Consider the following 69,747-nt stretch of genomic DNA (forward strand, 5'->3'; position numbering starts at 1 on the left):
ATCTTCATTCCACCTTTTTTTGCCATTTTTCAATTTCTTTCCTCTTAATAAATTATTTTCCTTCCCCTTTCCCTAAAGGAATTGTAATTGTTATTGCATCCTCTAAAGCCCTCTAAAGGCAGGGTCAGCCGCCACAGGCCGCTGGACTACGCAGGTGTCATCCGGAGGCGAGTCACCGGGAGAGCAGCGGGCCACACCAATAGTGTGCGGGTCCATATGCGAGGAGAGGGAAATCACATCGCAGAGGACAACGTGCGAAAATTGTTTCCCCCCTTAATAAAAACGAGGAGCCGCAATAGACCATCATCACTAAAACTGTTGGACCAGCTCCTCCACAGATGACACAAAATAATTATCAAATTCCTGAAGCGGTTTCTAACCCTACGGAGCAGAACGGAGCTGGACAGAAACGTACAACAGGAGTACCAGTGAGTAAGCACTCATCTCAACGGATTTTTTCAAGAGTGAATCACACTAAAGTTATATGGGACAAAAACAGTAAACCGAAGGGTATATATTTTGGGCACATTTGAACATCAGGAGTTTGTTGCCAAAACATAATGAGATTAAGACATTAGTCAAATTTGCACTTCTTAGCCTTAAGTGAGACATGGCTCAACAGTAAGATTCACTCTAATCTAATTGATATTCCAGGATTTATTCTTTATAGAAATGATAGGAAAACAGGCAAAGGAGGAGGAGTGGCAATTTATTTAAGAAACTCTTTTAAGTGCACTAAAGTCACCTTTGAACATGATGTAAATATTGAGCATATTTGTGTTGAAGTATCACTGTCATCAAGCATGCACTTTTTATTTTTGGTTTTATATAATCCCCCTTCTTGCAATGAAATGTTTTATAGTGAGCTAGATAAATTGTTGAAAATGGTTGCCCATAAGTCAGAAGTTATCATACTGGGTGATTTTAATATTGACTGGTTTAATTCTAGCAAAAGGAAAAAACTTAAGACAATAATGACAAAGTTTGATTTTACCCAGATAATGAAAGGTGCCACAAGGATCTCAAAGACTTCAAAGACCCAAATTGATTTAATATTCTCTAATAAAGAAGATCGAATATTGAAATCATATAATTTTCAACCGGTTTGTCAGACCACAATATGATTTTAAAAGCAAGAAAACTTTCTAAAAAATGCCTTCAAAATGTTAACAATGTTAAATCAAATATATTAACTATTTTAAGCGTAATTTCCCTGTTTTAGACAATGAATTAAATGGCATCAGTTGGAGCAATATTTTGGAAAATGAGGATGTCCACAACTGCTGCAAAGAAATAATAAGTAGTTTGGAAGAAGTAATTTCTAAGTTCCTCAAAAACCAAAAACATTTCAAAAAAAGATCTTTACCGTGGCTTAATGGTGACATCAGGAGATCTATGAAAGAGAGAGACATGGCTTTGAAGAAATCACTTAAAAGTAAATTAAATACTGATATCAACATATATAAAAGTTTAAGAAATCGTGTCATAAAAAATTTAAGAAATGCAACAATAGAATATTACATATCTACAATAACAGAAGCCAAAGGAAGTCCATCTATAATGTGGAAACAAATAAATAGCATTGTAAAGCCAAAGAGTACAACAACAATGTTTGAGCTTAAAATTGGAGACCAGCAGATAAGAGACATTAAACAAATAGCCCAGGAATTTAATAATTATTTTGTGTCATCTGTGGAGGAGCTGGTCCAACAGTTTGATTTTGGAAACCTTATAAGACCAATTCAACAACAGGTTACATCTGGCACAATATTCTCCTTAGAGCAGACTAGTGAATCAATTGTGCTTGATGCCATAAATACAATTAAACAAAGTAATTGCATGGATCTCTCCCACTAATACTGCTTTTGTAAAGCAAAACAAAAATGCACTCATAAAACCTCTAACAAATGTAATACATTTGTCCATTGAGAGTGGGGAATCCCCAGCACCCTGGAAACAGGCTAGAGTTATGCCTATCTTTAAGTCAGGATCCCAAGACCAGGCCTGTAACTATCGGCCTATAAGCATCCTGCCTGTATTTTCTAAGGTGTTAGAAAAAATAGTCTTCAATCAGTTAATGGCATACATACAGTATCATAAAATCTTACATCCTTTACAGTTTGGCTTCCGACCTCATTATTCTACAGATACAGCAAACTGTTATTTTGTTGAACAAATAAAGTTGGCAATAGACAGTGGGGAAATAGTAGGCACAATCTTTTTGGATCTCAAAAAGGCATTTGATACGTTAAATCATAAAATTCTAATTGCAAAATTATCCAAATTAAAATTTTCACGAAAAGCTTTACAGTGGTTTGAATCATACTTAGAAGGAAGAGAGCAGTGTGTCACAGTAAACAACGAAAAATCATCATTAAAAAAAATAAATACAGGAGTGCCACAGGGATCCATCCTTGGTCCTCTACTGTTTGCATTATACATTAATGACTTGCCAGAGTCTTGTCCAACAGCAGGTTTTCAGTTATATGCAGACGATGCAGTAATTTATGTTAATGGAAAGACTGTGCAAGCAGTTTGTAATGAACTGTCAGGACATCTACAAACTGTGTCAGTGTGGTTCCATAATGTAGGGTTGTCTCTGAATGTTAAAAAAAACTATGTCTGTCTGTTTCTCTTCTAGGACCAAGCCCATATTTCAAGAACTAAATTTACAGATAAATGGAACTAGAATCCAGCAGGTCTCAGAAATCAAGTATCTAGGATTAATACTTGACTCACAATTGAAATTTGACAGCCATGTAAAAAAAGTGTCCAGAGTAACAAAAGCAAACTTGCACACCTTAAAACTGATTAGAGATTCCCTACCGTTTCACAATGCTCACAGTTTCGTGCACTTCATGATCTTTTCCCATCTAAGTTGCTGCATTAGTCCTTGGTCACAGGCTACAAGCACTACTATCAAGCCTCTTCAGATGATATATAATAGAGCTATAAAATTCTTAGATAAAAAAACAATCAGGTCCCATCACTGTGTTAGTCTGAACAATTTAAAAATGCTAAATTTCGAGAACTTTGTCAAATTTGCTCAGTTAAAACTGGTTTACAAATGCTTGCACAATCAGGCTCCTAAGGTTTTGAGTGACTGTGTAGTTCCTCTCAGAGCTGTGGGCTCAGTCACAAGAGGAGCTCACAGTGGAAACTGTCAAGTCCCCAGATGCAAAACCTATTTCGGTCAATCAGCTTTCACTGTACAAGGCACCAAAACATGAAATACATTACCTGCAGAACTGAAGGGAGAGTCAAACTGGGTCCTTTTTTAAACATAAACTTAAAGACTTTTTATTGAGAGGTCAGCCATGTGAACATTAATAATCTAACTGACCTGATCTTATTTCTGTGATGTTTTAGTGTGTAATTTCTTGTGTACAGTCACTGTGTTTTGTGTAAAAGCCTAACTGGGGACAGGCATTGAGAATTAGCCTTAGCTAAAATGTTGTAGTGTGTGACATGATTCATGAAATATACTTGTCCCTATCAAATAAACAAAAACAAAATAATAATAATTAATTTCATAATTATCAATATTTCAAAATAATGTAATTATGTACTATCATTAATTGATTTCATAGGTATAAATAATCAATCATAAAGGTGTACATTTTCAGGAATAATCTATGTACTTTGCATATGGGATGTTTATATTGAATATATATATTAAGTAGTGCTTCCAACCGCTGCTTTTTGAACAGTAAATGTCTGAATGTACTTTTTTTGATGATATGATATAGATAATATTAAAGCAGTTACCAAGCTTTGTGTGCTACAATACATTACAATGGTGGTTCTTCTTTATGCTTTTTGAAAATATAACTTGTTTGTCCAAAAATGTTCATGTTAATTTTTCCTAATCAGAAACAATAAACTTGACCAAATGATTCTATAAACACCTCTATGATGTTCCTAGGCATCAACTATAAAGGGGGTTGCCATAGTAAAAGTAAACAAGTTTAAACTCCAGCACAAGAAGTTCAGTTAAAGCTGTTCAGTTCAACACAACTTTCAGGTTGTCATCATATCTGATGACACCTGGTCTTCTGCTCTTGGGCTGGTCAACTCATCCTCGCTTTGTGCTCGGCACCGGTTGATCCAGTTTAAGGTGGTACATCTTGCCCATATTTCTAAGGCTAAGCTGTCATCTATGTACCCTACAGTCAGCCCACTGTGCATCAGATGTAATCTTACAGAGGCCTCTCTTTACCATATGTTCTTCTCATGTCCTCTATTAAGCAACTACTGGAAGGCAGTTTTCAATACATTATCTTGCACATTTAACACCAAATTGGAACCAAATCCAGTTGCAGCCCTGTTTGGGGTTCTTGAGGGTGGAGCTGTTTCAAGTGCTACTAGAAAATATTCTATAGCCTTTGCTTTACTTTTGGCACGTTGTGCCTTAAGTACAACGTGCCTTAATCTTAGGCAGGTCCTGAATGTTGTGGAGTGATCATATTTTGGCAGTGACGGGTTGGGTGATGGGGAAGGGGTTATTTTGTTTGTTTTATTGTATTATATTTTTGTGCTTCACTACTTGACTTGTTCTATTGTAGTTGTCATGCTACTTTCTCTATTTGTGAAGCTTATATTTCCTTTACTTTAACAAACTTGTATGAGCAACTTGTTCAATTGACTTCTATAAGCCTACCTTGCAACATCTTATAACTGTGCTCTGCTTTTTGTTTATGTAAAACTCAATAAAAAATATCTTGAGTAAAAAAAAACAAAAAAAACTTCACATCGCATTCCCCCCTGATGTCATTTATGTTGAGTTGCAATAAATGCAAAACTCTCTGCAGGTTCTTGTCTTTGTCGTCCACTCTATTCAGCTGGCTTGTGAAACACACGGCGAGAAGGTGGGGGCTGGGTGGTGAGGGTTACGGGTGCGAGAAACGCAAAAGTAACGCAATAGTTAAGTAAGTAGTTACTTTTATTGTGAAGTAACTCAGTTAGTAACTCAGTTACTTTTTGGGAGAAGTAACTAGTAACTATAACTAATTACTTTTTCAAAGTAACGTGCCCAACACTGCCTTTATATGGTGCTGAATGATATCTTTCAGGTGGAGCCGAGCCGTCTCCTACAAAGTAACTTGATCCACTTAATGCTGTGATGCACAAGGATATAGGGACTTATAAACTACCCCCGCTGTCAGAGGCAGCTTAAAACTTATAAATATTTGTTAAACAGTCACAGACATGTGTTTTCTTTTAGTTGAGCACAACCTGCTCTCTGTTTCTATGCCAAAGGTGTAAGAGGGTGGACCTAACGCAATTTAAGAAGTTTCCTTTGGGAATAAGGGTTGCTGTCAGCATGGAGGCCACCGGCTCTGACAAGGCTATAATCCTGAAAAAGAAGAAACGGGAGGATGCTATCAAACACTGTGCATCACGTAAGTCAACAGTTTTAATTAAAAAAAATTAAAATGTTTTTATGTGATGTGACTATTGTGGTCACGCTTGTGTCTAGAGTTCAGTTTTACAATGATCAAATAGGTTTCTCCTCACACTCAACCTTGCAAAATATTAATACCCTTTAATCTATTTCATAAGCTTTAATTTATTTTATAGGGATTTTATTGGGAGATACATCGACGCAAACTATTCAGTTTGTCGCTCGGAGGGCTTAAAGTTCCATGATTTTTCGGAAGATTTTCTAGAAATAAAACAGCCTAGTCTATTATTTTGACACTGTTAAATTTAGTATAAGCATTGCACATCCTCCTGAGGACATCAACCTGAGGTAAAACAAAGTGGTGGCAGCATTATGCAATGGGAAATGGGTGCTTTGCTTCAGCAGTCAGGAAGCTAGTCAGAGAAGATGTTTGGACTATATACCTGGCAAAGCTGGTTAGAGGCTGCAAAATACTTGAGATCAGGGTAGAGGTTCAACTCCCTGTAGGACAGAAGGCTTCAGCAAAAGTTCAGCTTTAAATTTAACTAAGAATGTGTGGTAAGATTATTTAAGTAAATAGATCAGTAGGGTTGGTAGAGACATCTACCAAAAGACTGCAGAATGCAAAGACATGCCACACTTTTAAGAATTCGTTATCATCTAAGCAATTATGCACTCCTCTGTTCTGAATAATCACATTAAATCTTGATTATAAAGTTTAAAGTTTCAGTTGTATAGTATTGCCATTTCTAACCTAAATTATAAAACTTTGATTTATTCTTCCACCTCTAACTAGTAAATTATAGATAAGAATTTCTGATCCAAATAATGTTGTGACATTTCTCGCATCTCTTTGAAAATAACCGTCTGTGTCCTCTAACCTGCTTTTGTACATCAGGACTTGGTAAAAATTGTTTGTTTATATGATTGTGTGTCAGGAAAATTCCCTGAGGTCAGAGCTGAGTTACCTGAACTTAACACAGACAGACTGAAGATGGCCAGGATTTTGGTTGGCAAAGCCATTGAGGTGGGCTGCAATTTCTCTATGCTGTCTAATTAGGACCAAAACTCTGATTGCTCCCAGAGGGAAACAATGTCTTATGATTTTGCTGTGTCAGACGAAGAAGATATTCTCCATCGAAGGTCCATATCCTGTCATTAGGGCAGCTCTGAGGGCAAGGGGCTGGATTGAACGATGCACGGATGCTTCTAAGCAACAGGCCCAGAAGCGTCACAGCAGTGGAACCAGCGCCTTGAAATATAACGGTGAGCTTAAAGCATCTGCTAGGGCCAACATTTTATAGATGATTTCTTGAATGTTGATTCTTCCTCATAGACACCTTAGAGGATGCTGAGAAAGAACCAAATCCAGATCAACTGCACAATCTCATGGTAACTGCAACATCAGTTTCTTTTGTGAACCATCAAAGTAGCAAAGCTCTTCGTATTTAAAGCCCAGTGGCCCTTCCCATCCCCTTTTATACCTGTTCATTATTATTTTAGTCTCGCCTTGTGAAGAATGACATGGTTAATTTCTATTGGACCACAGTGAGAATCAACCCAAAAAGCTTGCAGATAAACCAAATCATCAATCATTTCGCTAATGCAGGCACTTTTACCACTAAAGTAAGTTTGCAATAGCTTCTCAGCTTTTATCAGAAAAAAGACATTTCTTACATGCACCCTTCTCATTCACCCCCTATCACCTTCCTGCACACTAACAGGTGGGCTTGTGTGTGAACTTAAGAAACCTTCACTGGTTTGACACAGCTGACCCAGCCACCTTCCTCCCTCGGTGTTACATCCTTACAGAGGAGGATGAAAGGCAGGCATTCATTGGTCAGATATTTTCTTCTTTTTTTTGCATTCTTCAACACATCAACAGTGTATTTTTGTCCTCCCTTGTTCCATTTAGGCCAGATTTGTTAGAAGTAGAACTTTCCCTTGTCCTCTTGATTTTTCCACCTTAGCTGTTGATGTCTGCTGCTCCTTCACTGTTAACCTAGACCTCTTGGAAAAATGTACCACATGTTCGTAACATAGAATATCAGAGAAATACAAAGGATATGTGAATTCTTTACCAACCCCCTCACCCTGGTGACTATCAGGCATCACAGGAACACAGTGACGACTCAGCTTCTTAGTTAACACACGAACTGGAAAATGTTGTGTTGAGTTATAGTTCTAGCGATTGTACAGTTTTCCCTCTTGCTGTTTGATTTATTCTATTATGCTTAATCCGTTGTTTTGAAAACACTTTAGAGATGTGAGCACATTGGATTTGGGGACAGCCAATATTTTCCTTCTCCTCATCTTAGAATAGACTTTCTTTACATTTTCCCCTGCCCACACACAGAGGAAAAGATTTACACAAATTCTGAATTTTCTACACTACCGTTCAGAAGTTGGGGGTCACATTGAAATGTCCTTATTTTTGAAGGAAAAGCACTGTCCTTTTCAAAGTAAATAACTTTCAGCTAGTCTTAACTTTAAAGAAATACACTCTATACATTGCTAATGTAGTAAATGACTATTCTAGCTGCCAATGTCTGGATTTTGGTGCAGTATCTACATAGGTGTATAGAGGCCCATTTCCAGCAACTATCACTCCAGTGTTCTTATGGTACAATGTGTTTGCTCATTGGCTCAGAAGGCTAACTGATTATTAGAAAACTCTTGTGCAATCATGTTCACACATCTGAAAACAAATTAGCTCGTTAGAGAAGCTACAAAACTGACTTTCCTTTGAGCAGATTAAGTTTCTGGAGCATCACATTTGTGGGGTCTAAATGGCCAGAAAAAGAGAACTTTAATCTGAAACTCGACAATGTATTCTTGTTCTTAGAAATGAAGGCTATTCCATGCGAGAAATTGCTAAGAAATTGAAGAAACAGACGCCTCACAGGTCCCCAACTGGCATCTTCATTAAATAGTATCTGCAAAACACCAGTGTCAACATCTACAGTGAAGAGGCGGCTGTGGGATTCTGGGCTTCAGGGAAGAGTGGCAAAGAAAAAGCAATATCTAGGACTGACCAATAACAGAAAAATATTAAGATGAACAAAAGAACACAGACATTGGACAGAGGAAGACTGAAAAAAAGTGTTGTGGACGGATTAATCCAAGTTTGAGGTGTTTGGATCACAAAGAAGAACGTTTGTGAGACGCAGAACAAATGAAAAGATGCTGGAAGAATGCCAGATGCCATCTGTTAAGCATGGTGGAGGTAATGTGATGGTCTGGGGTTGCTTTGATGCTGGTAAGGTGGGAGATTTGTACAGGGTAAAAGGGAATTCTGAATAAGGAAGGCTATCACTCCATTTTGCAACGCCATGCCATACCCGGTGGACAGCGCTCGATTGGAGCCAATTTCATCCTACAACAGGACAATGACCCTAAACACACCTCCAAATTGTGCAAGCACTATTTACAGCAGAAGCAGGAAGCTGGTATTCTATCAGTTATGGAGTGGCCAGCACAGTCACCAGATCTTAACCCCATTGAGCTGTTGTTGGGAGCAGCCTGACCATATGGTACGCAAGAAGTGCCCATCCAATCCAACTTGTGGGAGCTGCTTCTGGAAGCGTGGGGTGCAATTTCTCCAGATTACCTCAACAAATTAACAGCTAGAATGCCAAAGGTGCTGCAAATGGAGGATTCTTTGACGAAAGAAAAGTTTGATGTAAAAAAAAAATCTTATTTCAAATACAAATCATTATTTCTAACCTTGTCAATGTCACAAATGAAAACACAAAATTGTTTGGGTGACCCCAAACTTTTGAACGGTAGTGTACAATCTTATTACATCTGCATTGCTGTATTCTGCACCTGTTTTCCCGTCAGTCTAAACAAGGCAGATGTAGAGGCGAATGAAGAAAAACATAATTTTCCCACAGTGTAGCGACAGGTCTCTATGATCCTTTGGGTACAGTGTCTTTACCTGCTAATTCTCAGGAGCAAACCCATTTACAATGGAGAGTTTGATGGTTTCACACAACCCAGCAGACTGAAAGGAAAAGTATTCAACCCTTTAACTGAATCCTTTCATAAGATAAATGGAGGAGTTCATATTGTCTTGGGTTTAATATAGTCTAATATAGTTTAATATAGTTTTATAGTTTAATATTGGGACTTTGTTGCGTATTTGTACATCATGTTGTATCCCCTAAACAACATCAGAGTTTTGATTCAATCTTGTTTTTGAGACGTTAGTTCTTTTCATAGAGTCTAAGAATAAAACTTTTTACAGACCTCGAACTTTAAAAATGTACTGTTCACCCAACTTAATGAGTTTTCCCTATTGGGTCATGTACACCCTTTAATTTTATCTTGGCCCCCTTTTTATTATTTTTTTTTGCATTTTTTGTATTCTGCAGCTCGGTGCACTTATGCAATAACTCCATCCAGTGTCACTTGAGGCCCTCTCATCAACGGCATTGGAAAATTCCAGCACACAACATGTGGTTGGATGACCAGCTTAAAGCCTTCCTGGCTGAGCAGGGGACGGAAGCCCTCTGGGAGGCTGTTGCTGTCCCAGGAATGAAGAAAAACATTATCCACACATTACAGACAGTACAGGATCAGATAGGGTCACGCAAAAACACGTTTGAGCTGTATGGTGCTGATTTTATGTTAGGTATGATGCAAAGACTAACAAAAGCTGTAGCATTTCTGCTAAGATACATGCTGTTAGACCTCATTCTCCTGTAAATGACATACACCACTTAGTTTCTCTTGGTTTTATCCCAGACACAATGTATGATAATATCAGTTAGGCATAACATCATGACCTCACAGGAACAGAAGGGATGGTTAGACATCACAACACTAAAGTTTCTTCCAAAATGGGGCGTCAGTGGTAATGTCTATTAAAGTAGCAATAACTCTGACTTAGACATCTTTAATTGTCGTACATTATTAATACTCTTTATGTACTTTTGTTGTCTGTTTTGGTAGCTATACTAACTTTAATCACACATGATAGCAGTGTTGTGCCTGAACGCGTTCATTGAACGAAAGTTCATGAACTCGTTCATATTTTGGGCGAACGTGAACTGAACGTACTGTATTACTGCCTGATGAACGTTATTGTGAACTCGTTCATTCTGGTGTCTGTGAACGGCACGCTCTCTCAGTTCAACTCCGTTCAATAGGTTGCCAAATTTCTATAGAGTCCTCCAGGCGAAACCCTGGCTAAATCACACCGTAAACAGGCCTTAATATGTAGCGGGAAAAACACCCAATCTGGCAACACCAGCTACCAGTGTCGTAGCCTACAGCCGCGTGAGTCATCAAAACAAAATGCAGCGTGGAAGCCACAGCAGCATGGAGGCGACAAAGCAGCAGTATGATCACTTAGAACAGTTTTATGACCAGGTGGTCGGTGAGGATGATGGCAATAATCTTACATTTCTCTGCAAACTTTGCCCGCCGGCTTTCAGTAAAAAAATCCGCACTTCAGTAACCTTAAATTCCTACCTCAGCCTGGTCCCTCAGTTTGTGTTAGTAAAATGTTGTTGAGGGTTTTACTATTCATGTAACTTGTTTGTTAAACCTGCCTGGTATAATTTTCCAGCATTCCTTTTTAGTATGTACTGAAATGGAATTTCAAATTGAAAAAAAATATTAAAATTTAAAAAATATTTGCACCTTAAAGACTACTTTCCTGTTTTTCTTTTAATAATTCCTCATAAAAAAAGACTATTCAAGCAGCACATTTTTCCTGATGTTTTTGAGAATATACTGTAAGGGAGAAAGCTGCAGCTGCTACTAGTGTGAAGTGAATGGACAGCAACAAAGCGTTAAAGCAACAATGGGGAAATGCTGTCCCCTCAATGCTAATGTAAATCCTGGTTGGATAAGGATTCAAAACTGGATATGAAGATGAAATCTGACGCACAGTTTCAGTGTTACAACTGATCAAATAATTGCTGTCTGTGGTTCTACAGTAGGCTATGGTGTAATTGAGCAATATATGAAAAAAAAAAAAAAAAGAACTGAACTAGTTCATTTTTTTGGAACTGTGAACTTAGTTCAAAATTTTGAATTATGAACTATGAACTGAACTAGTTCATTTTAAAATGTGTGAACTGAACTTTGAACTAGTTCACGTAGAAAGAGAACTTTCCCAACACTGCATGATAGTATCACTGCTGCCACCTTCTGGTTTAGAGAAGAACTGCCTTTTCCAAAGGTGGCGAATGGGCTACTATGTGCCTAATGCTATGTTCACACCAGACGCAGCAAGAGCAACAAAATCGCGTCTGCTGCTTAATTTTTGCTGCTTGTACCAGGTAGTTCTGACGCGCAGCCGAAACAGCTTTGTTGCTCTCGCTGCGCGGTGCAAAAGTGGGTGTGACGCACGTTGGGCGGAGCTACTCTATCCTTTCTTTGCCTTGCAGCTATATTTGCTGTGATCAGTGGGAATAAAGTAGTTTTAATATGTTTTTAAGTGAGAAAATACACCTGAAAACTTAATCAGTGCAGTCAGTTCATTCAGATTATCATCCTGCCTTCTAATATTATTTCTGTCGGAGCTGCTCAGACCCCCACATACCGGCGGTGCGCCTACAGTAGGAATCCATTCAACAGCAGCCTCTGGCCGGATCGCCCCCTCGCAGTTTACCGCGGCGGCTGGTAGGAGGTTTTCATCTAAATAATCCAAACTGCAGGCACTGGGATAACAAAAGCGAACATATTCTGTCGGCAGGTTTCAGCATTTTAAGTTAATTTAGGCTTTAATAAACTGTTTCAGAGGAGTGCTCACAGCGCTCTGTCATCAGCGATGTGTCTCTCTCCCTGCCAGCTCCCAGATCAGCTCCTCTGATTGGTTGACGCGGTGCGTCGAGCAGCAAAAGTTAAATTTTTCCATCTCGAGCAGCAGCACGTTTGCGGCGCGTCACGCGTGTCAGATGCTTAAACGCTCCAGACGCGCTGCTTCAGCTGCTCAGACGCGCTGCGCCTGCTGCTCAAAACGCGCCGCGGGACCTTTTGCTGCGCCTTGACGCGCGTCAACCATTGACTTTGCATGTAAACTCGCTGCTTATGCTGCTTATGCTGCTACTGCTGCGTCCGGTGAGAACGTAGCATAACTCCACTACTTCTTAAACCTCAGCCAGCTCCTTTGTTTCCTATTTTTTCATCATTGCACAGATTGATTGATCCAGGTGTGTCTGCCCTCAGTCTGGCCAGACACTGCTGGATTAACTAGAGTACCAAGTGATTTCTATTTAATTTTTTACACTCTTTTTATATTGAATGTTGTATTTTTTATCTTTAATGGCATCTTGCTTTAACTCTGCCCTTTGCATTCTATATAAGCTACTGGTATCAGAATTTCCCTGAAGGAGTAATACCAAAGGATAAATAAATTTGAGTCTAAGTCTGAGCTGGCAGAAGTTCAGAAGGTAGTGGAGTACGGCATATACCCTATTAACCAAAAGGGAACAGCAAATGTCCTGGTACAGGTGGCCACAGAGTGCCAATGATTGGCTAGCAATGGCCATGCCACCACTAGATCCTCACCTGCGATTGGCCAATTCAATCAGATGAAAGCTGTTTTAACAGTATCACTTCCACCTCTTCTTGACGGCAATAAAGAGTTCGGTACTGCTGGTGTGAAGTCAGCTTTATTAAAATTCTTCTTATAATTTCTTTTCCACTGACACCAAAACCACCGTCGAACTAAAATACAACATAAACTTAAATGAGATGGTTTCATGAGTACAAAATGACATAAAAAATTATATAAATACATATAAACATACCTCGCTGGCTGACCCTTCCTTTTGAGGTAGAAATGAGAAATAAAGGACCTTTTAAACTAAAATTTCTCTGTAAAACTTCTTGCAAATGTCATGCCTTCATGCTGTGTGCATCTTTTTCTTCTAGTTTTTCAGCGAACATGCTAGATTCCACTTCCTAAAGAGGCCTTTCAAAATAAGACTCATAATAACAAAAAATTTGCATAATACAAAATAAAACATGTAAACCAAAAAATATGGCAGTAAAAAACAGTAACTTCAATTTTAAGGCACATTGTCATTATGGTCACTGATTGGTGTACATATATAAGAGCTGTATTTGCATGAAAAACCTACACATTCAAATTTCCACACTAAACATAAAAAATGTTGCTAATATGTTTCTCAGATCTTAGGCTGAACCCATGGTTAATAGAAATCAACAGTAGCCCAACAATGGCGCCCTCAACCTCTGTGACTGCCCAGCTCTGTGCTGCTGTGCAGGAGGACACATTACGAGTGGTTCTGGACTGGAGAGTTGATTGTTCTGCAAACACAGGAGACTTTGAACTCATATATAGGCAGGTATGGATCAGGTCAAGCTATATGCTTAATCAGCTATGTTTGTCGTGTTCAAAGTTCTTCCACATGCAACTGTTCATCTCCAGGCAGCAGTAGATGTCCCTCCTTATTTGGGAGCCAACCTGATTGTTGAGGGCTTTGCTGTATAACACTTGCCCTCTTCCTCTACTGAGGCCAGCTTCAAAATTGGGGGGTCCAGGCAAAGTGAAGGAGTCTACAGTGGAGAAACTTCCCCCTTTGCCAAAAGTGGTCCTAAATAGAGCAGAGAGCATGACCAAATGCAGCAAAGCGATTATATGTCCCACTCTTCCTTCTGAATCAAGTGTGCACAAACCAGTTCATAACATCAAAGTTAAACGCCTATGACAGTTTCTTCTACTGGTAGAGGCTCTCATGCTGGGCATTGGAAGAGATGTGCAGACGTATCTAATATTCAACCACTGAGAGCAGAGAAACTGATTCAGGTTTTTTGCCTCAGGAGGTGACTCTTCCCAAACAGCTCAGGAAAGCAGTCGACCTCATTATTGCCAAGAAAATTTAAAAATAAAGGCATTTTATGTAAAGAACAAACAAATTCTTCTTTGCAATACTTGAGAGTATTACTGCTGCCACCATCTTATTAGAGAGGGGGAAATGGTAGGGGTGGCCACGGTAGTGATGGGTCGGGCAACACCGATGCGTCGGCGCATGTGTCGGTCTCATAGAGCGAAACCTGTGTCGACGTGTGTATCGCTACGGAAAAGTCACGTGACCGAAACAGTTCCTGTATCGGTCACGTGACCGATGTTTCGAACTGATTGACAAGCCTTTATAAGGAAGCGCATCTGCCAAAACAATCTTGCGTGTTTTGCGAATATAAAATTAATAAAAAATTATGGAGCTTCCTCAAGCAAAAAGAAAGGCTTCTGCCGTGTGGGACCACTTTGATGTCATTTCGGAAAATAAGGTATTTGTTTTAATTTCCTTGTTTCATCCTGTTCCTCTCAGAGTTTCCACTTGATTTTCTGAGTAGAAATTCATTTCAAAGTGACCTTTAGTTTACTGTTCGTGTTATTTTCTACAGGGTAAATGTCGCAATTGCTCAACAGAGCTTGCATATTTAAATAACAGCACCTCCTCAATGCTGAGGCATTACAGGGCCAAGCATGAGAGTGAAATCTATGACACAACCATGATGAACTCAGGTATTTTACAACTTACTGACTTTGTTTTATTGATAATTCTGAATAATTTACACTTTCTCATTTTTAACCATCAAGCTTCCAGGAAGCAGATGCTTGATGAGGCTGTGCTTAATTTCATTGTAAAGGACTGCAAGCCCCTCGCTGTTGTGGAGAATGAAGGGTTCAGGGAGCTGGTTCAGCTCCTTGAGCCCTCATATGTTTTGCCAACCAGAAAGGTTTGTGTGGAAATTATCTAAAGTGGTAGTTTATTCATCAATTTTATTTTAAATATATTGATTTTCTTCTGGTTTGACTTGGTGTGGTTTTCAGACCATCAAACAACTGTTGGCCAAAAAGTACGAGGAGGAACGGGAACGGGTGAAAATGGAAGTACAGCAGGCTGCGGACAGAATGTGCCTCAATAGTTGGAAGCTCAAATGAGCCCCAGCCGGGAACATCTTCACAACAGCTGTCTGCCCCCACTTCAGGCATGATATTGAGCATCATTTCTTTGTTGTTTGTAAATCATGTACTAAAATACTTTTTTTTTTTTTTTTTTTTTTTTTTTTAAGATGACCTTTGGGAACATTTTGATCTCGAAGTGGGGAGGCAGACCAAAAGTGCCACAGCTGATGCCATTCTTGAGGTGCAGAGATACATGGCAGAGGGCAATATTGCGAGGTCCCAGGATCCTCTTGTATATTGGAAAAACCAAAAGGCCTGGCCTTAAAATTTTTGTGCACTCCAGCTTCATCTGTGCCGTGTGAGCGGGTGTTTTCCACAGCTGGAGAACTAATATCAAAAAAGCGCAACAGACTGAATTTCAAAACGTTGCAACAACTTATTTTTTTGAATAAAAAATTGTAAAAAAAAAATACCAGTGAACAAGCATCTTCATTTACTACATGTTTACTTAGAGATTATTACATTATGATGCAGGTTCTCATTATTCATTGACTGTGTCTAAAATATCAAATATGTTTTAATAATAATACAATGCATTATACAATGAATTGCATCATATTATTGTATATAATAGGTCATCAAATCAGTGTCAGTTAACTCTGTCAACTAGGTTGCCTGTAGGGATTTTTAATGTCCACCAGGTGTCAGTATTCAGTGACACAGTATCGACACAGTATCAATACAGTTTGGTAATGTGTCGAAACGTTTCATGACGCCTCATCAACCCATCACTAGGCCACGGGTGGCAAATGATTGGCTAAGGGTGGCCATGGCCCCCCCTGGCCCCCCATCTAGCTCCGCCCCTGCGGTGACCTGGAGAATAAATAACCAATGGCTATGTACATTTTTAATGGATATTTAAAAATAGCATCAACATCAGAGATGTGCAAAATGACAGCAGCTTGTTAATTTAACCAACTAAGGTTTATATCATTACATTGGCTTTTATTTGCTCATGCTCCCGGTGGTTGTTACCTTTATTCCAGTCTGTATTCTCATGAGGGTTCACCTTACAATAAAAATAAAAGAACAAAAATTAAAAAGAAACCGTTTTAAAAAGTTCTGTATTTATTCTTTTCCTGCTTTGTGTTTCAACTATTAGTAGTAAACAGGAAAAAGAACGTCGAGAATATCGGCTTCTCAAATTAAAATATGGCTCAATAAAATTAGGCTCGCTGCACGCCAGGTGTACGAGCGGTTGGTGCGAAGCGGAGAAAAGGCGGTTGACTTGGGCTCTGTTCGAAAACCTAGGACGCATCCTTAGAAGACCGGATTCGAAGGCCGATTACGTCATAGCGCGGCGCCGAGGTCTGGTCGGATTCCAAGAGTCCTCGTTATGCGGCCTTAAAATGCGTCCTTCTTTTTGCCCGATTTGAAGGACGGGTCTGATGTATCCTCGGTATTCTTGGATATCCCAGGATTCATTGCGAGACCAAGCAAGCTGTGATCAGAGTAAAGGTTACTTGGCGCCGAACAGTGGTGAAAATTGGAAGTTCAGTTTAATATAATACAAGTCATTTAATAGTTCCGTCTGAGATTAATGAAAAATAGTTGTTTTAATGGTTATTGAGTGAGATATGTGGCGGTAATGTTTGGTTTATCTAAAGGTTTTATCTGTTACTGTGTAAATGGGTTTGGCTGGAATTTAAGGACAGATTCTAATATATCTGCAGGGTGGGGACTATAAATCTGATAGGATTTTTATCTTTTTATTGCTGTTTTGCACAATATGCTTAATTTCGTATTTTTTGTTGTTGAATATTAGAGATTTTGCAGATATATTTTTTATAGAATAGAATAGAAAATCTCTTTATTGTCCCACAATGGGCAGATTTACAGCAGCAGAAAGATTATTGAAAATGGTCACACAAATGTGGACCTTAGAAAAATGTATAAGAATTACATAATAGGGAAGAGTTAAAATATAAACAATACAATACTGTAAAGTGTTTTAACAATATAAAACTGGAGAATAAATAACCAATATGCAGCTGTGGACATTTTTACAGTAATGGATATTTGAAAATAGCAGCAACATCAGAGATGTGCAGAATGACAGCAGCAGGTTATTTAACTGACTAAGGTTTTTTATCATTACATTTGATTTTATTTGTTCCTGCTCCCGGTGGTTGGAACCTTTATTCCACTCTGGATTCTTGTGAGTGTAGTCTTTGTTCACTTCACAATAACAAAGAAATAAACAGTTTTGAAAACTTCTGTATTCATTATCTTCCTGCTTTGTGTGTCAACGTTTACGGTTGCTAAGCAACAGAGCACAGCGGTCAAACCCGCCGAAGGGTAGACCTGGTCGAATTCACAGCCTAAACTCTTCCGGTCTCCTTATTTTCAAGGACTTCGAAGGATCCAGTCTAGGTAGTCCTTGGAGGACACGTCCTAGGTTTTCGAAGAGAGCCCTAAACTGGTTTGTGACTGGATCGGGATGACAACAAAGTCAGATGGGGGTGGTGAGGATGATATGGATTTTGATGAGTGGACATCGGTAGGAAGAGGAAGAGGTAGAGGGAAGGCGAAGGTTCTGAAAGAGGATAGAGTAATTGGTAGCCAGAACAATAAACGAAGTTTGGAAGAGTACAGCTCTGATGAAGAAAACAGAGCAGTCAGGAAGAAAGTAACAAACGAAGAATTTAAGGTAATTCTTAAATTCAGGAACGAAGATATAAATGTTAACCTGAGCCCGATTCAAGTTTCAAGGGAAATAAAAAAGAAACTAGGGGAAGTGGAATTTGTTAAAACATTACGAGATGGAAACATGTTGATAAAATGCAAATCTGAAGATCAAAAGAATAAATGCATGCAGATTGACAACATTTGCAAAAAAGTTGTTAGTGAGAAACTAATTGTTGGAGAAAATAGAGTATCACGTGGTGTTATCACTCGTATTCCGCTGGAGGAGGATTTAGAAAGACTCAAAAAGAATATACAGGGGGGAGAAGTTCGGAGATTGAAAAGATTGCAAAAGCATGTAAATGGAGAAAAAATAGAGAGAACGATTCTTTTGGAGTTTCAAGGAGAAGTCCTTCCTGATAAGATTCAAATTGGATTTATGAGTTTTTCTGTAAGACCATATGTCCCTCCCCCTTTGCGCTGTTTTAAATGCCAAAGGTATGGTCATATCGCAGCAGTATGCAAAGGGAAACAAAGATGTGCCAGATGTGGAGGAGATCATCGATGAATGTGGAGTTGATGTACAGATGAAATGCTGTAACTGTGGGGGTCAGCATAATGTAGCATATGGAGGTTGTGAGGCAAGGAAAAAGGCAGCAGAAATTCAACAGCTGAGAACAATTAAAAACATCACTTATGCAGAGGCAGCAAAAAGTGTTCAGAAGAGAACGGTTCAGAAAAGTCAACAAGTAATGTCTAGCACAAGTGCTGACCCTAGCCAAACTTCAAAATCTGGAATGGAGATCACAATGGATAAATTAATATTATTCATGGCATATGTAATCAACTGCACTGATCAAGTAAAACAGAAAACAGAAAAAATAAAAATTATAGTGAAAGGTGCAGAAAAAATTTTGGCCGTGAAGGATTTATCTTGGGAACTAATAAATAAAAGGCTTGAAATGGATGGAAAACAAGGTGGAGGAAAAATTCAATGATTATCTTACAATGGAATGCAAGAAGTCTAATAGCAAATGGTCAAGAATTGAAAGGATATATAAACTGTTTGGAAATTAAACCAGATATTATTTGTGTTCAGGAAACATGGCTTAGACCAGAACTAGATTTTGTGATTTCGGGATATGATAGCATTAGAAGGGATAGGGAGAAAGAAAGTGGAGGAGGTTGTATAATATTTGTTAAGCAAGGGATTCAGTACAGGTTTGTAGATAAAGGATCATCTTTAGAATGGGTATCTGTAGAAATTTGGATTAACAAAGAAAATATTAGGATAATAAACTTTTATAATCCCTGTAAAAAACTGAGTTTGGATGAAATAGAGGAAATGTTTAAAAATCTAGGAAAAAGTCTAATCTGTTGTGGAGATTTTAATGCTTTTAGCACTGTATGGGGTCATAAAAATGATGAAAACGGAGAAGTGGTAGAACAAATAATGAATAAGAAACAATTGGTCTGTATTAATAATGGAGAAGGGACAAGAATTGATATTAGAAATGGAAATGAATCAGCGCTAGATCTAACTCTAACGAATTTTGCTGGGATTAGTAATTGGAAAGTTTTAAAAGAATCAACATTAGGAAGTGATCATTATCCTATTGTTATTGAAATCGGTTTAGAAATAGAGAAAGTTGTTAATAGAAATATAGAAAAAATGAATTTTAAAAATGTTGATTGGGAAAAATATAAAATAATAAGTGATGAAAAAAATGCTAAAGGTTAATTTAAATTTGGATATAGATAGTGTAAAGTCTTCTATCTGCGAAGCTATTTTAGGAGCGGCCCGAGGAACGATTCAAAAGAAAAAAGGAAAGTATAAGAGAAAAATTGTACCATGGTGGACAAAGGAATGTGATTTGGCAATTAAATCTAGAAATAAAGCTTTTAGGCCGTTAACGCTCAATACCATTCACGTACCGCGTGGCGGCAGTAACAGTCATTAACAGTAGTCCTGGCAGTAACAGGAGATCGAAGAAGAAGCAGTTGCCTTCCTCTCTCACCGGGTGTGGAAATGGCGGCGTCCGTTTGCCGAGTCGGGAGCACCTTCGGGCGAGTCCTCGCTAAAACCCGGAGTGTGAGTATGGTTAAGAGTTGATTAAGTTTTAATTGAGGAAGATCTTCGCTTTTGATGAATAAATGTTTTGTTAGTATGAGGTATAAGGGTAGACCTGCGCAGCGTTCTTGCTAGCTGTGCTCATTTGCTAACCGGTTAGCACATTTTAGCTTGCAATGAAGGTCAATTACCAATATTGATCTGCTTTAGTTTTAACTTTCTATTAATGGGAGCTGAAATATTTATACAAATTAAGTACCAGTGTTCTTTGTCTGATATCCTCTAAAAAGCCTTTTTTTTGTAACATGTTCCATTTGTCCTACCCTGTCCTCAGACCTTTCTGGCTAGCAGCGTTAGCATAATGACTTGTGACAGGCAGAATATAGCTGTCTGCTCTGTATTGTTGTTTATGCTATGAACCTATTGAATTAAGCGTTTATTTTTACTTGACGATGAAATCAGTTCGTGTTTGCATTTGGGACAAACAGAGAAGATCCTACCTGTAATTCATTGTTACATTTTGTTTGTAAAAAGTAATGAAAGTGTGTCACCTTTTTAGATGACCGATCGGCTGGTCTCAAAACGCATAACTCGCGGTCTAGATTAAAAATTACTAACGGGTTTATCAGATTGAAAACTATGATACATATCTAATTGTAACTTTCCATATACCAGATGCATCCAGCATTTTTGAGGAGGCTCACTGACTGGTGGAGCTTAAACAATGATGTGCGGTCCATTGTTGTTCCTTTACCTGAATCATTTTGCGTGCAATTTGTTTTCTGACCATTATTCTCATGGAGGAGACTGTAGACCAGGGATGTCAAACTGGTACCAGAAAGGGCTGTGTGGCTGCAGGATTTCTTTCCAACCAAAAAATAGAACATCCGACTCCAGCCACCTCATCAAGTCATCATGTTCAGATTGGACTCACTTAATGATATGACTGGAGTCTGGTGTGCTATTCTTTGGTTGGAAAGAAAACCTGCGATCAAACGGGCCTTTCTGGAACCACTTTGACATCCCTGCTGCATACAAAGGGGTGTTACTTTATCTAGGGTGACCAGATTTGGGTTTCTGAAAAGGAGGACTTTTTTGGGGGGGGGGGGGTTCTGGGCCGATGACTGGACCGAACCAGGCATTCAAACCGAGCCGGGCTGGTCCCGATCCAGAGCCAGCCGGGGACGGAGTGACTGAACCCGATGGTATGCTTCCCCACAAAAATATGCAAAGGCTTCAAATGGAATAAAAATGAGTGTGCCTCATCAGGCTAAAGAAGTTGAACTATCTGACATAGATTTAGAGTCAGTGTGTCACATGACCTGGAAGCTATTGCAGAAATATCAAATTTTTTGATTATAAATCTTAAAAAAAAGAAATGCTTAAAATTGAATAAAAATGAGTGTGTCTCATCAGGCTAATTTAGTAAAACAATTTCACGTATTTGAGTCAGTAGGTCACATGACCTGGAAGGTATTGAAGAAAAGTCCCAACTTTGTCTTTAAAAATATCTTGAAAATTGAAAATAGCTTAAAATTGCATAAAAGCAAGTGTGCCTTACATATGTTATCTATTTGCATGATTTTATATTAGGTTGATCTTAGCCATTTATAAGATAAGGAATTTATTGATCAGAAATCAGAAATACTTTAATAATCCCAGAGGGAAATTACTTTTGTTACACGCTCTAGTTACAGTTTTACATGATATATACACACATCCAACTATACAATATAATAAAGATAAAAAATAAGAATAAAAAGAGATAAAATATATATACACATATAGCTCTTCTATATATATATCTGTACGTATATCCATGTATATGTAAAAACCTAAATCCAAATAGAGTGAAAAGTCCAATTAAAGTGAATAAATCCAAGTAAGGTGATACGTGGCGTGCAAAAGTAGTGCATAAATGTCAATTACAGAGGGGGGGGGGCTGAATCACCTGATTTGTTTCTCAAGAGTGCTTGGTTCAAAGATTTGTGGACGGTCCCTAACTGCACCACCTCGTGTGGGAGAGGGGAGCAGCTGAGAGACTCTGGCCGACATCGGAGTCCCTCAGTCGGATCAACCGTTTTCTAGATCCAGCTGACTCCGCGGATCTTGAATATCCAATATGCAACTTCACCGCGGTGCTGACAGCTCGGTTCTGCTGCACTTTAGTCAACCAAAATCCCGGACGATTTTGAAATCTCTCCGCCCTTTTTTTTTAATGTATGACAAGTAGGACATGTCCGGGAAAAAGAGGATGTCTTGTCACCCTAGCTTTAGTTTTTTAACTTGTACTTAAGTGCTTGTTTTTAGAGGTCAAACTATTTGTTGTATTGATTGTCTTCACCTTTGAAGATTTTTTCCATTACTAGATGTAAACTTCACATCAGTCTTAAAGCATAAACGTTCCATGTGACAGTGTTTAGGATTTGCTACTGCTGTGAAGGAAAGCTTGGGCGCCCAGGCTGCAAAGTAAGAAATAAGGGCTATTGATACCACTAGTCCAGTCAGTTGATTTTTGGTGGATTTATGACTTTCAACACTAACATTGTGTATGTTTAGGTAGTTTTAGGGTTTCTTTATCTTAAGAAAATCCAGCGTGTTTTTTTTTTTTTTTTCTTCATTAAAATAAACTTGAGCTTTGCACTTAACTGGAGAAAATAATATTCTGAAACCAGTAAAACCTAAAGAAAACTTGTTTTGGAGGAAGGAATGGAACAGCAGTAGAATTAACCCAATTGGTGATTGAAGCCCAAACTGTAGCTGTAGACTTAAATGATAGATAAACAAGGTACTTACATTTTTCTTTTTTCTCTTGCATCCTTTAGCCTATCCTGCTGTCTTTGAGGCGTGGACAGGCTTCAGTCAGCTATGCTCAAAGCCTTGCAGGAGTCCCTGAAACCCAACTGACTGCCCTTGACAATGGTTTGAGGGTTGCATCTGAAGATACTGGACATGCAACTTGCACGGTAAGAGCATGTCGATTTTCCTTTTTCTTCTTCCACTATACTCTGTCCTAACTTAAAAGTACACCATAGACTTGCTGAGCACTGAAAAATCTTACCTTTGACAGGTTGGACTCTGGATCAGTGCTGGCAGTCGTTATGAGAGCGAGAAGAACAATGGAGCAGGCTTTTTCCTGGAGCATGTGGCTTTTAAGGTAATGACCCAGTGTTTAAAATGCTCTTAAAATAACTTCTAGCCAGGTGTGGTGAAATATATTTTAGTTGCATTTTGATGGACGGCATGTATTATTATTATTCATTAAAATAACATTTGACAGCACTGAAGCTGCTGTTTTTTCCCCATGAGGGTACAACCTGTCATTTAGTTGTGAATCAAAGGGGGTTACAGGATTAGGGAATTCCTTTATCAATACTATTATTTAAATTGGAGATAAACAGACCAGAACTTTATAATCAGTAAAAAAATGAAAACAATAATTTTCGCTGCAATCACAGAGTACGGGACTGGCCGTTATTGCCCAACTATAGTAACACCTCACTCCTGACATCTTCTGGCAGTGACGCACAGTGCGGTAAGCCTAGGGACATTCTGCCCGCTTTACAAGCAAAATCAGAGGAAACTACTAAACACATCTGCAATCAACAACAATTATTTTAGATTTCCAGAGGACCTTACCATTGAAATTCGTAGGAGCTATAGTTAAACTGACAATGCCCACGTACATAGCAGTTGGATGTTGTAATACATCGTGTATAAGTGGGAAAAAAAAAAAATTATTTAATCTTTCGGATTCATGATCCACGGGTTCATCGTTGGATTGCCAACTTGAAGAGGGAGGATTTGCCATCAAATTTCTGGTCAGAGGAAAAAAAAAACATGTAATATGTAACCAACATTTCGAAGAAGAATGTTTTCAAGATGACTTGGATAATAGCGCGTTGTGACAAGCACCAGATACAACATTTGTACTTGCTCAACAGCCGATGCCGCACTGTGACCTCACAAACCAGTAGGGGGCAGTAGTGTTCTTAGACAAACATGGATGTCTGCGGTAAAGCACATTTAAATTAAATTAGTCTTAATTAAAAACATTTATTGAACAGTATGTGATCATTTTATATTTAAAGTTCTTTCAGAAGTTTGAATTCTGAATATGACTGGATTTTTCCTTTACAACAGTGTTCCATTGCTGACCTGTGGACCATGCTGGCTGGCCAAATCCACTTTCTGTTTATTATAGCAAGGCCTGCCTTAAACATATATCAACCTGACATTTTGCATTGCCTGCTCTATTCGCTCCGATTGGACAAAAAGTGTCTAATTGGCATTTTATAGTTTTAACACTTTAAAGGTTCACTCAAAATTTGCTTGAGAATTAGAAGAAGGCATGCCTACTTTCAGCCTGAATGAACCACAGCCAGGTTTGGGTAGGTTGTATAAAATAATCTCATTTGGAATAATTTCCAAAGCTTCTGTGCTTGTTCTGGCTTTGTATTAAAATCCTTTACTGCTTTTTCTTTTTTCTTTAGCTAAGTGAAATTTCTCACTAAATATCGTTTTTCGCATTATTTCTAAGGTTTAGTTTATTCAATGATTAGAAAAAAATATCAGATTTGATATTAATCTGCAAATTGTACAGCTGTGATTACCAGCTGATATCTGGATAAATCCCTTGTTATTTCAGAAGTATCGTACTCCATATATTGGCTTAGAGCGGCATGTTGTTCGTTTCTAGTTGTCCTGGGCCCAGGGTAGGGGGACCCAAAATAATACATTTTGTAAAAGTATTATTTTTTAAAGATTTTAGCAAGGAAATTGGAGCTTTATTCTTAAGTTTCATAAAAGTGTTTCCATTATTACTCTTTCGATTATCCACTGCAGTATTGGGAAGTACCCCCACCAGCCATTCCTTCTAACTGGTTATGCTGCTGACACAGTTTCTCTGAAGTTTGTCAAGCTGCTTCACATAAGGCTGGAGGTGGAGACGGAAAATACAGAACCTTCCCCTGTGTAATCGGTCAGGCTGCACCTTATTACTTTAACATGAAGGATGCAGCGACTTCCACCTGAAGAAGCTGCCTCAAGCTGCAGGAACAGCTTTAGATCGAACAGAACTTTAGATCGCCCTCACCTGCAAAAGCCTGATAAGGAGTTTATAGCTTGCAAGCACTCTGATGGAGAAAACAACATAGCGGTTTTTGTAAAGGTTTTGTTCCCTGTCTTTGCAAGATGAAGTTATACTTGACACCACAACAATGGATATTGTTTAGAGATAGAAATGTTTTGAATTTGACTGACGTGACTACATGGCGCATCCACTGCCATGGAAGCCAATAAATTGACAATCTGTATAGCCATAACTGCTTAAAAAGGATTTTCACCAGAACATTTTGTTGTCCAATTTGACAATTTGGCACAAGTGTAAAAAAAAACAAAAAAAAAAACATCTATAATTGGGATCGGGATCAAATGCGACTGGAGCAGGTATGTAAAGCCAATTGTGCTGCATATTTCATAAAATAAAAACTGGAAAATTCTCTTTTTGTAAATATAAACATTTAAATGTTACCTGAGATGCTTGCATTAAATAAATATATTTAATTACTTATTAATTCTGTCCCAGGCCCAGCCAAGGCTGTCAGCTGGCCTGAGTACACCTGTCACTAGGATGCATCCGCCAAGAAACTCTCTGATATTTTGCATTTCATTATTAAATTCATGAAGAAATATGGAGCAGCCTCAAAGCAAAATAAAGGTTTTAACAGTGTGGGATCATTTTGATTCTTATATTCGAATTGACTTTTAGTTTACTGTACTTATGTTGTAATTCTTTTTAAAATGCTATTCTGCAAGCATCCTTACTCACATGTTCACCTCAAGTTTCATATTATGTCATATGTTCACATTATTTATTGGCTGCATCTTAAAATGTAAAAAATATTTTTATATAAATGAAAATATTAAATAACATTGCTTAAAATATGTGTAAATGCCAAATGGGCTGCATGTAGGGATTTTAGAGGCCAGCAGGTGTCAGTATTGACTTGCACAGTATCAATACATTTTGGCAATGTGTTGGAATGCTTCATTGCGCCTCAACAACCCATCGGTACTGCTACAATACAACAAATGATGCTCATTTTTGGTGCACTGATTTCTCAATCAAGCTATCTTTCCCTTCAGGGAACAAAGAAGCACCCCCAAACTGCCCTGGAACAGCAGGTGGAGGCTATGGGTGCTCACCTGAGTGCCTACACCTCCAGGGAGCATACTGCTTATTACATGAAGACCCTTTCCAAAGACTTGCCTAAAGGTGAGCAAACAAAGTGGCTGTATCAATGATATCCTTAAAGTAATCAGATTTTAAAGCGATTCAGAATTTCAAGTCATGAGTACTCTGCTCATATTAAATTGCAATGAGTTTGACTCTGTCGCATAACTCCATTTTCCTTTGTTTCTCACTGCAAACTGAACTCCAGCTGTGGAGTTGTTGTCGGATGTGGTGCAGAGCTGCTCGCTGAACGAGGCAGAAATCGAGCAGCAGAGGAACGTGGTGCTGCGTGAGCTGGAGGAGGTGGAAGGCAACCTGCAGGAAGTCTGTCTGGACCTGCTGCATGCCACAGCCTACCAGGGCACACCGCTTGGACAGAGTGTGTTGGGGCCCTCCAGCAGTGCCAGGTAGGAGGGAATGGAGACTAACATTACTCTGTCTGTGTCAAATATTACTTTCACTACCAGAACAGCCAGGCTGAATCTGCTCCATTTCTAATGATACAGTTTGTGCTTCCAAAAGTAGCTCCTTAGTGGGGCTGCTGCAGCATTATTTACTGTAATGTAAAGCTAACATGGCTGCTAAAACTAATGCTGGTCCTTGTACTCATTGTTGGCAGGAATCTGACCCGTCAGGACTTGGTGGATTACATCAACAGCCATTATAAAGCTCCCCGCATGGTGCTGGCTGCTGCAGGAGGTGAGTCGTCAGCTTCCTTAAGAGGCAGGGGTGATTAGGGCTGGAATAAAATCTGCTCTGTCTGCAGGTGTGAATCATGAGGAGTTGGTGGGTTTGGCCAAGTCTCATTTTAGTGGAGTTTCTTTCGAGTATGAGGGAGATGCTGTCCCTGTTTTGTCCCCCTGCCGGTTCACTGGTAGCGAGGTGAGACATGGGTTTTTCTTTTTTTCTTCTTTGACTCAAACATTACTTAGTCCTTTTCAGTTTAAATATGATTATTAGATGATTGACTAGCTTCTGCTACAGAGATATGATTTGCATTTTTTTTTCTGTAGTTAAACGCCAATTATTTACCCTATTTGTTTATTTAGGTTTAACGTAATGTTCGACCAGTATGTTTCATCTGGTTGGAATAATATGTTGGAATGGGTCTGACCTGGTTCACTAAAGTGGCAGCTAAAGCTGCAGCAGCCAAAGTTTTCAAATTGATGGATGTGTTTCAAAAAACAAAAACAAAAAAAAAACACTGCCAGCAGATGGCGGCAATGGACAACAAAGAGTTTTCATTCTCAAAAATGACTGATTAAACACTATCAGGATTAACACTTCATTTGAAAAGAAAATGAATTTGATTTTATTAAAACATTTGACTGGGTATCATTAAGAACGTCAGGGGGTGTGAATACTTTAGCTCGGCACTATACTTGACCAGATGGCATTTCTCAACATATTTTCTTTCATTTGAAATGATGTTCAGTTTTTTTGCCACGTTGTCTACTTATGATTTACAGTTTCAGTAAAATCCCTGACTTCCTTTTCAGATCCGTATGCGAGATGATGCTCTGCCTCTGGCACACATTGCCATTGCTGTGGAGGGTGCTAGTGTTTCCAGTCCAGACATCGTGCCCCTCATGGTGGCCAATGCAATCATTGGCAGCTATGACCTTACATACGGTGGTGGAAAGGTGAGTTAAAGTAGGCTGTTTTCCCTTTAGTTTATTCAGCTTTTGGGTAGACTGAAGAGAGTAGAAACTGTGATGTTTATTGTCTTGGTGGTAAAACAAACAAAAAAATCCCCTTTAAGCTTTGCCCACTTGGGACTCTCCATGTCTTGAGTGGCCATTATGGAGGGGTAAAGCATAAATCTCCCTATAAACCTGAGTTAGGGGTCTTCCCCTTGCCTTCTGACCTGTCGGGAGAAACATGGTTAATTAATTCGATTAATTAATGTTTTTAAAAGTCCACGATTTTTAGACTTTTGCATTTTTTTACTTGCGTGTTTGCTTTCACCACCTATTTCTGCCTGATATCATACTGCACTGTTTACTCGTGTCATGGCCTCTGCCCCGTCTGAAGAGTTGGTACTGAGAAAAGGAGCTCATGGTTCGTCAATTATTTGGAGGTGGTTCGGCTTTACCAAGGCCGATGTTGGGGAGACTACAGTAGTGTGGAAGGTTTGTCAAAATACTATCAAAAGCAAGACTAGCAGCACAGCTAAGTTGTTTTGGGATCTCTGACAGAGGTACCCCACAGAATAGGAGCAGCGCTAGTAGCTTTGGGATTGTAGCGTCGGTAGCACGGGCAAACACAAACAAAATCAAGACAAGAAAAAACAACAAACCCTGGCCGCCTTAATTTTTTAAAGCGGTGCCATACAACAAGTGTAGTGTGTGGTGGAAGCAGATGGCCGACACTGTAGCTGTTCATATAAGGAATGACATGGTGCCCTTTCACACCGTAGAAAAGCATGGCTTTAGCTGCACACGCTAAGTGTGTGATCCAAAATATGACCCACCAAGTCGCAGATACTTTGCAGAGGTTGTGCTACCAAAACTGTAGAACGAAACACTATAAACACTCTGTGATAAGTTAGACTGCTTTGTTTTTTGTAACTACTGCAGAGCTTTGGTCCAGTCGATCTCTTCAGCCGTACATGAGTTTAATTGTTTATTATATCGACGTGAACTGGGCTCTCAGCAGCTGCTGTTTACAAACCACCTACTTCCCAGGAGATAAATACAAGTTATTGACTGTGTCATGGATTTAGGGTGTTTGACCCACATGCAGACACAGACGGGGAAACAAGGAGCAGTTTAAGATGTTTATTAGACTACACATAAATAAGTGTTCAGGGTTCTGCAGGAGGAAAGAGGAAACTGAATAAGACTAGAAAAAGCTAAAGAAACCTGCCCTGTTGCTGCTCCACGGATAACCTATCCGGGGAGGGTGAGTGGAGGAAAGGGTTCTGTAACTCACAGCTTTCCGATGGCAGGAGGTGTCTGAGTGACAGGTGGGACTTAGGCGGGGGCCCAAGCAGCACCGCAGTGGAGGCAGGTCTGAGGAGCAGCTGAAGGAACCAGAGTGAATCCAGGAAAGGGGTCTGTTGTAGCACTGAGGCGGCTCGAGGGGAATGACAGAGCTGATTCAGAGACCAGTCCTCAGAGCACGTAGACAGGCAGGTGAACAGTCCAGAGATCAACGAACTGAGGGAGACGGGTTAGAATCAGGAATCCAAAGCATCAGGTACAGAGATCTGTCTTCAGGACAGAGGCCTAGGCGTACCACAGCGGTTTAACACTCTGGTGTCCTTCAGCTGACTGAACGCTCCGCTTAAGCTCAGCTAAGCAGCCTCAACGAGCCGCAGATGTAGGGCCACGCCCACCTGTAACCAACAACTACCTGGGGAAGAGAATAAATGGAGAACAGAAAACAGAACCCTGACAGACTGTTTAATAAATTATATACTTAGAAATATAGCATATAGGTTTACATTTTTTACTGATTAAAAAATCTGTACAATTATTGCTGGATGAACATTTGTGTTACTTGAACAAGATTAGTTAACTTTTTTTTTTACACAATACGTTTATTGTTGGCTAAATATTTACGTTGGGCAATATATTTTTGAATAAAGTAAACCTATTTTAAAATACATGCATGTATTTTTTAATACTTCAATTAAAATCGTAATCGTCTAAGATGACTTAAAAAAATTAGATTTTATTTTTTAAGCCATATCTAGCCCTACGGTGAAAAGAACATGTCAACCTGGGAGTTTTCCTGTTCCAATCACCAGATTCCCTGGTACCTCTTAATGAAGATATTTAACGATAGATGTTCTCTTCCCGCCATCTTTAGCACCTGAGCAGCCGTCTGGCTCGCCTGGCAGTGGAGGACAAACTGTGCCACAGCTTCCAGGCCTTCCACTCTGCCTACAGCGACACTGGCCTGCTTGGCATCTACTTCGTGAGTGACAAGCACAACATTGATGACATGATGCACTGGACCCAGAACGCCTGGTGAGAGTTGATAGTCCCACTTTGAATAAAACTACCCTATTGGTTTTAGGTTTGTTCTTAATGGAATTCCTTCACGTTTGTGTCATTGCAGGATGAACCTTTGCACCACAGTCACAGAGAGTGATGTTACTAGAGCCCAAAACGCTCTGAAGGCCACCTTGATTGGACAGCTCAACGGTACATTGTCCCTCTATAACAGTGGTGTTTATGGTCTAGACTCCAATGTTTCTCACTCCTATGTTATGTTTTGTCTTTTGAAACCTATACTTGTATTGCATCCTTATAACTCTGAAATCCCACATCCTCCGCAACTGCCCCACTCCACTCCAGACTGCTTGCGCAAAGCAAGGCCTACAGCCGCCGCTGTTCCTCCCATCTTGCTCTGCTCCGACTTCCTCAGAGCTCTAGGAGAGCAAACCAGCTCTTCTCATCCTTTTCCTGTTTTGTGCGATTGTAATTCTGGATCTAGACCTGGCTGGAGTGGAGCAAAAAATAGCTGTCCTCCATATTTTGGCAGTGCAGAGGAGTAGCGGTGGATGTGAAACAGTTCTCATGGATTAACATGATAGACAAGTACTCTGCACGACGTACGTTGGTGGAGTGGAGACTGGGGATGTGGAATCTGGGCGTGAGCTAACATCTACTTAATCTTGTAGGAACAACGCCAATTTGTGATGACATCGGCAGACACATTCTGAACTACGGACGGCGTATTCCTCTGGCAGAGTGGAACGCCAGGATTGATGTAAGTCAATAGGATCAAACGGCTTGGAGCTTGCTTCCACAGCACGCTGCTGTGCCTTATTTCAAATCAGCTTTTCCTTACTCCTCTCTTCTTTCAGGCTGTAACTCCTAGGATGGTGCGTGACATCTGCTCCAAATACATCTATGATAAGTGTCCTGCAGTAGCAGCTGTCGGTGAGTTCTTACTCTGTACCGTCAGAGCGGTACCACTGTGGGCTCTCTAATGTCTCCTTCTTGTTTCCACCAGGTCCTATTGAGCAGCTGCCCGACTACAACAGAATGCGAAGTGCAATGTACTGGCTCAGATTTTAGGCAAAGAAACTGTGTTGTTCAGTTTGTCCTCTTCCCCTTGGCCTAGCTATTCTTCTATCCCTGCAAATGTTAACACAATCCACCCCTGTCTTCTCTCCCTTTTTATTTTTTTTTATCCCACCCCCCTCTGACTAGTCACCCATGAGGGATGCCGCAAGTCTGTCCATAAAATATACTCTGTATATTAATTGTATACTCATCATCTGAAACCTTGTTGTAGAGAAAATTGCAATGATTACAGAGTTGGTTTCATGATAATTACCTAAAATAATTCAGCAAAAAAAAAAAATCAATGTCAGATGGAGCAACAAGAGTATATTTATACAGACCGTATACATTGTTTTATGTCCATTATTGTACATACCAGAAGCTGTCATTCAGACGGAAATAAAAACGGTGAAACTTTTCTGAGTCGTTTTATGTCCAAAGTGTGGTTAAGGGGCCATTTACAGCCCTTAGAGGGATTGTTTTTTTTTTCTTTTTTTTTTTTTCAGTCTTCAACACAATTTAATGGAATAGATTATGTTTGGCACTCATGATTTTATAGATTCACTATTTGGTGGATAATCTGGCAAAAAAATGGATGTAGATGTTTTATTCTTCCACAAACATAAGTGATGGTAAAATGTGTAGTTTCATGTTTTGGCATAGATTTTAAGGCTCAGTCTGTACCCAGAACTGCCTTAATAATTGGTCAACCAGACTTTTTTTTTTTTTTTTTTTTCATTAACCAAACTATAAAGACATTTGTTTCAGGTTTATATTGCCTGTTTTAAGTTTGTTCAACAGGTGAAAGTAGATTTTGTTTTTATAAAAAAAAAAAAAAAAAACTCGCCTCCACTGCCAGGAGAGCCTAAAGACACAGATAAAGGCGTTGTAAAGGTAATTTAAGGTTTTCATGTCTGCAGTTGGAAGGAGATTTCTATAATTTATCAAATTAAAGATTATTTATTGCATAAAGAATGAAAGTTTTCAGTTTGACAAAAGCTAAGGGTTTGGGTGCATCATATCTGCTGTGAAGAGAGGTGGACAGGATGCAGCTAGATGGACATTTGGAGATGGAAGGTTGGTGATTTGCAGATCAATGGAAACTAAAGATGGAGACTGATGTGGAGGATATGCAGGTCAAATACAAGTCTCTTAATCTTGCTATCAAAGCCTTATTTCAATTTGAAGCTGCAGGAGGACATTACGGTCACCCTGTAAATGTAGATTGTTATGTAACACTAGTGGGTTGAGGTTATAAAGGCCACAGGTGGAGGCTGAAGGTGTTTTTTGGATGCTAGTTGTGGTTGATGGGTAGTCTAGACAACTGTCAACACGTTGCTGAACTCTACAAGACAAAGAAAAGCCACTGAAAAACTTTAGTGAGACAAATTTGGACAAAAAAAAAAAAACAATCCATTTGTGTTGCATAATGGACCTCATATAAGGAGTCTGTAAGAAGGTGGAGGAGGTGATGGGTTTTTATCCTGGATAGTGAAGGTCTCAGTGACGAGCTGGCAGGACCAGGGTGCTGCTATGCTATTGGTGAAGCAGGTTAGTGGAGAGATGGTGGTTTGGATCAGAGCTGAAGAACTTTTCTGCAGCCAGGAAGCAGAAGCAGGATCACTGACAGATCATGGCATAATTTTCACATCCTGCTGAGAGAAAAACATTTTCCTACTAACCAGTGAACATTGAGCTGTGTTAAGCCTTCAAGGAAGTTTAGTCTCAAAGCCTGTAGAGAGCGCTGATTCAGATGTACAGCACACATCCTCTCCTGACTGAGGTTGATTTAGACTCTGCTTGTGTCCAAGAGGTGATTTCTACACACTGGCCCCTTCCACTCTAACTCATAGCCATCTTGACCACCTTCAGACCTACTCTAATATTCTGCCTCTTACCCACCTTCTCCATCCTTTCCTCCAGCGGTCAACTCAGCTCCAGGATGATGTCATGTCTTGGTTGTACACAGACTGATGCCCAACTAGAACTGCTCAGGGTGTTTGAGGCTCCCAGACTTCTAACAAAGTGGGATGTTTCCAGATGTCCTCCCAGGTGACCTTTTGTTCACATCAGGGGGCACCATTTTGCTGCATTGCCTTGATTCTGCTCCAGCTTTTTCATTCTCCAAACCCACCTAAGGTCATGTTCATGCAAAGCTGCATCGAAGCCCTCTGTTAGATCCCTGATAAGGTGCCTCAATATGTCTTGGCACGAATGCATCAATGCAGTTGTTGGTCAGATATTCCATATCTACCCTGACTCTATCCTGTGCATGTGTCTTGTCTTGTCCATTTATGGATAAAATGTGTGAATATTGAGACTTTTTTTTTAGCTACTGACCATGCAGAAAAAAAAAATTAATAGTTTAACTTTGTTTACAAATCCAGAGGACACATAAGGTGGTCTTTTATCAGCATTAAGAAAAATATGATTTTTTTTTTCAGCTTGTAAACATTTGAAAAACAGACTTCTATTTTTGATTTAACCTCACATTTCCAGTTTTAGATGATAATGAAGCATCAATGCCTATTTGCAGAAAGAATTCAGCTTCTAAACTGGCCTCCCTGCAATCCTGGTCATTGTGTAATGAATAAAAATGAAGCAATAGTGGCTTTAAATGGTTCATTGTCTAGAATCTTAAATAAGTTGAAATACTTTTAGATCACTAGGATATTTTTTTTAATTTTACTTTTGGATTGGAGAGTTCTGTGAAGGTGTGTACACAATCTAGATATGCATAAAAAGGTTTATTTACCTCAGTTGAAGCGGCTTTAATCCAAATAAGACACAGCATGCTCTCCTTCCTCCTTTGCTCTGTTGGGCTGCTATGCTAAAGCACACAAAAAAAAGAAAAAACATGATTTATTCTGTTTAATACACGAATTTGTCATATATAGTATATGAGTCTGCAGGTTGCCTGAGGTTGTTGGGACAATTATTTATGACTTTAACAGAAAACTAAACAATGTGCATCAGATTGTCTTTGATCTTTTAAGTCTGTGTATTTTATTCAGTTATCTGGAGGGACTGATGTCTTATCATTTGCAAGCAATATGTGTATGATGTGGCAGGGTGTGACTGCAGATCCATAAAGTTTTTTTTTTTAACAGTTATTTTTAATAGTTTTGTCCAGGATGTACCCCGCCTCTCGCCCATTGACAGCTGGAGATAGGCACCAGCACCTCTTGCAACCCCAGCAGGGATAAGCGTGACAGAAAATTAATGTATTTCCCCAGATCTGTATACATGCAAATAGATGAAACAGAGAATTATCTTTTTTTTTTTACTATTAAATTAACATACATCAGATTATTTCATTAGAACAGAAAACTAATGTAATTGTTTCAAAAACAATGAGACATATTTTACCTTTCATGTGGTGATGGAGTTGTCTTAGGTCAGTGTGCCTTTTAGATCAATTACAGTCATGCTGCTGGTAAAACCCACTACATTTATTTACCACACTGACATTTGTCTTATTGTTAACGGATAATCTCTTCTTTAGTCAGATTAGCCCTTGGTCCCCCAGGGCCCAAATATAGTTGCTGCTCTGTATCTGTAATCATCCCATCATTAGTTAGATGAATAAAAGTCCTTTGATGGGTCGCTGTTAAATATATAAATTTATATATCTGCTGCAGCTTATTGGTGCTGAACCCCTGACGTGGTTTTTGTGCTTATACTCGAAACTAAAGCAGATATCCAACTAATTAAAGCCAGCCTTTGTGATTAGCATCATGTTATTTTTAGAAAGAAAAAGACGGGCCAAAGGAAGTGTAATGAAATGAGGGGAGGGCATCGGGGTGTAGGGATGCAAGAGATAAACAGAGAGGGGATGGACACAGTCTCTCAGAATCTGACCAGAGAGGCTGAGGAGGTACAAGTTTAGAAGATCCGTCTGTGAAGACCAAACTGAAGGGAGGACACCACAGACCTAAAGAGAGGCCATTGGCATAGGAGCAACAAGTGCCTTTTCATTAATTCTTAATTTTTCTCTGTTGAGTGAGTATTATTTATCATTTCCTTTTGCAAACTTTATGGATGTAAGAAAATGTTGCATAATTACACAAAAGTGAGAGATGCCTGTAATTAGTCACAGATTAACAGATACAGGCTTCTTCAGAATATTTTCCAGAATTGAGTGATTTTGTGGTAAATTAATCTTTATTTTTTTATCCAGTATGTTTAAACAATTAGTTTTTTTTCTTTTAATGAATGGTATTATTAGCAAGTATGGATATTATTTATGGAATCTTAACATGTTGAATAGCAGTTTTGATAGTCAATACCTATATTATTTTTTAACAAATACAGTACTTTTTTCTTTCTTTCACATATATAATTGAAAGATAACAATTTGAAGGCTTGGAGAGTAAAACATTTGGGAATGACTAAGATTCAAGGATAAAGTTGTATTTTTATTTCCCGACCACAGTTTTGAAAACTTATGGTGCATTAAAAATGTCTGTACCTAGTTTACAGCTATAAAAGATACATCTATGAGATTCAATTAAAACACTGGAAGAAATCGAAATCTAGATGAGTCATTTTTTCTTGAAATAAGTGCATTTGTCTCTTGGATTGAGGAGGTAAAAGAGACATTTTGCCAATGGAACAAAACAATTTACACTTAAAATAAGTAAACAGAATTCCATTGTCTTATTTCAAGTGAATATTATTTCATTATCTTATTTTAAGTGTAAAAATACTCATTCCATTGGCAGACTATCTCACTTACCTATTCAAATTAGGGTAAGTACACCTAATTTAAGAAATTTTTTCTTATTTCTACATTGTTTTTCCAGTGAAGGAAGTGAAAACAAAAACAAGAAATTAGAAAGTTTGTGCATCTTGCAGTCAACTGGACAAAAACAACCGAAGGAACATTTAGTTGCTATTTAGCATATTTAAGATTTAAAGGAAGAAAATATTGATGAGCAAGATTTTACCCCAAAATACACAAAAGGTCAAATTTTGAAATAGAAATAATGTTATAAAAATACACAACAGAGAAAAGACACTTCCATGGGAAAAAAAAGAGGGAAGATTTTGAAAATATAATCTTGATCATTTTTCTCATTGCAGGGAGTGGTGACCATGTGGAGTGTGCGTGTGTGTTTCTGCCTGGTTCTTTTGCTGCCTTGGTGTGTTCAGACTCAGATGAGACGTCCGGACCTCACCCAGCAGGACGAGGACCCACAGAGAGATGTCCTAGCCATCAACATCCTGAACCGCGACAGTTTGTTGAACTCACTGCTCCGCTCAGAGCAGCGCCTGGTGCTGAGGCAGGCGAGAGCCCCACGCCCAGCCTCCCGGGCTCCTAAGAGAGTCCAGCATGGCAACCGCTTCGCCCTTTCTTTGGATGTCCCCACCAGCATCCTCAGCGTCCTCATAGATCTCGCAAAGAACCAGGACATGAGGACCAAAGCAGCAGCCAATGCTGAACTCATGGCAAGAATAGGCAAGAGGAAATAAAAGCAGCTGGAATGAGGAGGAATCAGAGCTGGACAAAAACAAAAGAAAATTAAACTAAAGTTTAGACACCAAAACCAACTTGATCAACCCCAACTGCTTGATGGCAAAATATGAATTCTTGAAATGTTTGTCATGGATGGAAAAAAATCATCATATGGTCACATATGTTCCTTGGACTACATTGTGCTAGTTGTAAACGAACATAAAATACTTCTAAACAGGCAAAGTTTAATGTTACCAGTTTCACCTTTGGTGAAACTTTTGTCTTAGCTGGACAAAGGGTGTCACAAAATGTCACATAATCTTATCAGATATATTAACATATCTTCTGTGGTTGTGTGCACACTCTGAAGTAAATATCCCCACTCCTTACTGACCAACTCTGTTTTAAAATCCTACCTATTGCTAATAAAATTAAATAGAAATAAACTTTATTGTCTCTCAGTGCAGAAACACAGGTGCATCCACAGTAAAACGAAAAGCAAATGGAAGCACACAATTTCACGCTGTGATGAAAATATAAGAAACAAACTATAAGATTAGTTTACTGTACAGAATGGACAAGCATTCAAGATAAGATACTGTAAAATGATTAAAAATAGCATACTTGACTGGCCCCGAAATTAAACTGTACTTGAAGCCTAAAATGTTCAACTTATAATCACACCTTGTGTCAAGTTCTATTTTTCAGTGTTTGTCAAAATGTTTTACTTGAGTTAAAACCTCAACATTGATCCATTAACTGACTGGAAACCAAACATTCTGACAGAGTGATGTAAATATGAAATACACATGATATGACGCATACACACGTCTGTAGACATTAAAGGAAGACGCTGCTTTTTGTTTGAAATTTTACTCACCAGTGGCCCATGCACTGTGCTGTGAATTAGTGTCTCTTGTGCATTTGTAATGTTAAATTGAAAGAAAAAAGTTGTTCAATTAAATCCAATGTGATGATCATGCCTGCACCTCAAGTCTAATTCATTTCTGTGCTGATATCAGCCATGCTTAGTGTAATTACAAGCATTAGCAGCTTGCAAAAGCTCCACCGAACAAGTCTGCGTCATCCACAGCGGTATCTGATGTGTGATAACGGGACAAAGGCGTGGGCAGGATATTGACCTCTGAGGGAAGATCAGGTCCTTTCGGTGGACCTTTGTTCACTAATACTTAATAAATTTTGCAAACAAGGCACCGCTATTTTTAGTTAGATGTAATATTTGCCCTTGATTGGGCGAATATCTGAAGGATGAGTCATCTGTGCTGCACTGAGCAGAAAATTTGATGCAACAGAAGGAAACAAGCTGCTCATCGGATTTACGTGTAACTTGTTCTGTTTTATGTTGCCCAAATAATTAAATTATTTAAGTACAGAGTACTGAATCTTTAATTGTGTAGAAACTCGGTGCACATATAATGGATTAATACAGCGCAGTTCATTCACTGAAAAAGTAAACTAAAACAATTGCAAAAGTTGTCCCACTCTGTGTACATCTGTATATAGTCTTAGGATTCTAAATGAAAGACCAAAACAAAATTCTTAAATTAAAATATCAATGTTATCACACTTTTGGCTAATAATATCAAAAATCAAAGGAATGTCTCCTAACAGATAATTCAGTTAAACCATACATGAAGACTGGTTTAAAAGTTTCCTATCTATAGAAAACCAGCAGTTTGCATCGAGCATTAACTTCAGCATTCACTCCTCCTGGATGAGCATTTAGCAACAGTAGACAGTCTTCTGTATGTTGCTGACTTTATCGGGATAAAGAGTAAAATTCCTCTTTTACAGTAAGAAACTCCAGATGAACTAGCAGGTAAAGTCTGATCGTTTGTCTGCCACCATCAACTGGAGGTCTGAGAAGACAGAAGGAACACGCAGAGAGAGACTATGTAAAAGGAAAAGCAAGAAATCTTTGTGATATTACCTCCTGATATGGCTTTATCTAAGAGAGAAACAGCTATTAAGATGAGTTGTGATCCAGTATTTGATTAAAAAAGATGAAAGAGATCAGACACGGTTTGTCCCAGTAAAAGCTCAACCAATGTCTATGAAAGAGACACAGTTAACCTTTGTAAGACAGGAGCTTGTTTATCACCTATTGTAGATCACCAGCAGCAGTAGGTCAGCTAGAACCCCCCCCCCCTTTAGGATGGCCTCAAAGCTAAACAGAATGGCAAGGAAGATGTAACTACAGAGGAGAACGAAAAATACAAACAGAGGTGACTAAGTTCAAGGTGACAAGAGAAAAGGATCAATATGGATTTGTCAACTGACAACTGTCTTTGGCCCTGTCTCTCTCTAGAGGTTATCTTTCAGTAAAAAAAAAAAAAATGTGTGAGTAATAAAGATTGCTGTTCTGTAAAGTATGCAGTGTTTAGAGTACAGCTCAGTGGTGTGGTTAAACAAAGTTGGCATAACTGCAGAGGTAGTGAATGATAACCCCAACCCGTCCTAACTTTAAGCTTTATGATAAAAAGGAATGTTTTTTTTTTTAAGCTTGTAGTTGGTTGCACAGAGAGGAGTCTGAAACTAAAAGTTCTGTTTCCTTTACTTCTTTAAAAACTATAGGAAACCACCAGTAGACCTGAATTCTGGGAATTAGTGGTGTCAAAAGAACACACATTTGTTACTTAAGTAGAAGCATAGATACTGCAGTTTAAAAACACTCTGGTAAAAGTTGCAGTATCAACTTGACCTCTTTACTCAAGTAAAAGTGAAAATATGTGCTCCAAAAACTATTTACAGTATAAAAGTATAAAGTAACCTTTAAAAAACTCAGCCAGATGCCACTATATGTATTGAAAGCTCAATTTTTCAGCTATTTCGAAAAATTCTTTGAGATAATGCCAAGGGTGAGGGAGGTCTTGTTGGTCTCCGTCTCCTGATACGCTCTCGCCTGTGTCCGACCTTTCAGACATTTCAACATCCAAGTACACTAGTTTTCACTAGACATGGATGACGCCAATGATCTGCATTGGATGACACACATCACGTGAAATAAATATTTATAAACATTAAACAGAAGCCAAGAGTAACGAGAAACTTTTAAACTTTTGAAAATGTAAGGAATAGAAAGTACAGATACTTGTGTGAAAATGTAATGAGTAGAAGTCAGAAGTAGGAAGAAAAATAAGTAATGGAGTAAAGTATAGATACCTAAAAAGTGTACTTAAGTACAGTAACAAAGTTTTTGTACTTCGTTACTTGACGCCTCTCCTGGTAATAAAGTGATCTGTAAGGACCTAAGCAACAATTAGATCTCTGAAGCTTAATTATTAAGGGCTTTATACATGAGAAGGACAATTTTGAATTCTCAAAGTACCGATTGCAGGTGGTTAACCACTAGAAGCAAAACTTCATGGTTTGTTGCAATTATCTGCAGGGATTATGGGACTATGTCTGTATAAGCTTAACACATCTTTAGAATTCATTAATTATTCTTAATTACCATTTACCCATTCTTATTTGTAACACAACTTGATATCTGTCAGATTATATGAAAAGCATCTCTGATCAGCAGTCACTGATTAAATCCTATCACCGACTCCTAGTTGCTTTTGGGCCTAGACTTTGAGTGGGCTGTTCCTGGAAAAAATTATTTAACCTAAACCGTTGCATCTCAGGCGGGGAAACCTCCCCTCCGGCTTCAAGTCTTTTGCAGCCTCTCAAAGATTTATTTTTTTCAGCATAGCGCTATTTCATCTCCATTCATCTTCATATTTGCTCTAACAAGCGTCTCTGCTGAGGAGAGAAATAACCCCATACTATGCTGCTACTAGAGATCAACAGATACAGCTTTTTTTTTTTTTTTAAACAACACTGTCATTACAGATTATTTTAAAATCAGTCAATCCTTGATATGTGCTGCTGATTTTTGAAGCCAGCGTTGCTGTTTCTTTCCTCACTTACATGATAAAAATGTCTGCTGGCTGATGTATCAGTACACCAATAGCTGCCTCCACATAACCCCTGTTTCATAACATTTGTTAATTTGTCTTCTCTACCCTCTTGTCTTTAGGAGCACATATGACCTTATATGAGTCGGTGGAAGATATTGCAGAAACAACAGCATTCAGGTAAAGAATAAGTAGCTAAACTTTCCAACAAAACCCACCTAAAATGAAAGGTCAAAGGTTAGTTTCCTATGGAGCTTATTTTCTTACTTGACAGCTTCTTGACATATAGAATCAAACCAGTCTTTAAAAAACAGTCACCACAGCAAACATTTACTAAGAGGCCCTGGCAGTTTATCTAATAAGTGTGCTCCAGTGACATTTACTTACTTGGCCTCTTCAGTTTCACAATTTCTCCAGACTGATGTGAACAAAAACTGTTCTGCAATAGCAATTAGTATGATGCAAGAAAATAACTTAGCCATACTAGCCATACAAACAAAAAAAATTAAAATAAAATAAAATAGCTTTATATTTGCCCTCCATTTTGTTGATGGTTAGAAAATCTTGGACTAGGGTCTGATTAAATATGTACTTACCATTCTTTTCAGATATGATCACTATATTATACATATAATGGTATCGTAAATTCATTAGTTACACTTGATGTTTATCTTTTTGTGTAATTTGTAATTTTAACGCATACACACCTAAATGGAAATATTTTTATTTCAACCCTATACAGCACGATAAAAAGTAAACATTCTTTGTTGTTTTATGGACTATATTAGTATGTTTAATATTTTTGTTTTATGGAATATATCTTTCCGTATCAGTATTCGGTATTCCCTTAGAAATGCAAAGTTACCATTTTTTAGGCGCCTTTATAGAACATTTTTTATAGCTTCTTCTTTAATTCATATAGTAGCAACATACCATTTATATAAATACCAGAGAATAGCACAATAGACGCAGATTTTTTGCGTCCATAATTTATTTCAGAATGTTTTTTTTTTTGCTGTTGTACAAACCTTTTTCTTTAACTTTGTGTAAAATAATATTAATCAAGAAAAGACAGGCTGGTAACATCCTTTAGTTAATTAACTCAGGTGTTGATAATTATCAGCGACGGAGCTGCTTCTCATCTACTAGCCGGTGTAGAAACTAGCTTGAAGCGATGAGGGCGGCCCCACAGGGAGACTGTTGCGTTTAAAAATACGCGGGCTCTCGAAGCAAATAGGTGATAATGTGTCATCAGTTGTAAACAAAAACAAGATGTAACACAAAGAAAAAATAAATCCAATAAATATCAATAATCTGCTGGTGGTCGAGCTGTGCGCCGGCTGCTGCGCCGGTTCATATGGCGCAGTAAACTCCGCCCACTTGAAGAGTCACAAGCTTGGGCCGCTGTGTAAATGGGGCAAACCCAGGAGTCGGCGCATTTGGGAGCTTCTTCACCTGAGCAGCAAGTCCTAAAGTAAGTTTAAACGTTATCTGAATATTTCTGTCGTGCATTTTCTTGCGTTTAAATCCATTTCATGCTTTATCAACTTCTTCCACCGGATTAAGTTCGTCTTTAATTGTAACCAATGTTTCAATATCTCTCCTTGTTTATACGCCCCCCCCCCCCCTTTTTTTTGTTTTGTTTTGTTTTACGTATCGATGGGTCATATGTCTACCTTCTCCGCCATGATAATCGCTGCAGTGTTCTGAACTCACCTTATCTAATTCCTGATGCAGCACTGACGTCTATATTACTCATAGTCAGAGGCGTAGCCAGAAAATCTTTATAAAGGTGGCCAGGCAATAACTAATGACCACTGAGGGGGGGAACAAAAGTTGATGGGCATGGGCATCAAAACCTCCCGGTCAATCTACACTGTTCCAACAGGAAAATTAATGAGCAAAACATCCATATTTTCTAAATAAAGACAAACTATACTTTACTACAGCCTTTGCTGACAAATAGCCAAATATATTCAAACATCCGTGCTTTCTAGATAAAAGGTTATAGTGGATAAAATTCTTTCAGGTTTGAGTTTTGGGCGAACATCTTTCCCATCGTCATTACTTGCCTACTTTTATCAACAATCATTCTGCATGAAATTGATATTTACAAGTACTAATATCTACATAAATTGATTAAGTTATTAAAGTAGTTATTTATCTATGATTTCACTTTTTATCCACTTTAACTTTTCTGTAGAAAGCATGGATATTTAAATGTATGCATCTATTTGGCTATAGGAAATCAAGGCTGTAGGAAAGTATAGTGTCTTTATTTAGAAAATATGGATGTTTTGCTCATCAATTTTCCTGTTGGAACAGTGTAGATTGACCCTCAGGTTCTGGTGCCTATTAATTTTCGGCCACCACTCAGTGGTCACTGGTTATTGCCTGGCCACCCTTATAAAGATTTTCCGGCTACGCCTCTGGATGAAGGCCTATTCTAACCTAAGCATTGCATCAAAACTTTCCTTGGTAACTTTTATTGTCAAATGTGGCATTACAATAAAATAATTACCTAATGAAAAAAAGAAGTTTTCAAAGGTTTTTTTTTTAATTCAAATGTGTATTTTGCCATTTGGGAAGCTAAAATCTATGGGATCCTCACTGTGTGTTGCTGGGTCAAAATGTGATCATACATCAGTGGGAGTGTCTGTGGAGAATTTCTCAACATCGACCCACCACCAGCTCAACAGTCATCAGCACAAAGTTCACTGACAAAGTGTTGCAAGAAACAGGCACATTTGACCACCTCTGTCTGTATTAATGCTGTGGTTTATGGGTCGAACTTAACTTGGATACGCACTGGAGGAAGAAAGCAGCCTCCGTTAGGAATACTAAAAGAGGAATCTGAACACAGCTGCTGGTTACTGGTTCTATTTCTTTCTAAATGTAAGACTTTTTCATTTCCCTTTTTTTTGTTTTTCATGGTTTAAAAGATGTTTTTACTCATCAAAAGGTATTTGCTTTACATTTGAGACAATGTTTATTAAACACTGTAAAACCAACAGAAAAGTACATATTTTAGGAAGTACTTCCAATCAGGACACAGAGATATCTAAGCTTATGAAATTAAATCTTTATGAACTGGATCTCAAAGTCTGAAACACTGCAACTTATTTTGCTAGGATTTAGTTAAAATATTGAGTTATCAGTTTAAGGTGTAGCCATTTAGTTTTAGAGAGATGTCAGCTTTCATTGAAAGAATAGCTGTGAACAAACCTCTGCCTTTAATTGCAGGACTGAATCCTCTCGCATGGATTATGCCATGAAGTCTCTAAGCCTTCTGACTCCATCCTCCCTGTCAAAGTAAGAGCTGTGCTCCATTATCCTTCAGTAGGTTTTCCCTTAAGCCATTTCTGTTCCGTATGTTCATTTCTGTTTCTTTAGGGTTGTGACATCGAGTGTCTCAGCCAGCGCCTCTGTTACCTCCCATCTTCTCTCTGGCCGAAATACTCGACCAAAGCCCTTCAGGGTAACCAATGCAGACCGCAGTTTGAAGAAGGGGATAATGGCAGATGCTCTGCTGGACCTGATGAATAAGGTGAGAAGACAGACAAGCTAAATAGGCCTACGAGCTGATTGCTGTTTACCAAGGATTAAAATGTAGCAATGATGACCTGGTGCTGCTTTGAGTCTGTAAAAGATTATACAAATTATGACTGCAAATGTCAATAGATTTCATTTGAATTGGAAGTAATAGTTAACAGCCATATTTACTCTACCCTTCTGAAACCGTGTCGAGATCGATCTGACCCATCCAGTAACCATAATAACTGTTGTGTGTAAATGGCACGCAACATTGAACTAGACTGTGCCAGACACGTGCCGAACCACGTTTAACTGGTACTAGTTCATCAGTAGGACTCAGCGCGGTTCAGTTCTGGCTCAATTCTCAGATAAAAAGAGCACATTAGCAGACCGCGTCATCTTACAGTCAGCCTCTGTAATCATGAAATTTCAAGACCTTGATAAAAATACTAGCTTCCCTAGTGAGCCACACGGTCTCCAGTGATGATTCTGTTTAGCAGTGTGATGAACCTCAATGTCTGTCATCATTTTCTGCGTCTGTAAGCCCTGATTAGACTATCGTTTGCCGTATCCACGTCCCAAAAGCTAACTCTGTCAAATAAATTCACCGAAGACTGCCTTCTTCGCCTGACTCTCCGCAAACAATGAAATATCGCAATTATAACCTAACTTCCTGAATGTTGCGGGCATCGGCATTTTGATTTTCTTGTTTAGCTCTTTTTTTTTTTTTTTTTTTTTTTAAGAACCCGTGGATAAAATCTGCCCTAATTCATTTTTTTATTTTTTTTTTTAAATCTGCAAATTAAAATTTTGTAAATTTCATGACTTATTTCAAATCCCCCTATGTCCTTCCCTGACCATTGATACCTGTTGCTTCTCAACAGTCCCCTACGGTCCTATGTTTCTTCTGGTTAAAGGTCTCATTGCCTCAGTTTAGGTGGATGTCTGTATCTTTGTAGTTTTGCAGTTGTACCAGACTTTTTTATTTATTTATTTTTTCTCTATGGTGATTGGTTGAAAAATATATCTTAGATGTCTTTGTTTTTGCTATTTTAACCAAACCTTGACCTTTCTATTTAATTTATCTCCCGATTTCCTTGGATTTCATATTTGTTCAGTAATAAATCTCTAAAGCCTTTAATAAATGGTTGTGCATGTTTGATTTTATATTTATTACTTTTTTCCTCCTTAACTGCAATCAAATGAAACGGGTATACAGTTTACAAAGTCGGTTAAAGAAGGAAGTTGGATACGCTGCTTTTTATTTTGAGGTATTGGAGCACTAAACTCAAAGGTCTGGGCATCTCCTTTCCAACTTTACAGCTATGCATCATTTATTTTTTGTCGGTCTGTCACATTCAATTTTTATAAATGGAACCAGAGGTTGGTAGTTTTAACAAATAATGGCTTTGCAAGGTGATCAATGGTGCTCTTCCCCTCATGCTACTGATAGACCATCTGGAAGTGCATGTCACATGAAGCATATGTTATCTCTATTACTGTAACTGTTTAATTTTGGGTGGTCTCAAATCCTCTTGTATTTCTTGTATCTACTAAATGTGTGTTTCTCCTTTGCTTGCACCAGGTCAGTGACTCTTTCAGTGTACAGTGTATCAGCGCGTTGGTTCTGGATGAGGATGGCACCGGTGTAGAAACTGAGGAGTTCTTCCAAACACTGGCAGAAAACACAGTTCTGATGGTCCTGGAAAAGGGACAGAAGTGGGCTCTACATCCTGTAAGGCTCTAGTTCACTGCATGGCCACTAGATGGCAGCATTCAGCAGTTTATCCAGCGCCTTAACACATGCTGTCTTGATTTGAGCAGAAAATTTTCTAATTTAGCTTCACACTGGTTCAATGGAAATGCTTAAAAAGAGTTGGCATTTTACCTTTTTTAGACTAAATAAAACATTTGTTACTTCCTCAATAATTCAAAACCTGAATTAAGGGCAAATGGTTTTATGTCAGTCAAAGATTAGAATATTATGTAATCCAGCAAACATCCGCTCAAAGTGATGTACGTTTAAGAACTTCCTCTTTATAAATATTTACTGTGGTAACCTCCCACTAGTCATCCACCTTTGACCTCTGTGTAGATGAACTGTGTTTCATCAGATTATTACTTTTGCGTTTCCTCTCCTTTCCCCTTGCAGAACAGCCCCTCCAGGCTCAGGTCCATTGAGCGCCAACAGCATCACCGCACTGATGTGGCAAAGCTGACCTTTGACCTCTACAAAAACAATCCTAAAGATTTCATAGGCTGCCTGAATGTGAAGGCAACACTGTATGGTGCTTACACTGTATCCTATGACCTGCGATGCTATGCAGCCAAAAAGATGCTCAAGTGAGTAACGGCTGACTGTTGTCTTTGCAATGGGTGCAGATATGAAAGGTTTCCAAGACTTCTACTTGACGGAGAAGCAGTCTGTTTAAAATCCTCATAAGTGAGCCTGGAGGCTAGTCAAGTGGGAATGCTTATGCATTCCCACTTATTGTTTTTCTGTTTCTCTTTATTATTATTATTATTATTATTATACTTTCCGTACGTTTTTCCGTCTCTAACTCGTTCTCCATACTTCATCCGATTTCAACAAATTTGGTATCAAAACGTTCAGCTTCTTCTGGTCCATCCTGCTGTATCTTTTGGTAACTTCAGCTATTATACTTTTTTAAATATTTAGCTTTTTAAGACTTTTTTTGTCCCATTGAAATACATGTAAAACTTCAAAAATTCCACTAAATCTTCAGCTACTTTGCCCTTTAACTACTTCAGCATACTTTCAGCTAGAAACACTATTCAACTTTTAAAATGTTTCCGTATCTTTCTGCTATTACTGTTTAACTCGGCTTTCAGCTAACTTTTACAGTTTTGCTTCAGTGAAGCTTCAAACTTTTAAAATTTTTTTACAGATTTTCAAATTTATAATGGAAGTCTATGGACGGAATGTTCAGCTGCTAGTGTGCCACTCTAGCGTTTTCAAACATTTCACTCATGCCGAACAGCTTCAACTCACTCGCTCATTTTTTACCCTATCTAGATAAATTTTACATCAAAACGTAGGGATTTTTGTCAGGATTCAGGAAATGTAACCCTCATCTGTGTGGCATTTACGGTTTTCCGACAGTTTAACCCAGACCACGAAGAAGTCCACACTTCCCCAATAGAAATCCAATGAGAGATCTCTGAAAATCCGAAATGAAAATTCAAAAAAACAGACTTTTTCGTATCGCTCCCATTCGGGAAGCTACATCTACATCTAGCTACATCTATGAAAGTTACCCCAATTGGAGACAAAGGATAGCTGTCGCTTAGACTGAAAGAATTTTTTAGATACCATTTACGGTTTGTCTTCAGCACTCGTTTGTTCGGAGCTGATAATCCCATTCAAAAAAGCCTGAGAACTAAGGAACGAAAGTGATGCGCATGTCTCTCTGTCACTGACAGGCTCGTTAACGTCGTCAAGGTAACCGTGCTTCAAAGAGATTTTACCTCCACCACTTTAAACAGCACATTTTAATCTAATGGAGGGAGACAACACTGATTTAACATTAGGAAGTGGATACAATATGACTACTGGCCATGACCCTTCCCTTCACACGCAACCCTGATAGACTTTCAAAATAAGACTCCGGGGACCCTTCAAAATAAAAGCCCCTACATTAAACTCATATTTTTTTTCCCAGCATATGGCTCAACATTATGACCCAAACTCAACCACTTTTTTTAAAAATGAGACTCTAGGGGTTTTTCAAAACACACCCCACAGCAAATTTCAAAATAAAAGCCTCCCATTGCCACTTCATCTACTGCCCTAATAACAGGGGAAAGAATGATTTAATGATTGGAAAGTCATCAAGTATCACTGCTGGGTCTGACCCTTTTCTCAACACACTACTGCTAGACTTTCAAAATAAGACTCCAGTGACCCTACAAAATAAAAGCCTCTATATTATACACGCGTATTAATTGATGCAAATGGATCAGCATTATGACCCAAACTCTACCAGTTTGTTTCTATTAGACTCTAGGGACCTTTTCAAAACATACCCCGGAGTGAAGTTCACAATAAAAGTCTCCCATTTACGCTCTAATACAGCATCTATTCACCCAATGACATGGAAAACCAGTGATTTCATATTTAGAAATGGATTCTATATAACTGCTGGGCATGACCCTTCCCTTGACACACATCCATGATAGACTTTCAAAATAAGACTAAAGGGACTCTACAAAATAAAAGCCTCTTCCTTACACACACTCATTCATTGTGCCGTGTGGCTTGTAGCTATTCTTAACCAGGTTCTAAGATTTACACTGAGATACAGCATCTGCTAACCTCATAACATGCAGCCTAAGCCTGCCAACGGTGCTTTCATCACTGCAGCGGCTCGTAACATGCAGGTTAGTTTTTTTTTTTATAAATTCAGCTCCTTAAGTGGTATTAACTCTCTTTCTATAAGCTTCTCTCTCTGTCCTTCCTCTGCTTCTCATGGTCAGTCTTGCACATAGGTTTGTATATTTTCAATCCTCTAAGGATGACACTGTTTTCTTTATGCTGATCAACCAACACATTTTAAATCATTTCAAATTGTTGTGCCAAGTCTTGACATTTCCACAATTTCAAAATTTTGATACTTATTCAATACCATCTTCCTCAACATTTTACTTCCCATCCTTGAGCTACTCATATTTTCTTCAACCAGATAAGATTCAATTTTTTCTTTGTAATTTCTTTTCTGATTCAGCTAATTTTATATTGTTCAGCCTATGCTGTGAACCTTGGCTTAATTTTGCTCTTTTTCTGGACAGGAATTAAGCTTTTCTGTTTGCTGCTAATTCATAACATGCCTGACATGTTTCTGGGCAGTAGGTGGCCCCACTTCAAAATTTCTTTAGAAATTTTTCTAGAAACTTGATAGACATTATATTAAGACCCTTCTAGTGCACATATTAATGACATTTTTGATATTATGTATGGTTTGGCTGTGCAGCTTTTAAGATGAGTTTCTTTCTGCCATTTTAGTGCCAAATAATTCTACCCTACAAAAATCTTCAGATGATTCAATTGTTTTCTGCAGTTTGAAGTTTCTGATGACTTCCTATCACATTTTCATATGTTCTGCAGTTAATTTCAGCTTTATTCATTCAGCAAAAGCATTCCCACTTGCTGTTTCTCCGAAACAGCTTTTTCTAGTCAAGTGGGAATGCTTATGCATTCCCACTTATTGTTGTTCACTTAAAATTTTTCTGACTCTAACTAGTCCCGCAGTTTTCAACCGATTTCAACAATTTTGGTATCAAAACGTTCAGCTCGTTCAGGAGAATTCTGCTATGTCTTTTGGTAAAGATATTTTTGGTAGTTTTCGCGTTATTCAGCTTTTTCTGCGTTTTTTTTGTCCCATTGAAATGCATGTAGAATTCTTAGATTTCAGCAAAATTCAGCTAAACCTTCATCATCTTTGACCTTTAACTACTTCAGCATACTTTCAGCTAGAAACACCATTCAACTTTTAAAATGTTTCCGTATCTTTCTGCTATTACTGTTTAACTCGGCTTTCTGCTAACTTTTACAGTTTTGCTTCAGTGAAGCTTCAAACTTTAAAAGAAATTTTTAAGATTTTCAGATTTATAATGGAAGTCTATGGACGGAATTCTTCAACTGCTAGAGTGCGTGCTCTAGCTTTTGAGCTGTTCTGGTTTTTCCGAACAAATTCTTCTCAGTCCCTCATTTTTAACTCAATTGAAATAAATTATACATCAAAACGTAGGGATTTTTGTCAGGATTCAGGAAATATAACCCTCATTTGTGTGGCATTTACGGTTTTCCGACAGTTTGGCCCAGACCATGAAGAAGTCCACACTTCCCCAATAGAAATCCAATGAGAGATTTTCCAAAAATCACAGACAAAATCCAAAACGATACATATTTTCGTATCGCTCCCATTTATTAACTATTTGATGTACTAACATGAAACTTGGTATACAACATCTTCAGAACCTTCTAGCACTCACATTGAAGGAATTTCTTCAATATCATTTATGGTTTAGCTTTTTAGCTGACTTGTTCGGGCATAGGAAAACGCTGATTCTGAGAAAAATCCTCAAACTCAGAAAATGCACATTTTTACATCGTCACCGTGGCCAAATAGTTTTTAGTAGAAACATGAAAGTTGGCACAGTCGAAGCCGAAGGATGGCTGACGCCAACGGTGAAAGAATTTTTTGACTACCTTTTACGGTTTTAGCTCACCACTCGTTTGTTCGCAGGGAAAGTTTTGCTTTTGAGCGTTCTGCTCTACCATGTTGCTGCATGTTATTTAATGAGACCAGCAGGATTTATAAACCTTTATATTTCTCCTTCCCATTAAGGCTGAGAATGAGCTACAGCCATGAAAGTTACCCCAATTGGAGACAAAGGATAGCTGTCGCTTAGACTGAAAGAATTTTTTAGATACCATTTACGGTTTGTCTTCAGCAGTCTTTTGTTCGGAGCTGATATTCCCATTCAAAAAAGCCTGAGAGGAAAGGAACGAAAGTGAAGCGCGTTTCTCTCTCTCACTGACAGGCTCGTTAAGCGTTGTCAAGGTAACCGTGCTTCAAAGAGATTTTACCTCTGCCACTTTAAACAGCACATTTTAATCTAATGGAGGGAGACAACACTGATTTAACATTTGGAAATGGATACAATATGACTACTGGCCATGACCCTTCCCTTCACACGCAACCCTGATAGACTTTCAAAATAAGACTCCGGGGACCCTTCAAAATAAAAGCCCCTAAATTAAACTCATATTTTTTTCCCAGCATATGGCTAAACATTATGACCCAAACTCAACCACTTTTTTAAAAATGAGACTCCAGGGGGTTTTCAAAACACACCCCATGGAAAATTTCAAAATAAAAGCCTCCCATTGCCACTTTATCTACTGCCCTAATAACAAGGGAAAAGAGTGATTTAACGATTGGAAAGTCATCAAGTATCACTGCTTGGTCTGACCCTTTTCTCAACACACAACTCTGCTAGACTTTCAAAATAAGACTCCAGTGACCCTACACAATAAAAGCCTCTATATTATACTCGCCTATTAATTGATGCAAATGGCTCAGCATTATGACCCAAACTCTACCAGCTTGTTTCTATTAGACTCTAGGGACCTTTTCAAAACATACCCCAGAGCAAATTTCACAATAAAAGTCTCCCATTTACACTCTAATACAGCATCTATTCACCCAATAACATGGAAAACCAGTGATTTCATATTTGGAAATGGATTCTATATCACTGCTGGGCATGACCCTTCCCTTGACACACATCCATGATAGACTTTCAAAATAAGACTAAAGGGAACCTACAAAATAAAAGCCTCTTCCTTACGCACACTCATTCATTGTGCCGTATGGCTTGTAGCTATGACCCAAAGTCAACCAATTTCTTCAAATTACACTACCAAGGCCTGTTGACCACACACCTCAGTGCATATTTCTTAATCAGGTTCTAAGATTTACACTGTAATAAAGCATCTGCTAACCTTGTAACTTGCAGCCTAAGCCTGCCAACGGTGCTTTCATCACCACAGCGGCTCGTAATATGCAGGTTCAATTTTTTGATAAATTCAGCTCCTTAAGTGGTATTAGCTCTCTTTCTATAAGCTTCTCTCTCTGTCCTTCCTCTGCTTCTCATGGTCAGTCTTGCACATAGGTTTGTAGATTTTCAATCCTCTAAGGATGACACTGTTTTCTTTATGCTGATCAACCGACACATTTTAAATAATTTTCCAATTGTTTTGCCAAGTCTTGACATTTCCACATATGATTTTAAAATGTTAATACTTATTCAATACCATCGTCCTCAACATTTTACTTCCCATCCTTAAGCTACTAATTTTTTCTTCAACCAGATAAGATTAAAGTTTTTCTTTGTAATTTCTTTTCTACTTCAGCTAATTTCATACTTTTCAGCCTATGTTGTGAACTTTGGCTTCATTCTGCTCTGTTTCTGGACAGGAATTAAGCTTTTCTGTTTGCTGCTAATTCATAACACGCCTGACATGTTTCTGGAAAGTAGGTAAACCCCCCTTCAAAATTTCTTTATACATTTTTCTAGAAACTTGGGAGACATTATATTAAGACCCTTCTAGTGCCCACATTCAAGACATTTTTTGATATCATGTATGGTTTGGCTGTGCAGCTTTTAAGATGAGTTTGTTTTTGCCATTTTACTGCCAAATGATTCTACCTTACAAAATCTTCAGATGATTCAATTGTTTTCTGCAGTTTGAAGTTTCTGATGACTTCCTGTCACATTTTCATATGTTCTTCAGGTAATTTCAGCTTTTTTCATTCAGCAAAAGCATTCCCACTTTGATGTTTCTCCGAAACAGCTTTTTCTAGTTATTATTATTATTCCGTAGGTTTTTCTTCGTTTAACTAGTTCAACAGTTTTCAGCTGATTTAAACAAATTTGGTATCAAAACGTTCAGCTTGTTCAGGAGAATTCTGCTATATCTTTTGGTAAAGATATTGTTCGTAGTTTTCGCGATATTCAGCTTTTTCTGCGATTTTTGGCCCCATTGAAATACATGTAAAACTTCAAAAATTCCACTAAATCTTCAGCTACTTTGCCCTTTAACTACTTCAGCATACTTTCAGCTAGAAACACCATTCAACTTTTAAAATGTTTCCGTATCTTTCTGCTATTACTGTTTAACTCGGCTTTCAGCTAACTTTTACAGTTTTGCTTCAGTGAAGCTTCAAACTTTTAAACAATTTTTACAAATTTTCAAATTTATAATGGAAGTCTATGGACGGAATGTTCAGCTGCTAGAGTGTGCCACTCTAGCGTTTTCAAACATTTCACTCATGCCGAACAGCTTCAACTCACTCGCTCATTTTTTACCCTATCTAGATAAATTTTACATCAAAACGTAGGGATTTTTGTCAGGATTCAGGAAATGTAACCCTCATCTGTGTGGCATTTACGGTTTTCCGACAGTTTGGCCCAGACCACGAAGAAGTCCACACTTCTCCAATAGAAATCCAATGAGAGCTCTCTGAAAATCCGAACTGAAAATAAAAAAAAACAGATTTTTTCGTATCGCTCCCATTCGGGAACCGTTTGACGTAGCAACACGAGCCTTGTGGAAGTTGTTCCTCAGACCTTCCTAGCACTCACATTGAAGGAAGTGTGTGGATATCTTTTATCGTTAAGCTAGGAAAAAGGTTTGTTCGGGGGTAACAAATCTGTCCGAACCCCAAAATCAAGATTTTGACAATTATACACTTTTTTACATCGTCACCACGCCTAGACGAAATATTGTAGAAATATGAAAGTTACACCAGTTGTAGTCCAAAGATGGCTGACGCTCACGGTGAAAGAATTTTTTGAATACCTAATACGGTTTTGGCTCACCGCTCGTTTGTTCGGAGGGAAAGTTTTGCTTTTGAGAGTTCTGCCTTACCATTGTGCTGCATGTTATTTAATGAGACCAGCAGGATTTATAAACCTTTACAGGTGCTGGTCATAAAATTAGAATATCATGAAAAAGTAGATTGATTTCAGTAATTCCATTTAAAAAGTGAAACTTGTATATTATATTCATACATTACATACAAACTCATATATTTCAGATGTTTATTTTGTTTAATTTTGATGATTACAAATGACAACAAATGAAAATCTCAAATTCATCATATCAGAAAATTAGAATATTACTGAAGACCAATAAAAACAAAGGATTTATAGAAATGTTGGCCAACTGAAAAGTATGAACATGAAAAGTATGAGCATGTACAGCACTCAGTATTTAGTTGGGCCTCCTTTGGCCTGTATTACTGCAGCAATGCGGCGTGGCATGGAGTCGATCAGTCTGTGGCACTGCTCAGGTGTTATGATAGCCCAGGTTGCTCTAATAGTGGCTTTTAGCTCTTCTGAATTGTTGGGTCTGGTGTATTGCATCTTCTTCTTCACAATACCCCATAGATTTTCTATGGGGTTAAGGTCAGGAGAGTTTGCTGGCCAATTAAGAACAGGGATACCATGGTCCTTCAACCAGGTACTGGTAGCTTTGGCACTGTGTGCAGGTGCCAAGTCCTGTTGGAAAATGAAATCTGCATCTCCAAAAAGTTGGTCAGCTGCAGGAAGCATGAAGTGCTCTAAAACTTCCTGGTATGTGGCTGCGTTGACCCTGGACCTCAGAAAACACAATGGACCAACACCAGCAGATGACATGGCACCCCAAACCATCACTGACTGTGGAAACTTTACACTGGACTTCAAGCAACGTGGATGAAGTGCCTCTCTTCTTTTCCTCCAGACTCTGGGACCTTGATTTCCAAAGGAAATGCAAAATTTACTTTCATCAGAGAACATGACTTTGGACCACTCACCAGCAGTCCAGTCCTGTTTCTCTTTAGCCCAGGCAAGACGCTTCTGACGCTGTCTGTGGTTCAAGAGTGGCTTGACACAAGGAATGCGACAGCAGAAACCCATGTCTTTCATACGTCTGTGTGTGGTGGTTCTTGAAGCACTCACTCCAGCTGCAGTCCACTCTTTGTGAATCTCCCCCACATTTTTGAATGGGTTTTGTTTCACAATCCTCTCCAGGGTGCGGTTATCTCTCTTGCTTGTACACTTTTTTCGACCACATCTTTTCCTTCCCTTCGCCTCTCTATTAATGTGCTTGGACACTGAGCTCTGTGAACAGCCAGCCTCTTTAGCGATGACCTTTTGTGTCTTGCCCTCCTTGTGCAAGGTGTCGATGGTCGTCTTTTGGACAACTGTCAAGTCAGCAGTCTTCCCCATGATTGTGTAGCCTATAGAACTAGACTGAAAGACCATTTAAAGGCTTTTGCAGGTGGTTTGAGTTAATTAGCTGATTAGAGTGTGGCACCAGGGGCCATCGATTTTGAACCTTTTCACAATATTCTAATTTTCTGATATGATGAATTTGAGATTTTCATTTGTTGTCATTTGTAATCATCAAAATTAAACAAAATAAACATCTGAAATATATGAGTTTGTATGTAATGTATGAATATAATATACAAGTTTCACTTTTTAAATGGAATTACTGAAATCAATCTACTTTTTCATGATATTCTAATTTTATGACCAGCACCTGTATATTTCTCCTTCCCATTAAGGCTGTGAATGAGCTACATCCATGAAAGTTACCCCAATTGGAGACAAAGGATAGCTGTCGCTTAGACAGAATTTTTTGGATACGATTTACGGTTTGTCTTCATCACTCGTTTGTTCGGAGCTGCTATTCCCATTCAAAAAAGCCTGAGAGGAAAGGAACGAAAGTGATGCGCATGTCTCTGTCACTGACAGGCTCGTTAACGTCGTCAAGGTAACCGTGCTTCAAAGAGATTTTACCTCCACCACTTTAAACAGCACATTTTAATCTAATGCAGGGAGACAACACTGATTTAACATTAGGAAGTGGATACAATATGACTACTGGCCATGACCCTTCCCTTCACACGCAACCCTGATAGACTTTCAAAATAAGACTCCGGGGACCCTTCAAAATAAAAGCCCCTAAATTAAACTCATATTTTTTTCCCAGCATATGGCTCAACATTATGACCCAAACTCAACCACTTTTTAAAAAATGAGACTCTAGGGGGTTTTCAAAACACACCCCATGGAAAATTTCAAAATAAAAGCCTCCCATTGCCACTTTATCTACTGCCCTAATAACAAGGGAAAAGAGTAATTTAACGATTGGAAAGTCATCAAGTATCACTGCTGGGTCTGACCCTTTTCTCAACACACAACCCTGCTAGACTTTCAAAATAAGACTTCAGTTACCCTACAAAATAAAAGCCTCTATATTATACTCGTGTATTAATTGATGCAAATGGCTCCGCATTATGACCCAAACTCCACCAGCTTGTTACTATTAGACTCTAGAAGCCTTTTCAAAACATACCCAGGAGCAAATTTCACAATAAAAGTCTCCCATTTACGCTCTAATACAGCATCTATTCACCCAATAACATGGAAAACCAGTGATTTCATATTTGGAAATGGATTCTATATGACTGCTGGGCATGACCCTTCCCTTGACACACATCCATGATAGACTTTCAAAATAAGACTAAAGGGAACCTACAAAATAAAAGCCTCTTCCTTACGCACACTCATTCATTGTGCCGTATGGCTTGTAGCTATGACCCAAAGTCAACCAATTTCTTCAAATTACACTACCAAGGCCTGTGGACCACACACCTCAGTGCATATTTCTTAATCAGGTTCTGAGATTTATACTGTAATAAAGCATCTGCTAACCTTGTAACATGCAGCCTAAGCCTGCCAACGGTGCTTTCATTACCACAGCGGCTCGTAACATGCAGGTTCAATTTTTTTATAAATTCAGCTCCTTAAGTGGTATTAGCTCTCTTTCTATAAGTTTCTCTCTCTGTCCTTCCTCTGCTTCTCATGGTCAGTCTTGCACATAGGTTTGTAGATTTTCAATCCTCTAAGGATGACACTGTTTTCTTTATGCTGATGAACCGACACATTTTAAATAATTTTCCAATTGTTTTGCCAAGTCTTGACATTTCCACATATGATTTCAAAATGTTAAGACTTATTCAATACCATCGTCCTCAACATTTTACTTCCCATCCTTAAGCTACTAATTTTTTCTTCAACCAGATAAGATTAAAGTTTTTCTTTGTAATTTCTTTTCTACTTCAGCTAATTTCATACTTTTCAGCCTATGTTGTGAACTTTGGCTTCATTCTGCTCTGTTTCTGGACAGGAATTAAGCTTTTCTTTTTGCTGCTAATTCATAACACGCCTGACATGTTTCTGGAAAGTAGGTAAACCCCCCTTCAAAATTTCTTTATACATTTTTCTAGAAACTTGGGAGACATTATATTAAGACCCTTCTAGTGCCCACATTCAAGACATTTTTTGATATCATGTATGGTTTGGCTGTGCAGCTTTTAAGATGAGTTTGTTTCTGCCATTTTACTGCCAAATGAAAAATCTTCAGATGATTCAATTGTTTTCTGCAGTTTGAAGTTTCTGATGACTTCCTATCACATTTTCATATGTTCTTCAGGTAATTTCAGCTTTTTTCATTCAGCAAAAGCATTCCCACTTTGATGTTTCTCCGAAACAGCTTTTTCTAGTTTAACATTGAAAAGGACTCCTGACCTATTATTGAACTCTGACAATATGGACTCATCTAATCTATCAATTGTAAACCAGCTTGTTGGTTTTTGTGCTTTATAATTTCTCCCCTTTCCCCATATTTTATTTCTCCAAAGTACAAATGTCCAGGATTGTTAGATGCACCTGACATGGAAACAGGACTTTATTATCCTGTTTTCTGTTTGTGGCAACCTGGTCAGATTTTAGTGAAATTAAATTTGGGGCGTTATGTCATCTTTGCTGAGATCGGCTGGTTTTCAGCTTTGATACGGAGCCTCAGCCAAAGAGGATTATGGTTTGCAGACTTATCAAATATGATACAGATACTGCTGTTGAAAAGATGTGAGACTTTGGAAAATAGTTTCTTAGAATTGTGGAGACTTAAAATGGCTTTAATATTTTTTTTCAAGAATTCACACCACTTTAAAAATTTTTTTTTTTTTTTGACCTTAGAACAAGCATTTAATGTATATTACATGGAGCTTGGTTGTACAGTATATAAAGGGTCTACCACCAGTGATGACGGTTGTGATAGCAACTGATACCAGTTGTTCTTTGAATATTTCAAGATGGTTATTTAATCAGTTTGACTAAGAGTAAATAGTTCTAAATTGTAAGATTTTTGTTTTTCCCTCAATGAATGTTAGAAATACATTGCCTATGCAGAGCACAATGCAATTAAAAGCGGTAATATTTTTTTGTTTTGTATTTTTTGACATTAGGTTTACATACTTTTGAGGTCCCATTATCCAAATCCTGAAAAAAAATGTTTTTTTCCTCTTTTGAATTTATATTTACATATTTTAAAACCTAAAAATATGAATAAAATATTTATTTAAAAAAGGGGCCATGTAATTGTAGTACTTGATATGTGTGGGGATATGAGTATGAAGGACCAACTCTGCCATATTTAAAAATAAATACAGAAATAAATAAATGCTCAAATGTATAAGCATACAATTAATTGCCAACAAAAAAGTGAGACATAAATGTATATAACTCTTAATTAGCTTCTTTATTTATTTGCCTTTGTAATATTTACCTTATTTATTTTTCTGTCCTTTATAATCTTCAACTTTATTTTTTAATTACTTATATTTTTAAGTATTTATGTGCATGTTATTATATTTTTGTCTGTTTTATTCTTCCATTGTATTTTTTTACCTTAGTTATTTCTTCGCCGCTGTTTTTTCTCTCTGCCCTTTTTACATTTCTCTATGCCCTTTTTACATTTCTCTCTGCCCTTTTTACATTTCTGTATGCATTTCTATCTCATTATGCAAATGAGGAGGGGGTGTGTCCTAGAGAGTCAACTTCTGCTCATTGGTTGGCTTGGCGGTCCATCTTCTTAACTCACAGAGCTCAGAGTACTAAGTTAAATGTTCTCTTTTCTGTTGCTGTTGTTCAATAAAAGTACGTTTTAAGATCATTTGAGGCGAGAATATTATACTTTTAAGCATCACCATATGGCCCATTCACAGATTTAATGCGTAATTTAAAAGAAAATGTGACGAACTTGAGAGGACCGCGGCACCAGCGGAGCTCCGAAGCTGACGGCAGCCAGGTCCGACCACAGCCCATCTGCACCGGCCCTCTCTCGGCATAGCCGTGTGTGAAGCGTGTTGGTTAGCATTTTACTACATCGGTCGAATCTACAGGAGGAGAGTCTGATGTCGAGTCTGAAGTCAGAACTTGAGTAGGGACTTTGCCAAACTTTGCCAAATGCAACAAAAAATCGCCATCATAGCCTGGCTATAGACCTGGCTGCCGTCAGCTTCGGAGCTCCGCTGGTTGCCACGGTCCTCTCAAGTTCGTCACATTTTCTTTTAAATTACGCATTAAATCTGTGAATGGGCCATATGGTGATGCTTAAAAGTATAAGGTTCTCGCCTCAAATGATCTTAAAACGTACTTTTATTGAACAACAGCAACAGAAAAGAGAACATTTAACTTAGTACTCTGAGCTCTGTGAGTTAAAAAGATGGAACGCCAAGCCAACCAATGAGCAGAAGTTGACTCTCTAGGACACACCCCCTCCTCATTTGCATAATGACATAGAAATGCCTAGAGAAATGTAAAATGGGCAGAGAGAAATAAACAGCGGCGAAGAAATAACTAAGGTAAAAAAATACAAAGGAAGAATAAAACAGACAAAAATATAATAACATGCACATAAATAAATACTTAAAAATATAAGTAATTAAAAAATAAAGTTGAAGATTATAAAGGACAGAAAAATAAATAAGGTAAATATTACAAAGGCAAATAAATAAAGAAGCTAATTAAGAGTTATATACATTTATGTCTCACTTTTTTGTTAGCAATTAATTGTATGCTTATACATTTATTGAGCATTTATTTATTTCTGTATTTTTAAATATGGCAGAGTTGGTCCTTCATATATGAGGTGTGTTAATCTTAAGCTGAACTGATGCAAAAATGTCTCTGGATAGTAAAGGTTGCAGACTCTAATCCATGGTTGAAAATAATTTGGTGCATACTAATGATTTGGGAGGAAAAACTAAATGGACTGTTTATATTTAGAATCTGTAGAGTCAAACTAGTTTACATACATCTTCATTTCCTCATGGGATCTGTGGACCACGATTAACCTATGAAACATAATATTGTACCTACAATGTCATGCTTCCCATAATCAGGACAAAAGAAGTGTTCTAACAGCATTCCAAATCAAAATGCCGGAAATAGCTTTTCAAAGGGTCAAACTTTTGTGAAGTGCGATACACTCAGTGTTCTGTCAGATGAGCATACCCGGTCAGACCAGCATACCCCCAATCAATACCTATTCGCAAGATATCAGATTTGCGTTTAGTTTCATATGGAATTATTATTTTTTTTTAACTTTAAACCACCTTAACAGGCGTGTATCCATTTAGTCATGTTAAAAAAAAAATAAAATAAATAAATACAAAAAAAATACAAAAAAACTGCTTGTGTATGTCATGTTGCATCAGAACTGTGTATTTTTGACTCCCTCACAAGGGATATGACTATTTCTGACTGCTCTCCTTCTCATTCTGCCTTTGCTTTGTGCCTGCAGGGAGGCTCTTCGATGGACCATCTTCTCCATGCAGGCCACAGGCCACATTCTGCTGGGCTCCTCCTGCTACATCGAGCAGCTGCTGGAGGAAGAGGAGCAGGCTGAGAAGAGATTGGCATTGCCACAGGAGAGCAGGATCAGGCAGCTCCAGAGCAGGCTGCTGGGGAAGATCTCCTACTGATTCAGAAGACGGAAGTAAACATTCTATCTCCTAGATTTAGCTCCCAGTGTAGATTTCCTACATTGAACACATAAGGCAGTTTGTTTCCGGCTACTATAGTGTGTCGTACATTTAAAACTTTTCTTTTAGCTGTTATGGTTTCTGTTTGAATGTTGATGGGTCGTTTCTAAGAATGCTCTTTTTCTTACTGCTATGTAACTTGCTCCCAAGGAAACCTAATAAATAAAAGCACCTTGTTTTATTCCTCTGTGCCTGATAGTCAAGCTCTGAACAAAGTAAATCTCAAGCGAGTTTTGCCGTGCTCTGGGAGCCCATTAATCTGGCTTTATATGTGGTTCCAGATCATAGTCACTGTAATTGGCAACAGGTTCAGCTGTCTCTCCCACGCTTCCCTAATTGTCGTCTAGTCTATACCGTCCTGTCAGCTGCCATCGGAAGAAGAGGACTGAGGAATACTGGGAAGGTCCAGCAGCTGCAGGAGCGAGGGGGATGCTTACAAGCCATTGAATGGAAAGATGCTAGTTACAGCTGGAGGCAGAAGTGCTAGTTTTGCAGGAAGGTAACAGAAGAAGCAGGACAGATTTGAACAAAATTGGGTTTCTATGTCTTGAAGAAGACAAGTCAGATTAATTAGCATTTGTGTAAATGTGGCTCATTTCACTAATGCTTTTTTTTTCTTCTATTGTGATGGAGAACTGAGTGAATTGATGTAAACTGTAATAAATGGTATAACCTGTGTTTCATAAACGTTAAAGATGGCATGCCTTTCATTTAACCAGCTTTGTATTTTTATTTTTTTATTTTTTTAAGTTCAGTGGCTCTCTTAATCTGTGAAGCAGATTTGCTTACCTACTTTCACAGATCATGTGTGTTCCGGACCTACAGATGTTCTAATCAGAATTAAACTGCTGCTCTCCAGTTTCTCTGACCTCTCATATTTAACCTGTTTGAGTTTCTGCATAAGGACTAAAAACAAAAGGTTCAAATATATGTATAATGGGAGATTTATTATTTTCAGGCAATGAAAGTTCACCTTTTCTAGTAGTATAACTTAACCAAACTGTAAAAGCATCTCAGCAATCTGAGCATTCAGATTAAAGTCGGAATTCTGAGATTTTCGCATATTAAAGTGAAATATGTAAAAATCAGTCAACTTTTTTTTTTCCAGTGTCCCTAATCCTCTTCCGTACAGATCAGATGATGTTATAATGATAGGCGGGACTCGGGAGAAGCGAGAGAGAAGGAGAAAAAAGACTGACTCAAAACGTTTTGAACAGACAGCAGCAACCAACCAGATCCTGTTGGTTAAATTAAATAAGTGGAAAGGGGGGGGAGCTGAAATTATTGGCGGACTGTCCCAGCCAGACGAGATCTAGTGCAGACTGTCCTCACCACTCCTTTAGAAAGTTACTCCAGGGTAAAAACATTTTCATAATCCCAATGACACTAACCTACCGGAAGAGGTCCATATTAGAGGGAAACCTCTGTGAGCCATACACCACAGGGCTGAGGGGGATGCAGCTTCAAATCAACTCTCTCAGCCTGCAGGTTGAAGACATGCGTCACTGAGCGCACCATCCGGACGCAGCAGGTCAGTAGTTATTTACACATATTATCCAATGTTTCTGATTTTTGTTTAAATAAGATGCTGATAGTTGTAATCCGTTTTCTTAAACGTATATGACCGTGTACTTATGAGATTATATTTGTGGTCAACTGCTGAACTATGTTGGTGAAACTTTTACATAGCAGATGTGTGTCGAGAATTTTCTGTTTACATATTCAAATATGTGCCAACAGCCATGATATATTTTATGTTTTATTCATCCCGAGGTGTTTATGCGCAGCATGTCCAGGTCACTGGAACTTCGCTGCTGCAGCCGCGCAACCCCCTTGCTTGATGCCCCGCACAGAGCGCGCTTAAATTTCGATTTTTGCTGAGAAATCTGGGTTTTATTGGGTCCCAAGGCTACATGAGTGTGTGTTGGGAGCAGGGGGGGGTTGACACAGAAACGGGCTGTGATGTTTCTCCCACGCTCTTACGGGAGTTGTCATTATAGCCCGCTGGAACATCTCACTGCGCTCAGTGCGCGCAGCCGCTTGGATGGACGCTCCTGATGCGCAGGGTTTCATTTAAAACACAATTCCATTATCTATCAATCGTCCTGCGGTGAATATCTCAAAATACCCAGTTTTTTTTTTTTTTTTTTAACTAGGCTTTTAATCAAGTAGCCACTGAGAAATAGTTTGGACCTAAATGTAAACGAATAAACCTCCTGCTTGTTGCATGCTTTCTTGGATTATACTGTAAGCTTCAATGTATTTTTGACAAAAATCATGTGACAAAACAACTCAAAGAGCATAAGAAAAAAAGAGAGCATCACGGGTTGTGTTTTAAATAAAAAAATTACAAATAAAAGTTTGATCCCCCATTAATGTTTACCCTTAAATGAAATTCAGTGTGGGTTCACCTTATTGATGGAGTCCACCTGTGTGTAACTATGGTTTGTTAGAAGTCATTAGGTTACTAACAGAATTAGAGAACAATAGAAAAAGGGAAATAAGGCAATGACTCACTGACTTTAATCATTCAAAAACAACCACAGTTTGTCGAAAGAATGCTTAACGAAAACGGACAAATTAAAAGAAGAGTACCGGTAGTAGTGACAGTATTTACATGTGTGTGTGTGTGTGAATAATGTCATAAAAAGAAAAAAAAGTCATAAAAAGAAAGTCAGTGACGTTTTTGCAAAAAAGAGGACTGACCTTTGGCAGTTTTTTCTTTTTTTTGGATTTGTATGTGTGGCATTGATATTTATTTATTTTTTTTAATGGTAGCACCTTGCCACTTGCTCTGACTAGATTTTAGGTCCATCTCAGGTAACTGGAGAAGGTGGCTACCAGGAACTAGTGGATATGGGGTGTTGTTTTCCTGAAGTCCACAATCATTTTCACCCCCTTTAGAGGGTTAATCTCCAGGTGGTGCTGAGCACCCCAATAGAACAGCAGGTCCACCTTCCATAATGCTGATGGTCCAAACGTGTCAAATATTACAATAAAGATTAGCAAATATTATCACTTACCTATCGCAATACGATTTTTGCAGTTTCTAGAACATCTGAATGTCAGGTGCAAATTTGCACACAAAAATGTCTGCAGTCATTGTGGTAAGAGGAAGGAAACCTACGTGCAATGGCAGACAAGAGAGAAAATTTAGTTCAATTTAGATTAAATAAAAAAAAGAACACTTTTTTGATTCCAGGGGGGATATAAAATGTAGAAACTCTTGTAGGGTTTTTCAAGCAAGAAGCAGTCTGTCTCGTGTAATATCTACAATACATTAAAAATAGTTGAGATATATTGCATTTTAAGAAGTTTTATTTTTGCATAAACCTTCTGCATCACTGTATTTTCTTCTATCTGAATGGATAACTCAATTTCATCATCCAGTTAGTGGCGTCTTCCAGAGAAATTCTTCTGTTCTGCTGTCTAGTTATTTTAGAAGTTGCCGGATTTGGGGAGCGTGTTGCATGGCTTTGCACTTGCCAGTGTGTACTTTCATTCACAATCATCAGATTAAGTGGAAAGGTAGCTTGAAAAAGATTTTTCTTTGAAAATGAAAAAATAAATAAATAAATTAACTAAAAAAACTATCTATATTTCCTCTTACTCAATTAACGCATTAGGAATAAAATATTTTGTCTTCTGTTTTGTTGTTCTGAACTCCTTGAATTGTCTTGTTGGGGAATTTCTGTTGGCAAAACAGCTGCAGATATTCCTCATCCACTGAAAAACAGTTTCTAGCATCCAGGTTTTCTGCAAAGCTGATGTGATGTATGTTTCTTAGAAATGCTGCTTTTAGAAATTGAAACATCTTGATCTTGACAGGTTGTGACAGTTAAAATGATCAAATACCAGAACCTATTCTGCTGGGGGGGTTGCCTTAAAGTCATATTATAGATGACGTTCTCATCATTATTTTTTTATTTCAGATTTACAGAGAAGGTCCTTTTCTTTTTACCTCTTCCTGCATCTTTTCTGCATAGCAATCGTACAGGCCATCTGTTGCAAATTGCAGTTGCCTTTGAGATGGAAAAAATAAATACACTCTAGGCTCCAAAACTATAGTGATAGCAATGCAAAATTGTCAATTTTGCACCTGTTATCAGTTGAAAATCTTACTAGATCACCCATAATACACCTGCTAATAGCACGTGCAATTTTCATTTAGCACAAACAAGCATAAAAGCATTTCTTTATGGGGATCTTAGTGGATCAGGGTATTTGTTTGGAGAAAACCTAAAATTGATAATCTCCCTAAACCTACAATCCTCTCTGTGGCACATTGGTGTGTTAGCATCATTTCCACACTTATGATAACCCCAATGATGAGTACCAAATACTCAAAATTGGGTGGGGTTTTCCATTATCCATAATCAGTCTAGTTATTTGGCATGAAAATAATGATCAAAAGCTTTTATCTCTAGATGTGCAAAGCTGGTAACTCAGCTGTAATTGCAACAAGTAGCTAAAAAAACTCAGATCCTGACTACAAACGTATAATAATAACCTTCCAGATTTATTACTTGTAAAAAGATAGCAAAAGAAAATACATGCTGTGTGTTATTTTCTAATCCCAATTTCAAAACTTTTGATCTTCTGTGCCTTTCATAGCTTTTTTTAGTCTGTTGTGTACCTTAATGCTTTCATTTGCCAATTTGCTTTGCTGTCTACACACCTGAATTACCCCAAGATGGGACACTAGAGGATATTTCCTATCACTTTTATTTTCTATTTGGGTAAACAAACAAGTTGATGAATTGAAATTGAAAAATCCCATGCTTTTACAGGGAAGGAATTTTAAAAGCATTTGAGGATCATGGAATATTGTAGAAGGCCTTGTAAAATTACATATTTAGTTAGTATTTATCCTAACCCTAATATAATTTGCTCTTAAGCTGAAAATGACAGTAATTAGCTGTAAATAAACATGAAAATCAAGTAAGGGCACCATTATTTCCCCAAATTACACATGCTGTATTGTACATATACATGTACAACCTAAATCAAAAGCAAGAGTAGGATGGAGAAAGGACTAATGACAGTTGAACAGTTGGAAAAGAGCCCCGATTAAGAAAAAACAAAACAAAACACAAAGATGCTGCAGCAAGAGGAGTGATTGTGCAGGGATGTGTTGATGGCAACAGTGTGGAGGTGGAGATAAGTAAAGACAGAAAAACAGAGAAGTCCAGATGAAAACGTGTGGTAGAAGCTCTGTTCTGCTGTGGAGGGCTTTGATTGCAACATTAAGGAGGAAAGCACAGAGGGCAGAAAGCCTGTTTGTGTGTGTGTATCTGGATGTGTGTGACTGTTTCCAGCTCGGCGGATTGATTAACTGGCTTCTATTCCTCATCAGTTACCTCATCACTTTCTCACTGAACAACTTTCTTTCCAGCTCCTTTTCTTTTGCTTTCAGCACCTGGCTATTTCAACTATATATTTAATCTTCCTGATGAATAATTCAGTCAGCATAGGCAACACTTAGAGCTCTGATGCTTGTTAGTCATTTGTTTATGTTCAATTATCATGCCAGCCCACTAGGGGGCTCTGCAGGATATGCTATCTCTTCTGGTGTTAGGACGTTGTCTGTATGTTGGTGGTTGAAAGAAAAATAAAGCTCTCCCGAACTCATCCAGAAGTGAAGTTATATTTGGGCTAACAGTGGTAGCAGAGGATGGTTAGTAACTACAGAGTTCCGCCAACATTTGAAGAAGGAAAGTCTTATGAAAGCTGGAAGAATGAAGTCAATATGTGGACGAGAGTTACGGACTTGGAAAAAAAGAAACAAGCTCTCGCCGTTGCTCTGGCGCTATCCGGGAGGGCGCGAGACACCGCTATGGAAATTCCGGTAGATGATTTAAATAAAGACACTGGAATGGTCACGTTGTTGGATAAATTAGATAATTTGTTCCTTAAAGAGGAAAAGGACATGATATATGAAGCATACTCAGAGTTTGATCGGATCAAAAAAGACGCAAGCACATCCATGGTGGATTTTATTATTGACTTTGAACAGCGTTATTCGCGCATGAAAAAATACAAAATGGAGTTACCCGATGCAGTTCTGGCATTTAAGCTTTTGGGTACTTCGTGCTTGGATGTGACAGACAGGCAGTTGGCTTTAACAGCATGCTCAGATGTGACGTTTGCTTCAATGAAATCCGCTTTAAAAAGAATATTTGGTGATAAGAAAAAAAGTGAAACAGCAGAGAGCATCAAGCAGGATTCAGTGTTTGCAACAGAACAACAAAGACAGAAAGGCAGGACTTGGAGGCCCAACTCATGGCAAAAGTCCCCACAACCTGGCACCAACCCATTGGACAGGTATGGAAAACGATCTAAGTGTGCTGTGTGTCAAAGTACCTATCACTGGGCCAAAGATTGTCCACATAAAGCAGAAAGTATAAAAATCACTGAAGATAACACAGATGTGGAAGAATGCAATATTACTCTGTACACCAAAGAATCACCAACAGATGCTGAAATATTCATGACAGAAAGTTTTGGTTCAGCAATAATAGACACTGCTTGCACTAGAACAGTTTGTGGTAAAGAATGGCTGGATAACTACAGAGCTACACTGCAGCAAAAAGGGGTCAAGACTATGAGAGAAACAGAAATGAAAAGCCACAGGCCATTTAAGTTTGGAGATGGAAAAATAGTGTACTCCATCAAAAAGATAAAGATACCAGCCAAGATTGGCAACACACGATGTAACATCGAAACAGAAGTCGTTCCGGCCAACATCCCACTGCTTTTGAGTAAAACGTCACTAAAGAGAGCAAAAACTGTTCTGGACATGGAAAGAGACAGAGCAATGATGTTTAACCAGCCAGTGCAATTGGACTTCACCAGCTCTGGACACTACTGTGTGAACATTGTGGATAAAGAAAGTAAAAGTCCTACTCACTCTGATCAATTGTTGGTGGAGGAAGAAATACTGGCTATAACAGATAAAATGAACCCAAGTGAGAAGACCAAAGTTCTGGAGAAACTTCATAAGCAGTTTGGACATGCTTCTGCTGAAAAGCTGAAACGGCTTTTAAACAATTCTGGCAACAAAGACACAGACTGTAACAGCCTCCTGCAAAACATCATAAACCAATGTGAAGTATGTCAGAAATCTTGCAAGACCAAACCTAAGCCTGCTGTTGGCCTGCCACTAGCGTCGACATACAATGAGACTGTAGCTGTAGATCTACATGAGCTTGAGCCTGGAGTGTGGTATTTACACATCATTGATCAGTTTACTCGTTTCAGTGCAGGTAGTGTTTTGACCAGCAAAAGGTCTTCTGAGATCGTCAAACATCTTATTCATGACTGGATTAGTGTACATGGACCACCACAAAAGCTATTCAGTGACAATGGTGGTGAGTTTAATAATGAAGAAGTGAGAGACATGGCTGAGAACTGTAACATTGAAGTCAAGACAACACCTGCTTACAGTCCCTGGAGCAATGGGCTGTTGGAACGCCACAATCAAACTCTGACTGAGATTATATTGAAAGTAAAAACAAGTACTGGGTGCGACTGGAGCACCGCCATGGACTGGGCTCTAATGGCAAAGAACTGTATGCAAAGCGTCCATGGATACAGCCCCCATCAACTTGTGTTTGGGCAGAATCCCAACCTACCTTCAGTGTTGATAGATAAAGCCCCAGCTCTGGAAGGGACTACTAAAAGTGAATGGGTGGCCAAGCACATCTCTGCCCTACATGCTGCAAGAAAAGCTTTTACAGAAGCAGAGTATTCAGAGAGAATACGCAGAGCCCTAAAGAAACAGCTGCGACCCACAGATGAACAATATAGACTTGGAGACAAAGTGTTCTACAAACGAGTGGACTGCCCTGAATGGAAAGGACCAGGAGTGGTTATTGGGCAGGATGGTGCAGTGGTGTTTGTTAGACATGGAGGCACCTGTGTCAGAGTGCACCGACTCAGGTTGAGGAAGGTTACTCATGAGAATGAAGAACATCAGATTACTGGTGATGACAACATTCAAGGACAACCTACAATGGACATTAATGAAGAAGAGACAGAAGAAAACCTTGGACATACAAGCACAGAGACAGCCTGCAGAAATGGACAGAGACGCTGTGGATATGGAAAGACCGCACACGGAAACAGAAAGACAACAGACTGGCAGCATCAACGTAAAGCCTGGTGAGATTGTGACATTCACTAATGCAGAGGGTGTATCACAAACAGCAAAGGTGTTGGGACGAGCTGGTAAAGCAACCGGGAAATACAAGAACTGGTTTAACTTGGAACAACTTGAGCCTACAGAGGGGGCTGGTAACAGTAAATCAGTTGATTTATCACAACTGGAAAACCTTTGTGTTCGGTCTAATGTTGCTGAAATGGATACCCATGACGATATTTTTCTGAGCAAAGATATTTCACTGGATGAAGCAAAAGAGGATGAAATAAAAGGTTGGAAACAAAACCAAGTGTTTGAAGAAGTTGAGGACAAAGGTCAAAAGTGCATTTCCACTCGCTGGGTGTGCACTATGAAAGAAAGTGAAAATGGATTAGTACCAAAGGCAAGGCTTGTTGCACGGGGATTCGAGGAACTACAAGTTTCTGACTTACAAAAGGACTCGCCTACCTGTGCCTCAGAGTCACTGAGACTCCTAGTAGCAGTGATATGTCAGAAACAATGGAAACTTCACTCCATGGACATTAAATCTGCTTTCCTACAAGGAATGGAACTATGCAGAGACATTTTCATCAAACCACCTCCGGAGGCTAATAGCACAGGTGTGCTTTGGAAACTGAGAAAATGTGTGTATGGTCTAGCAGATGCTTCATTGTATTGGTACAACAGAGTAAAGAGCATCATGTTAGAAGCAGGAGGTGTTGTGTCTAAGGTTGATCCTGCAGTTTTCTACTGGCTTGATGAGGGCAAGAATGTTATGGGTGTCCTTGCTTGTCATGTTGATGATTTTATATGGGGAGGATCACAGTTTTTTTCAGAGTCAGTCATACCGAACCTTAGATCACAGTTTAATGTTGGTCATGAAGCTCATGAAACCTTCTCATATGTAGGTGTCAA

The 69,747-nt window shown here is 38.5% G+C and overlaps 4 protein-coding genes across 5 annotated transcripts in view; all 4 read left to right on the forward strand.

The window, feature by feature from the left end:
• Positions 1-5,260: 5,260 nt before the first annotated feature.
• Positions 5,261-13,877, forward strand: LOC119790735 (tubulin monoglycylase TTLL3-like). The gene is made up of 10 exons (XM_038296441.1): positions 5,261-5,402; positions 6,343-6,431; positions 6,523-6,670; positions 6,741-6,796; positions 6,908-7,030; positions 7,129-7,243; positions 7,375-7,438; positions 9,781-10,047; positions 13,563-13,731; positions 13,815-13,877. The coding sequence occupies exons 1-10, from the start codon at positions 5,324-5,326 to the stop codon at positions 13,875-13,877; spliced, it is 1,173 nt and encodes a 390-aa protein (XP_038152369.1). The 5' UTR covers positions 5,261-5,323.
• Positions 13,878-19,916: 6,039 nt separating this feature from the next.
• LOC119789684 (cytochrome b-c1 complex subunit 1, mitochondrial) lies at positions 19,917-31,726 on the forward strand. Its single transcript, XM_038294718.1, has 13 exons — positions 19,917-20,073; positions 22,878-23,018; positions 23,123-23,209; positions 26,200-26,329; positions 26,496-26,694; positions 26,907-26,986; positions 27,054-27,169; positions 27,787-27,930; positions 30,104-30,264; positions 30,356-30,441; positions 30,921-31,009; positions 31,107-31,182; positions 31,256-31,726. The coding sequence occupies exons 1-13, from the start codon at positions 20,011-20,013 to the stop codon at positions 31,318-31,320; spliced, it is 1,437 nt and encodes a 478-aa protein (XP_038150646.1). The 5' UTR covers positions 19,917-20,010; the 3' UTR covers positions 31,321-31,726.
• A 10,341-nt stretch (positions 31,727-42,067) lies between these two features.
• On the forward strand, positions 42,068-61,381 carry cidec (cell death inducing DFFA like effector c). Of its 2 annotated transcripts, none has more exons than XM_038294744.1 (6): positions 42,068-42,163; positions 43,933-44,001; positions 44,083-44,236; positions 45,809-45,958; positions 46,376-46,566; positions 60,452-61,381. In XM_038294744.1, the coding sequence occupies exons 1-6, from the start codon at positions 42,102-42,104 to the stop codon at positions 60,630-60,632; spliced, it is 807 nt and encodes a 268-aa protein (XP_038150672.1). In that variant the 5' UTR covers positions 42,068-42,101; the 3' UTR covers positions 60,633-61,381. The 2 variants fall into 2 exon arrangements, with proteins under 2 accessions (XP_038150672.1, XP_038150682.1); XM_038294754.1 differs by lacking the exon at positions 42,068-42,163 and adding an exon at positions 43,322-43,584.
• A 592-nt stretch (positions 61,382-61,973) lies between these two features.
• Positions 61,974-69,747, forward strand: part of LOC119789691 (G-protein coupled receptor 22-like) — a 36,874-nt gene continuing 29,100 nt past the window's right edge. The window contains exon 1 of the mRNA XM_038294730.1: positions 61,974-62,223. The gene's annotated coding sequence lies outside the window, so the exon portion shown is untranslated. The remainder of the gene's footprint in view (positions 62,224-69,747) is intronic.

The sequence above is a fragment of the Cyprinodon tularosa genome, unplaced genomic scaffold (genome assembly GCF_016077235.1).
Source record: "Cyprinodon tularosa strain WSP-4 unplaced genomic scaffold, ASM1607723v1 ctg11, whole genome shotgun sequence".
NCBI classification, from domain to species: domain Eukaryota; kingdom Metazoa; phylum Chordata; class Actinopteri; order Cyprinodontiformes; family Cyprinodontidae; genus Cyprinodon; species Cyprinodon tularosa.

Coding starts and splice junctions, on each gene's coding strand:
- LOC119790735 (XM_038296441.1), top strand. CDS start 5,324: ATGGAGGCCACCGGCTCTGACAAGGCTATAATCCTGAAAAAGAAGAAA. Junction 10,048..13,562: donor GATTTTATGTTAGGTATGAT/GCAAAGACTAAC, acceptor CTCAGATCTTAG/GCTGAACCCATGGTTAATAG. Junction 13,732..13,814: donor TTGAACTCATATATAGGCAG/GTATGGATCAGG, acceptor GTTCATCTCCAG/GCAGCAGTAGATGTCCCTCC.
- LOC119789684 (XM_038294718.1), top strand. CDS start 20,011: ATGGCGGCGTCCGTTTGCCGAGTCGGGAGCACCTTCGGGCGAGTCCTC. Junction 26,330..26,495: donor TTCCAAAGACTTGCCTAAAG/GTGAGCAAACAA, acceptor ACTGAACTCCAG/CTGTGGAGTTGTTGTCGGAT. Junction 31,010..31,106: donor AGTGGAACGCCAGGATTGAT/GTAAGTCAATAG, acceptor CTCTTCTTTCAG/GCTGTAACTCCTAGGATGGT.
- cidec (XM_038294744.1), top strand. CDS start 42,102: ATGGGGCAAACCCAGGAGTCGGCGCATTTGGGAGCTTCTTCACCTGAG. Junction 45,959..46,375: donor AGAAGTGGGCTCTACATCCT/GTAAGGCTCTAG, acceptor TTCCCCTTGCAG/AACAGCCCCTCCAGGCTCAG. Junction 46,567..60,451: donor GCAGCCAAAAAGATGCTCAA/GTGAGTAACGGC, acceptor TTGTGCCTGCAG/GGAGGCTCTTCGATGGACCA.